The sequence below is a fragment of the Pygocentrus nattereri genome, chromosome 17 (assembly GCF_015220715.1).
Source record: "Pygocentrus nattereri isolate fPygNat1 chromosome 17, fPygNat1.pri, whole genome shotgun sequence".
NCBI classification, from domain to species: domain Eukaryota; kingdom Metazoa; phylum Chordata; class Actinopteri; order Characiformes; family Serrasalmidae; genus Pygocentrus; species Pygocentrus nattereri.
This window is the reverse complement of record NC_051227.1, coordinates 37794572-37866505: the sequence shown is the minus strand read 5'-3', so window position 1 is coordinate 37866505 and position 71934 is coordinate 37794572. Positions and strand designations below refer to the sequence as shown.

At 41.1% G+C, this 71934-nt stretch overlaps 3 protein-coding genes across 17 annotated transcripts; 1 reads left to right on the top strand and 2 right to left on the bottom strand.

The window, feature by feature from the left end:
- Nucleotides 1-13418: 13418 nt before the first annotated feature.
- si:ch211-229d2.5 (zona pellucida-like domain-containing protein 1) lies at nucleotides 13419-22065 on the bottom strand. The gene is made up of 9 exons (XM_037546496.1): nucleotides 21972-22065; nucleotides 19989-20209; nucleotides 17945-18129; nucleotides 17287-17359; nucleotides 17071-17168; nucleotides 16898-16978; nucleotides 16553-16721; nucleotides 15279-15376; nucleotides 13419-14603 (listed from the first exon to the last, which is right to left on the bottom strand). The coding sequence occupies exons 1-9, from the start codon at nucleotides 22063-22065 to the stop codon at nucleotides 14447-14449; spliced, it is 1176 nt and encodes a 391-aa protein (XP_037402393.1). The 3' UTR covers nucleotides 13419-14446.
- A 3697-nt stretch (nucleotides 22066-25762) lies between these two features.
- On the bottom strand, nucleotides 25763-37307 carry LOC108435272 (zona pellucida-like domain-containing protein 1). Its single transcript, XM_037546895.1, has 10 exons — nucleotides 37202-37307; nucleotides 36039-36259; nucleotides 34819-35000; nucleotides 34278-34350; nucleotides 33781-33878; nucleotides 32197-32277; nucleotides 31777-31948; nucleotides 29616-29706; nucleotides 29474-29503; nucleotides 25763-25926 (listed from the first exon to the last, which is right to left on the bottom strand). Exons 1-10 carry the CDS (start codon nucleotides 37305-37307, stop codon nucleotides 25763-25765), a joined length of 1218 nt encoding a protein of 405 aa, XP_037402792.1.
- A 13083-nt stretch (nucleotides 37308-50390) lies between these two features.
- picalmb (phosphatidylinositol binding clathrin assembly protein b) lies at nucleotides 50391-67523 on the top strand. 15 transcript variants are annotated; one of them, XM_017711041.2, is made up of 24 exons: nucleotides 50392-50905; nucleotides 53346-53488; nucleotides 53597-53672; nucleotides 56352-56454; nucleotides 56826-56919; nucleotides 57112-57223; nucleotides 59950-60056; nucleotides 60151-60189; nucleotides 60785-60796; nucleotides 60944-61029; nucleotides 62006-62129; nucleotides 62239-62372; nucleotides 62557-62648; nucleotides 62803-62955; nucleotides 63332-63415; nucleotides 63703-63792; nucleotides 64185-64292; nucleotides 64484-64591; nucleotides 64740-64770; nucleotides 64849-64948; nucleotides 65028-65087; nucleotides 65193-65297; nucleotides 65537-65648; nucleotides 66107-67523. In XM_017711041.2, exons 1-23 carry the CDS (start codon nucleotides 50776-50778, stop codon nucleotides 65627-65629), a joined length of 2184 nt encoding a protein of 727 aa, XP_017566530.1. In that variant the 5' UTR covers nucleotides 50392-50775; the 3' UTR covers nucleotides 65630-65648; nucleotides 66107-67523. The 15 variants fall into 15 exon arrangements, with proteins under 15 accessions (XP_037402599.1, XP_017566530.1, XP_017566534.1 ...); XM_017711045.2 differs by having other exon boundaries at nucleotides 60148-60189; nucleotides 62803-62937; XM_017711040.2 differs by having other exon boundaries at nucleotides 60148-60189.
- The last annotated feature ends 4411 nt before the right edge of the window (nucleotides 67524-71934 follow it).

Here is a 71934-nt window from a genome sequence, read left to right as displayed (position 1 = left end):
CCCCCCCCCCCCCGCCCCCCCGCCACGACCCTGAGGGAGAAGCGGCTTAGAAAATGGATGGATGAAGGAAGTTACTCAAATAAATGAAGTTGTTTTGAGTGAATACATTGAGTAACTACTTGAGTAATCAAGCTACTTCTTTGAATAACCTAAAAACAACATGCAAATAAGTCTGATACTATTCTTTTTAGCTCATATTAAAGTAATGATGATGACAAAATAAGGCATCTCTACATATAAACCAGGCAATGTTTCTGTTGATTCTGGGTGGTTCTCGCGTGTGCTGGTAACATCTTTCTTTCTCCTCTAAACTTGACTTATCTGAACACATCAGGGCTGTAGTGTTTCATTACGATTGTCTTTCAGAAGATTTAACTTCCTTCCGATTGGTTTATGCATTTATTTTTGCTCTGTAATTGTTATTAAAAATGTAAGTCGCAAAGTAAAAGGATTTTATTGGAAATGAACTCAAGTACAAGTAATTCTACTCAAAAAAAAAAAGTGCCATTACAGGGAAAAATGTTCTCAAGTACCGTAACATGAGTAAATGCAAGTCGTTCCTTTCCACCTCTGCTCCCCAGTCCAGTATAACGCGTGAACGTGAAAAAAATCATGGGGAAATAGCCTTGAGGAATGTTCAGCGCAATCCTACTCAAATGCCCTCTGGGTAAACTACTGATGTTCCTGTAAAGAAAACTTCAAAGCAGGAGGGTTTTGTGTGTATTTACTTTCTTACAGGGTTTACTTATGAGGGTCGTGCTCTTGGAATTGTCCGTCTGGTTTCAGCTTTTTCAATATCGCCGAAGGATCAGAGCGAAGAGATGAAACTGGTGATGAAAAGTTAGGATGACCCATAGATGTGCAGACACTTCAAATGTTCCACACTTGCTTCATCACAACAGCGGCTAAAACGCTGAGAAAGAGCATCTGGAGTTCTAGAGTCAAGAACAGTCCACTCAGCATCTACATATGGAGTTCTTTTAAAATCTTTCACCCTAAAAGGGGAATTCCACAGATTCAATCACTGAGATGTAATCAAAGCCATTCACAATACTTTGATGTGAAACTATTTATTTTAGATAATAAAATGTCCACAATACAAAATATTTGCTGTCCAAAATGGCCAGTGAGCCTAAATGTGTCTTCTGAGTTTTTATTTGTAATGATGGCAGTAAAAGGATGGAATATCTGGAAAAAAAAAGGTTTTCTTTGGAGAAAAAACCAAACACAAACCTTCACAAAACTATCATAAAACAACGTCTCGGATATCAGGCCCATATTCCTAATCATATAACGTAATAACGTTCTGTGAGAAAGCTATTAAGGGTGTTAAAGGGGGATTCCAGCACATTTTCAGAATTTCTGTATAATTAAGTAGTTAAGATATGAACAAAGTCAGAAGTGTTCAAAGTGGCGGTGATGGAAACCAGGTGCTAAAAGCTACATCTAAGAAAGATATAATGCTAAACAGTTATGAATATTCTGATTGAGAGATTGCTTCATAGTAGTTGTGAGATAAGCTTTTGGCCTAAAACACAGTTTTGAAAGTCTGAGAGATAAAGATTTTAGATTCACTACAATTTTACCATCATTAGCATTGCATATAAAACTCAAAAGATAAAAGACTGGCTAAGTTTTTGTTGCAGACATGGTGACCCCTGGTTCCTATCACCACCACTATAAAGAAAGCAGAGTTTGTAATTTCCTTTACAATTAACCATTTTACTTCAGACCACTCTGGCTGACTTTGTTTACATCTAAACCACCGAATTATGCAGATGTTTTTTTTTTAATGAGTGGATTTCCCCTTCAAATGCTTCAGATGTCAGGTTTCTATCCGACTCTGACTTGACAAGTTTCTCTAGATCGGAGCATTTCACATCAAAACTCTCCGAATGACTTTGTTTACATCTCGACTATAGTGTTGTCTGAGACCCAGCCAGAAACCAAACTAGGACAAAAACTAGGCCAGTCAAAACAGCAGTGGAGACTAGCCTTTGAGACTTCGCTTAAGATGACATAATAATAATATTTCATTATCAATAGAATGGGAACAGCTACACTGAGCTCTGTATAAGGATGACACTCTAATGCTATTATTACTGCAACTTAAAGGAGCCGTTAGTCTTAGTCATTAAGACTGTAGAACAAGTGTGGCAAAGACCGGCCTACCCAATAAACTGAAACATGAAAAAAACGAGCCTGTCTAAGGTTATTATGGTGGGAAGACAGTTGGGATGTTTCCAGAAGGCGACATTGACAAATGAGAGGAAATACAAGGCCTTCATTTTAATATAGTGCATAGATAAGGCAAGCGGCGCATTAGAGCGTAAATGAATTTGATTAAATGTATCCGATAAGAGAACATATGAGATTCATCACTTGCTTAAATGAAAACAGGCTGACAATTTCCTTATCAAGACATAATTTTTCAACAGATATTATGAGACTTTATGCAACATATCATATTATAAGGATTAGAAACTGTGATTGTGCTTGTGTACCGTCATTCCACTGCTCCTGTAGCTCAAAAGTATCATCCACATCAAGTGTGTTTACGAGATCATGCACAGTATCTGTTAACACTTTTACGAACAAGAATAATTAACATTTTCATTTTTTAATTAAAAACATGCTTTCTTTGACCTTTTAACATAACTTGGTATTTTTCCTACATTTTTCAAATGTAATTATTTAAATGAAATGTTTAGACTGACTCTGGACGCTGGTGAACTCTTTGATGGAGCAGCTGTGAATGTGAGTCTTTTGGAAGCTCTGTTCTGACTCCATGGAGGTCTGTTTGAGATCCTGTCCTGCCATTTTCTGAATTTCATAAGCCCCCTGGCAGTTTCTGGGAGACAAAACTGCGCTTTGCCCTTTTCAACGATGGTCACATTCCAAACAGGGGTCAGTACCCACCCTCCCCAAATGGCCAAAGCCCAAACAAGTTTTTATCCAAAAGAGCCTCTCCCCAATACCACCACCCCCTCTACCGCCACTAGTACTGCTTGGCCTTTCTGTCTTTCTTTCTTCTCATTCACTATCTGTTTCTCTCCTTCTTTCTTTTCCTTCTCTCTCCCTCTCTTCTCTCTCTTCCTCACACATTCTTTCTCTTTCTTCCACTCTGTTTCTCCTGTTTCTCTTTCTTCTCTCTCTCATTCTGTTTTTCTCTTCTCTTTCTCAGAGTCTCTGCTCTCTTTTCTCTCTCCCTTTATCTTTCTCTCTCTTCTCATTCACTATCTGTTTCTCTCCTTCTTTCTTTTCCTTCTCTCTCTTCCTCACACATTCTTTCTCTTTCTTCCACTGTTTCTCCTGTTTCTCTTTCTTCTCTCTCTCATTCTGTTTTTCTCTTCTCTCTTTCTCAGAGTCTCTGTTCTCTTTTCTCTCTCCCTTTATCTTTCTCTCTCTCTTCTCATCCACTATCTGTTTCTCTCCTTCTTTCTTTTCCTTCTCTCTCCCTCTCTTCTCTCCATTCCTCTCACACACTCTCTTTTCTCTCCCTTTCTCTTTCTTCCACTCTCTCTGTTTTCTCTCTCATGGTCTATCTTCTCTCTTTTCTCCCTCCCTTTATTTTTCTTTTTTCTTTCTTTCTCTCTTCCACTCTGTTTGTTTCCCCCTCTCATCTTTCTTTGTATTTTCTCTTTTATCAACCATTCTGGATCTCTCTCTCTCTCTCTCTCTCTCTCTCTCGCTCTCTCGTCCATGTCTCATGCCTGTTTTGCTTATGTTAGTATTGTATATGGATTTCCTGCACTGCATTAGTGGTGGGCTCTTCTTATGCACCATTAAAACCACAGATCACTGTCAGGAGTAATCTTATGAATATTTCATATTCCGGAGTCAATAATCCATCTTGCCATCTAATACTTCTGCACGCATGTTGCTGGTCTAAAGTCTTGAGCATAGAATATATGAATAACTATGTAACATGAGGGAATTTTCCATTTCTTTACTTTTAAAATACAGTTGCCAGTTTGGTGCAATGCTATGAAACAGACTTGGCTGGACGTTTGTGTGCTGGGGCAAAATGTAAAGTTTGTGTTGGGCAGAAGGCCAAGAAGACAAAACAGAATAATGAATGAGAAGAGACATGCACTGCAAAACTGCTGTTAAAATGTCATCTTATGATATTATACTACATGCTTTATTACTAAAAGTACTTTAAATAAAAAAATAAATACATCTAAATAAGAAGGCTAAATAATAGGGTTTTCCTCTTGTTTTTATTTTAATACTACATGGATTACAATGCAATATGAATGAAAATAATTTTTGTCCATAATCAACACATTTGTATATCTATTTATTCAGCCTACAGCTAAAATCATGTTGAAGTTATAAGGAATGTTTCAGTCTAGACTGCATTCGTAATGAATCATAATACACAGCAGCCAATCAGAACAGAGGTTGTTTACGCATATCAGTCTTAAAGGCACATTTAAAAAACAGGCTGTTTAATTCTAAAGGGAAAAAATGATCAATTAAAACAAAAATAAGCAAAGCTCATTCAGTAACTACAGTGAGTTTTTAGGTTACTACAATGAAATTAATATGCAATTTGTTTACAAATTGGAGTGGAATACTGAAGTTTGGGCCCTTACAGTTTATGATTTAGCTAGATTTCTACCTTTATCAGTGGCCCAGGCACTGTATTGGTTAAAATAAAGTGAAATAGAGGAGTTTAAAGCTTTTAAAGGGTTCTTAATACTTGCTTACCTACCTGTGGGCCCCACTTTGCTCAGCCCTGCTATAGAAAGAAACTTTCAATTGATAGCTGAAGCGCTATTGGTAGACAAGTCACAGAAATATTAAGAACCCTTTTAATGTTTAAAGAACTTCATGATATAAAGCTTCTCGACCAATTTAAGGTTTTTCCTAGAGCCATACATACAAGCCAAGAACCCTTTCAGAAACTTTTTAAAGCTTTTTCAGGGACGGCTGAGACAAAATAAACCTGTCAAACACAATACTTTTCAAAAATGTATGCTCGTTTTCTAAACTGCAACAAGACTGCAGGAGAAAAGTTAACAAGACGGAGAAGAATGCAGTGGACGACATAACTTTGCTGACGTTTGTATTCTAAAAAGAGTGGAACGTCTCCTGATAACAAGGGATATTGACCAACTTAAATCAAACAACAGTCTGCTGAAGACAGCCCTACTCCTCCAAACAGCCAGAGATGCAGCACTAAAAGCTTGGTGAGACTTCATGAAAACAGATGATAACGCATCTGCCAACAAGCACTACGAGGTCTCGATGACTATGTCCTAAATTCTATTGACTTTCCTCAAAACGTCTTTACCACACAGCATTTTTAGGCAATGAAAAGATGAATGTACCTAAAAAATGCAGCACCTTCTTGCTTGGAGATCAATGTATTGAAAGTCATTATCTTTATCACTTTCTCATATCTGTAACGTCATTCACATTTTTCCAACGTTTTTTGTTCAGATTCAGATTCAGATTCCTTTATTGATCCCAGGGGGAAATTGCAGTTGTTACAGTTGCAGCCATTTATGTAAAAATAAACACTTTACTAATAATTTAAGACAATATAGAGAAATTTACAGTATGTACACCAGATTTAAGTACTTATGAATATAGTAAGGTGGCGGTGATTGTGATAGTAATATGAAACATCAGGTATAAAGCAGTTACAATTATTTAAATTATTTAAATGAAGTTAGTGTCCCTCTGAGTTTTTGCAGGCACAATTGTTATTATTGCACATATGAACAGTTTGGCATTGAGTTTTGTGAGTCACACACTGAGGGAGGAGTTATAGAGTTTGATGGCCACAGGTAAGAATGACTTCCTGTGGCGCTCTGTGGTGCATTTTGGGAACGATGAGTCTTGAGCTGAATGAGCTCTTGTGTCTCATCACCGTGTCGTAGATCTTTAAATGCTGCCTTGATCAATGCTCTTGCCTTTCTTCAGCTTCACTTCTTTTACTCTTTCACTGAATAATGTGGCATAGCTGGTCTCAAGAATGCTTCGAATCAAAGATTCGCTCTCACTTTTTTGTCTCGTGAGAAGAGAACAGTTCTCCTGCAAGGTAGACAGCAGGATACGTGAGAAGAAATTTCAGGACGACTCCGATCGCTGCCGGATCAGCACAGCTTCCTCTCTCTTTCTTATCTATCGTCCATCACTTGCCCAATCTCTCAGAGGGCAGACCTTTGCTCCGTCTCACATGCAAAACACAATGTGTCCCATGCATAATGTATCACGTTGGTTTTTACCTCTTAGGACGGCCTGAAGGCAGTCTGCGTTGTGCTTTGGGACGTCTGGTCCCTGTTATGAATTATGAAAGGCATCCTGCTCCCCAGGTGCCTGAGGGCCGAGGCTGTGGCGGCTCTGACCTAGCAGGGGGTCTGCTGAGTGGAGAGCACTCCAGACCCCATCAGCACTGACATACAGCAGCACGGATGGCACGAGCTCTGCAGCCTCCTTCTCGCCTTTGGCAGAGTGAAGAGGCCAAGCATTCCTCCGGACCAGTGTTCAACATACTGTTTTTCCAAAAGGCACAGTTTGAATCTCTTTCTCTTTAGGTGGGCAAAGGGTTTTACATCATCAACTGTTATTGTCTTTAGTAGTTTATATTCTGTTAATTTGTTTACCAGGCAAAAAAAAAAATACCTATGCTAATTAAATAGCTTTTTAAAGCTCTGTGGTTCAGTTGTGGCCCATTTCTCTTGGCAAACCATCTTTAGTTCCCCAAGATAACAAGTATCCTTCTAATGGAGAATTTCAAAGTCCTCCACAAATTTTCAGTGGAATCCAAGTCAAAAGATTTGCAAGTACTTTCTTATATTTCAGAATCTCGGGTTATTTTGTACGCATGTTTGGGGTCATTATCTTGCTGAAACATCCATCTTTCCCCCTTTTTTGGCCAAAGAGAAAAGGAGTCCCCATCTGAGGACAATAAGTTTACAAGTGCATATTATTGAACCATTATTATATATTGTACATTGTTCTACATAGAACCCTTTTGAAAATGGTTCTATATAGCACCAAAATTGGTTCTTCTACTGTTATGATGTCAAGCTTCTAAAAGTTTAAGGAGCCTTTTTGTTGAGTGCTATTTCATCTTCAGAAATATCACACATTCTCAAACAATCTAAAAAGCCAAATTAATAATGTTTGGCAAAGTTTTCTAGCTAATACTAAAGCAGCAGCCTGAAAGCTTTGAAGGACATTGACTGTGGGGTGAATTAACTTGTATTGGCAAACCCAGTTAGATTTTTGGTTCTGTAATTTGGCCTTGTTCAAAACATCAACTGAATAGTTGTTAATATTCGAAAGGTTTCATTCCAAATTGCACTACACACCACTTTCAAGCAATAAAAATGTTTTTTTCCATTGTACGTCAGCTATTACTCTTTCTAAAAACTCCAAAATGGTTTCACTCAAAATGGTTAAGATGGATATCCAGCATTTGGAATGAAACTCTTTTTGTTTAATAAAGTATGTAAGCATTTTTGAAGTTTCAAAACATATTCACTCTCCAGTCCATCTATGGAAATAGCAAAATCAGCTTGTTTTGAATGAATTGTTTTTGTGATGTTCCAAAACCAGCTGATTTACATATAGATGTAGGCCTATTTAGCCCCACCCATTCAGACTGAAGTTCTCAGAAATGTTCCAGCCAGGACTGCATCTCAAATCGGGCACAATACAGGGCAGCCAATCAGAACAGAGCTTATTTACATATATCAGTTTCAAAGGCACAACTCAGTCTGTTTAGTGCTAAGAGATAAAGAGAGGTTGAAAAATGCTTGTGTTAAAATGAATGATGACTATTTTGGTGTATAAAACCACATAAACGTCATGGAAAAAAGTGGAAAAGGTTCCTTTCAATTTTTTTGCCAAGCTCCACAGGCATGACATTGTCACAGCCTGGACTGTGTGTCCTCCTTAAAGCAATTATTATCCGATATGGCAAAAAAAAGAGGACTCAATGATTTTTCGCTGTAAGAATTTCAACTACAAAAATGATCTGGACACTAATGGTAAGATGCAACCAGTTCAAAGAAAGGCTCCCTGCTGATCACTCTGGTATTTCTTCCAAAATACTAGACAGCAGAGGTTGCATTACTGCAGAAACCAAAAAGACACACACGCCTTCATTTAAAATGCAAGAAATTATTGATGGCAAATGAGGGGAGTCTTTGTGCCCGAGCAGGTCTTAATGAGTCATGTGTGTGTTCTCACTGCTTCCAGCCTAAACAACCCACTGTTTCCACCCATCATACGAACAGGCCATTAATCATTTAGGAGCAAGACACAGTCTATGATGGCACTAAGAAACAAAGGCAAAGTGCCCTCCAGAATTGTTGGCATCTTTGGTAAAGACCAGCTAACTTGACACAAAAAAACGCCTTTGTTGTTTATCAGCTTGATCTAACAACAAAAATATAAATAAGAGAAAACTCAGAGAGGCAGGCTGATACTGGGATGAGTTCAGCAGAAGTGGCACATCAGGTAAAGTGAATAAGCTTCATGAGCAATTTGTCTACATCATTTAAGTAACTGCGTGTAACGAAGCGGAGCGCTGAGGCGGACGCATGTGCGGAGACAACCGAGATTTATTAAGTACAAACCTAAAATCAGGGTCAGAACAGTCCATGGTCGTAGAGCAGAAGGGACAGAACTCCAAACAGGCCAGAAATAAACAAAACTTTGTCAAACAAAACATACACTTCGAACGCAAACCTGACATCAAACATACATCCAAACATATCAAACGACAAAGACCAGCAAAGACAAGGGACAAACACAGGGCTTAAATTCAACAGGGATGATGAGGGACAGGTGGAAACAATCAGGGGCGGAGTCAAGAAACAAGGGGCCGGACAAGACGAAAAACAAATGTATGTGAACGATCAAAAAGTAAACAGAAAAAGCACATGGAGTAGTGGGAGGAGCCAACCGTGACCCTGCCCTTACATTGTGGACCATATATATATCGCTATCAGAACAAATCCTTGTACCTCCATTTTTGTCAATTTTCAGTTTTTGACAGAATTTGAAAATGCATGTTGGTCTTTATATTGTGTGTAAATTTCATGAAGGATGGATCAAAATAAATGGCCAAAAATTACTTGGAAAAAAACTTTGGTTCCATTGACAGTAATGTAGGTTTTTTCCTTCTCGTGTAAAGTTACCATTTTGAAGATGCGAGTACTGTTTTCACCAATCGTGGCATTCGGCAGACGCTCTTATCCAGAGAGACTTACAATTTGATGATTTCACACAGGGAGGCCAAGGCAGTGTTAAAAGACTTGCTCAAGGACTCTTATTGGTATAGCTTAGGGTGTTTGCCCAGGTGGCATTGAACCCCAGTCTACAGTGTAGAAGGCAGAGGTGTTACCCACTACACTAACCAACCGTTTTGTTCCAACAGCAGCGATATATATAACAATCACAAAGACATAAGTAGTGACAATCATTGAGTTTGTGCATCCTCTCATTGCAAAGAGCAACACTGGTTGTGAGAACTCATGAAACAGGTCAGGGACTTTAATCCTCATTGGATTTCCTTCTTCACATCAGCCCCCAGGTTTTTAATAAGGTTTCAGTCGAAGAAGTGGAATGACCACTGCACAAGCTTGATTCTGTGGCCACTTGACCACTTTTGTTTGGATTTGGAGGTTTGCTTTGGATGCTTGGCAGTATAAATCAATTAATTTTTTTTCATTAGAATTTCAAGGCCAATAATTGCTTTTTTTTTCTTAAGCGGTTAAGTGGTTACAGAAACGTCTCTTACATACCAGTGTTGACAGCAAACAAAACAACAACAAAAAAAAACATATTAATCATAGCTATTTTAGCTCATCTTTACCAAGAGATCCTGTAATGCTGTAAAAAGTTTTTCTATGTTTAACTAGACTTGAAAGGATGACTTCTTTCTTTAAAAAGCAAAAGCACATCACTCAGTTATTCTAGATTAAACAGAATATGTAATGTATGGAAAGGCAGAAATCCGCAGTGCAAGTATGGGAGTGGGTGAGTCAATATGTAACTGGCAAGAAGAAAGCTGCGTTCTACAGGCATTTACAGGGATCTAAGCATCATGATTTAATGGGTAGAGCTTGCTGGAACTGAAAGCCAACTCAGAAGGTGAAGATTTAACTGTATGACACCCTGTAGAAGGTCTGGTGGACAAATGAGTTGGTGTCCAGTTTTTTCTTTCCACATAGCAGTAAAACGTAGACGTAGTAATACTATAGCCATCCAGCCATCACAGTTGGTTATGGTTCTGTACCTACAGAGCCTCGCTGGTGGGATGCTCATTCTCATGCCTTACTAAGCCGTGGCCATGACTTAATTATCTCACTCCCATGGCCACGACTTAATTATCCAATGTCCATGACTTACTATGTCATTGCCATGAATCAATCCTCTCATTCCACATCTTTCTAAGTCATGGTCACAACTTCATCATCTCATTCTCACTCCTTCCTGCGTTGTGCCCACACTTCAATTATCTCCTTCCTATGTCTTACCAAATCATGCCCATAACTTTATTATTCAGTTCCCATGCCTTACTAAGTCATCGGCATGACTTAATTATTTTGTTACCATGCCTTATTAAGCCATTGACATGAGCTAATCATCTCATTCCTGCACCTTTCTAAGTTGCGGTCACCATTTCTTTATCTCATTCCCACAGCTTAATAAGTTGTACCCACAACTTATTTGTCTCATTCCCATGCCTTATTAAGTCAAGGCTATGACTCGTTTCCACACCTTACTAACTTCCTGTCACAACTTAATTATTTAGCGCCAATGCCTAACAATGACATAGATACAACTTAACTATAACCTTTCCACCCCTTACTAAGCTGTTGCTTTGACTTAATTATCTCAATCCCACATCTAACTAAGTCATGGCCATGCATTACTGTAATTAAGAAGGATTGTTACCAGCAGGGTCCCATACAGTAGGACTAAATTAGATTATGCTTATTTTGCAATTCACAGAACTGTTTCACGTAACTGGTGTATGTAGATATTGATTCCAATATCTATCAATCCCAAATGTCCCGAATCTTCCGCACTGTTCATTGAAGTACAGCAGAATGAGTTCATTCTCAGTTTCTATATATTAATTAGTTTCCAGCACCTCTCTACTGCAGTTCACTGTGGCATTTCGTGTGAAATTAGTTCACATTCAGGCTCGTTTAACCATCAAAACCATCTGCTCATTCACCCTGAACTGATTTGTAGCCACCCACTCCTTCTGTTGTGGAACAGTTGACAGCCATGGCTTCAGGGCAGTTCTTTCCTTCATGTATTTCTTTTTATTGACATTTAGATGGAGGAAGTGGTCTCCGCAACGTGGAACAAAGCTGTCGATTGTGGACAGAAGCTTTGACCCCTGACATAGGAATGTCTACATCCAGTGTATCACTGAAATTTTTTTAAGAAAAGCATCTGGCTTGTGGCTCCTACCAGATAATACACACAGCGTGATGGAACCAGGGGAAACGAATGAAACAGTTTTTTTGAAATTCAACATTGAACACGGAACGAAAAATTACATAAATGAGTTATGCGTTGAATCTCATGTTAATATGGGCTGTACTGACATATTGGGAAAAGCCCAGGACAACCAGCCTAACTTTCCTAGGCAGATACACACATTGGTTTGGGCATGGCTGCCTCTTTTCTAGAAGTAGCCAAACTGAGCAGTTCCAAACCACAACCTTCTAATAATTCAGCACCAGGTGCATCATAAGCCCTAAGGTAATCTCCAGCACAGCTGACGGAGGAACAAAACACATTTTCACAGTGTGTTGCAGAACACAATGTGTGGCTGCATAGTAGTACTTTTCAGGAGGAGAATAAGAAAATATTTTACTTTAAACCTACAGTATTGCTTCCTCTGGTCCACTGGCCAACCGCCAAGCTGTTTTATCTTACATAAAAGTAGTCTGTGAGCCAGCGTGACGGGCCTGTGCTGAGTAAAATTTAATATACAAGATGTCTCATACAGTGCTGATGTTTTCATCTGGCTCTCCTGGGGCCAAATTTGGCAGATAGAGCCTTCTGCTGGACAGGGCATCAAAATTTCATGCTATTCCCTCCCCATCTGGTAATTTCAATACATCTTGCAGTCTAGAAAATGACATTAGGACTTATATCCACTTCATTAATCAGGTTAACCCTGTCACAGTATTTAACCGCTCATAAAATTCCATCATCAGGAAATACATTAACTGATGATGAATGCCCTTCCTCACATTAAGCTGGCGTAATAAAGTGTGCTGTAATAATAGCAATTTTGTTCTTCTAATTAACAAAGGTACTGTAACTATGCATTCTTCTACTACAACTCTATTTCCATCGTAACACTTTCTGTTAAATATTTCCAAACATCTCAAAGGTATAATTTGAAGTTATCGTCCGGTGCCTGACGTGGCTCAGTCAATACTTCAGATTAAAGTAAATCAAGACGTTGAGGAGAAATCCGAAACCAAAGAAACTCTTGTGGCTTTTTACTGCATAAACATTTGCATTCTGACATCATGCATGTTTTACAGGTAAAAACACTTTTATTCTCCAGATATATATTTTTAGTAGACTTTTTGTTAGAATTAGGCTTTTGCACAGTGCTGTATGTCTTTGGAATCCATAAATTAATTTATAAATGACCAAAATTACAATAATGATTATTGATGAATGACCTAATTCGTCAGGATTTAATGAGATACTGGCCATGGCTGGCCATGCCTTCCATGCATTTATCTTGTCTTCATTAACCCCATCTAAATTTTTTATTAGCTGTCAGTTTCTGAATTAGCTGAACAGCAGTACAACAGTACAACATCATATGCATAAGGGCAACCATTGCTCATTATATATATATATATATATATATATATATATATATATATATATATATATATATATATATATATATATATATAATGTATGTGTGTGTTTGTTTTTTTAAAGGCCTGTCTATTCAAAATGGTACAAACAAAATAATCACCGACATCTGCAACACTCCTATTTTCCCGTATATAATATTTAAAACCTGCATTTATTATGCATTCCCCTCTTCCTTACCTAACACTGTTGGATCAGGGGTGGCTAATTGAGGATTGTGGTTGCAGCTACACTCTGCATGAAGGTAGATCTCCAGGACGGCACACGCTGGCCTACATTTGTTTGTGGTCCTAATTGCTGTTGGTCATCAAAGACAATGGAGATTTGGCCAAGTTGCACACCCAGAGAATGCGGATCTTCCTCCTAGTGGATGGATACATGATTTAATTAACATAAACTGCTTTACATGAAGTGATTCACTGCCCAAATCTGTGCACTGTGCTTTTGTAGTAATGATGACACAAATCTAGTAGACATTTCATTGAGCTTTTACATCTAACAGAATGAGTAAAGTCGTCCAGTCCATCTTCAAGACCTTGAAAGCTTTAATAGTCCAATGATAATGCATGCACATACAAAGAAATGATACAAATGAACAATATCATTCTTGGAAACAAAATCAGCTTTCTCAACTTCCACCTACATCAATAGCTTATAAATGAGCACAATGGAAGTCTCATGCCATCTGGAGCCGACTATTTTAAAAGCGTTCGCGCCCAGCTGATTACCGTTTAGAGAGCCAGAACAAAACTCTTACAGACACATCATGATCAAAAGACGTTCAGATGACCTCAGAAAAGCTTTGAAACATTTTTAACGAATAGTAATGCTTTCAGCAAGATGTTCTATCCATTCTAATCCATCTCCAATATCTGTCTTTACCGACTGCACTTAAACTACACTAGCAGGTAACATACGAGCTCTAAAAGCTCTCTCGACCTTATAATGAACACGGTTTATTGAATTACAATATTGGAGGCATGCAGACGTTTTGATGTGGATAACTGGTTAAGAGCTGGATCTGCAGGAAAATTAATAAACTGCCAAAAACATGAAAACATTTGATTTTAAAATTTTATAGAAGAGGACTGGTGGAAGCCTCTTGTGTAAGAGGGCAAAACAATTATAAACCATTTCTGTCCACATATTCTGAGTTGAGCGCTCAGCAAGCCAAGGAATAGCATCTGTTTCAAAGCTTTCTGCTTTCACATAATTTATATTCCTCACTTACTCAAGCATTCCATTCTCTTGGCGGTGCACTGAAAGCAATTAACAGTCATTTTTGCATAACCTACCAACCATCAACGAAATACTGACAGAGCATGAAAAGCCATAATCTTACGGATTTTTTAAGAAGCTGTCTATGGCTTGGCACATGTTGATATTATGAACCCTCCCATACCTTTTATGAGTACTGGTCCCATGACAGACCGCATAACCTTCTACAGGGGAAATAAATGCAAAGCCATACATGGACAACAGGGTGAAGCCCCCAGATTCCCCCTCCACCTGTGCCAAAGCAAGTCTCTCCTTTTTCCGTGGATGGTGCTCAGTGCAGTCTACTGAGTTTGCGATAGAAGGACACGGCCATCAGGGCAACAGCAGCGATCACGAGGACCAGGACAGCCACAGCAATGCCGAGCCCGACAGGGGCACTGTTTCCACCTTTGGCCTGCGCTGTCACTGCAGCACACACAGTGCAGTGACTCAAACTGATCCATTCCTTCTCCAGTCAGTAAATAAATCATACTAATAAAGCTAACTTACCTGCACTGAGCATGACAGCTGAAAAAAAGACAAATGAATTATGAATTACAGATCACGCTTTGCAGACACACATTCAGAAATATAGATTTCTAACTTCTGTGTGAGGTTTGAAGTGGTAGCCAAATACAACTAACCAAAAGCCTCACTTGTGTCTCCTCGTGAGTTTCAGTAGAGATTTAAAGTCACACATTGTGCTCAAATTAGTCAAGAGAGTAAAAATCATCTTTATCTGCAAATAAACTCTTATCTGTACTTTATATCTTCTGAATCCTTTTTGTCTATAGCGATTTCTCCTAATGAATATTAGGAGAATCACCATAAGGTAGCTATGCAACATGATTTTAATGTTTATAAGATTAATAAGCAAGTCAATTTAATTACATGTTACAATGCAGTTAGAGGCAAGTGAAGTCTGCTCGGTGCTAACTGGTGGCTATTAGCTTTCATCAGCCGTGTGACTCCAGTGCCAAACTAAAGAAGCAAACTTCAGGCACCACATTTGGGGACTGACTCAATCTGCAGTAAGGTTAAAACTGTTTAAATTTGTTTTGTTTGGCTTAAACAACCTAAAACCTATGGAACAGTTTAACAGAGGTGAACGGGTGGGCTTACACTTGTCTGCTTGCGTCACAATGGGCACAGAGGTGATGAGCGCAGAGATGCCATCCTTTATCACTGTTGTATCAGCCTCTCTTCTCCTTCTGCTGCATTGCTGTTAATATGCAAAAGAACAGAAAGCAATAAATAGCATTTTATTTTTCGACATCGTTTCAGCACAGGAGCTGCCCTTTACATTAGAAATGCTCTGAAATGACTGGTCGCTGTAACAAAAACACCTTGTATCTCAAAAATGGTAACTTTCAGGAAAGGAAAAATCACTCTTAATTTTAAATGTAAGATAACGGAACAATATTTTTTGAACCATTTCTATTGGTCCGTTAATCATGAAATGTCAACACATCGTGAAAAGGCAATGGGCATTTTCAAAGGAAAATGACAGTGTCAGTATGCAAATTGTATACAGTGTACTGCGCAAAAGTCTTAAGCAGGAAGAATTCTTTTACCAGTAGTAGCAAAATATAACTTTATAATGAACATAAATACAGTAAGACATAACAAAACTTTCTTGTTTTCAAAAATGTATTTGCATTCATTCTAATATCAGTATTGTTTAAACAAATAAATATTTACTGGCATGATAAATAAGATAAGATAGATAATCCTTTATTAGTCCCACAGCGGGGAAATTCACAGTATTACAGCAGCAGTAGAGTAACAGAAGTAAGGCACTCAGTAATAGAAACGGGAAACAGTATAAACATTATAAATAATAAAAATTAAAGTTAAATCTCTAGACTATTTACAACAAAATAAGGATAATAATAAAATAAGAGTTCTAGTCCTGCCCCTCGTTTCATGACTCCACCCCTGATTGTCTCCACCTGTCCCTCGTTATGCCTGTGTATTTAAGCCCTGTGTTTGCCCCTTGTGTTGGCTGGTCTTTGTTGGTGTTGGTGTTGTATGCTGTCCTGTCGGCTATGTGAACCTGGACTGTTTAGACTACGACCCTGTATTTGCCCTTAATAAATCTCGCTTATCTCCGCATATGCGTCCGCCTCCTTGCTCCCCATTACAATCAGATGCTTTAAGATCAGAATCGATTCAAAAAGCCAAGACCAAGAAAACCTGGCGAAAGAGAAGAAATGCATAAGGCAAGCTTGCTGTGTTCTTAAATGCAAGATATTGAAGATTTTCTCCCCTCCCTTTATTTGGGATCCAGGTGTGATGAAACAGCTGCCAAACAATCACATTCAGAAAACAGCAGGACTAGTATTGGCTATGCAGGGCACGATCTCTTCTTCAGAGAAGATGTGGTGTACAGCTGTACCTTAAACTGGCTACAGGTGGCACGCTCACAAAGCCTGGTGATGCAGTGAAGGTAGTAGGTGGAGACAGTCTGGTTCTGCTGTTCGGTGAAGCGGAACGCCGGGAAACTGAAGCGGGCTCGCTGTGTGTCTCCATTCTCAATCACGATGGTGAACCGGTCCTTATCACACCTTAGAAGAAACGGTAAAACGTCACAGTTGCAAGCTGCAGGGCAGCATGTTGTGATATGTGTCCTGACAGTGCTGGTCAGAAACAGCCTGGCTGTTATACTGTCCATTAAACAACAGCACCACTCTGAAACTTCTACACTGATCAGACACCCATCTACACTTTTTTCTGGACTTACGGGACAAAAAGATTAAAAAAGGTAGAGTCGGTGGGCTGAGGGGAGACTGAGGCATAACATCTGTCCAGCAGCACGTTGTATCTGTAGAGAAAGGTGCAAAGATTCAAACCATATCCTTGGCAACCAGAGAAAGGGAATGTCTTAGGAACCATCAGAGGAAAAAATAAACATACTGCGCTGTCAGGTTCGCCGCAATGACTTGAACAAATATAGTGGTCCTCAACTCAATACCCAGAGGTGGGATTATCAGCGGCACGGTGTAGTTCCCATCCTGCAAAAAGGTCATATCATTTCATGCAGTAGAGTAAAGAATTATGGTGAGACAAAACACATATAGTGAGTTTTGATTAGAAACTTGACCTTTTTCCAGAACCTCTGAGGGTACTTGCCTTGAAGAGCTGCATGCTCAGAGTGCTGATGAACGTACCATTGCTGTCCTTCACTGCAATGGAGGAGGACGACCTGCAGAAATCAGCAGAAGGCAGAGCGTCTCACAGCGGCATGTTTCTTATATCATAGTGTTACTATACTCACCCAGGCCAATAACCAGTTTTTCTTAGCCTGTTGCAGCAGCAATTACAGATTACACAGGCTCCTTCCACAACAGCTGGTCAATGAATTGAACTCTGATGATGTTTCAAAAGCTGCTAAGTTACTGTGGTCAGAAATCCACCAACACTGTGGGCAATCCTGACCTTTTGGTTGTTCTTCTACCTACTTAATGTACTAAGTTAATGCGAGTTTAGTGTATCTTAGGAAACAGAGGGCAGTAAATATTTAAAAAGAGCTGTCTAATCTTAACCTTACCAGGAAAACCAGCTGCTCTCCAGAACCAGCCTATGCTGTGCTCTGAAGGCTGGTAGCTTGTGCTGGTCAGGCGGTATAGCCGTGCTGGGTGGCCAGCTAAGCCAGCACAAGACCAATTCCACTGTGGTCTGTGCTTTTCTTTAAATCAGGGAACTCCACTGCTGAATATACACAGTAATTCTAATGAACACAAACATGTCTTTACCGCGCATTACTGATGGCTAGAACGGTCGAACTTACACATCAACGACAGTGTTGTTGATGAGGTATTCTAGCGGGTAAGCACACGAGTAGAAATACTTCAGCTCAGCGTTGTAAGTCACGGTTCCCACTGTGGGGTCGAAGGAGCGAACCACACCGCTGATGTTCACCGTCTGGACGTTGGAGAAGTCTGAGAAGATTCCGGTGCCCGCAGCACTAGTGGTCTAAAACACACACACACACACACACACACACACACACACACACACACGGTTATAACTTATAAACAGTCATAATTTCTTAAACAGCTTCACGTAGAAACCAAAAGCGACCGTTATCAGTCTCTGTACTGGCTGCTGTCACGCCAACCGTTTGTCGGTTAAACAAGGAAATTCAAAAATAAACGGCCCGCCCGCTCGCGCCTTCAGTAACAGACAGGCCTGTGTCTCAAATCCACCCCTAGCTCAGTGTTTAGTGAATTACTATGTAGGGAACGAAAGTTTTCACGAGGCCTTAAAGGCGATTAGACTGAGAAACCTGTTTAAAACCATGCGCGAGAAAAAGCACACATTAGCAAACGAATGGCAAATGACAAGACGGCAGTGGTGGACAGTAGCTAAATAAATGTAATTCGTTACTGTATTTAAGTACTTTTTTCAGTGTCTGTACTTTACTTAAGTTTTTCCATTCTGGGCGACTTTTTCCTTTCACTCCACTACATTTCAGAGTCTAATCTCCGACTTTTTCCTCCTACATTTTGAGAAATGTGTCGTTCCTTTTGGTTTCTGTGTGTATAAAAACGTAACATGTGAAAACAAAAGAAGCGCAAAGCCAGAGCACCAATCAGGACCCAGCGGTCACTTTGTTTAGAGCTGGTTTTGACCTGTTGGTCATACCGACCCAGTGCAGCACGTGGTTCAACGTCAGCGCAGCAGCGTAAAACTTTGGGAGAGTCTGTTCAACATAAATGATGAACTAACCTAACTTTGTGTAAATAGAGCTCAATATAGAAATATGTCCACATATGCAGTCGAGACTGACGCGGCTTTTTTCTGAATTTCTACAAACACCATTTCATTTTATAGTAAATGAGCTTGGGCTGGTTTATGTTTATGAACAGACGCCTACAGATCAACATAGTAAAGGAGCTCATCTGTGATCCTGAGTTTAAAGCCAGTTTTTATTCAACTTAAACTTGGAACTAAGTTGTAAATAAATCTGAAACTGAAACTTTGCTTGTGTGTAAAAAGTGATTTCAGAGCCACTCGGTTCTCCCTGATGGAAACTGTTTACCTTCAGTGTTTTGTGCTTCTGATCATTTTAATAGACGTCAGCGTCACTAATTAATGACGTTCTATTAAAAGACTGGTTTACCAAGAGAGACGCTGGAGGACTTTCACCTGAAATGAGTTCATGAAGCCAGTCTGGTTATAAAAATGATAACAGGACATCAGAGCCAGAATTACTCTTTTAGTACTTTTACTTTATACTTAAGTACATTTGAAGGCAAATACTTTAGTACTTTTACTCAAGTGGAGGTCTAAAGGGAGGAACTTCTACTTTTACTGGAGGAATATTTGACCTTGGGTGTCTCAACTTTAACTCGAGTACATGATCTGTGTACTTCATCCAGGCTAACAAAAGCCTAACACGATAGTTTTGTCTCTGTGGATTAATCTCTTTATGGCACACAGAGGTTAAACTTATTACATTCACTTTAGTCCGTCTCCCCCGGCGTGTGACCACAACACTCACCCTTCGGACTGTGCGAATATTTACTGACAAATTAAATAGAAATTGAAATGATTTGAAAAGACTGCAAATAAAGAATCAAATACACAGCTATTAAAGTTAAGAACGTTTTTCCTTCTATTTTGAAGTGTTTTTGTTTCATAGCTTATTTCTTTGTCTGTTGAGACTTATTTCATTATTTATAATTTTTTTTATTATGATTACCACAGAACGCACAGGGAACACGGGATCGATTTGAGACACAGCCGCATCCAGGGCGAGAGAAGGACAGTAGCGCCCTCTGCTGGTGGACTCGGCGAGGGGCACCATGACCGCTGAGCTCTTCACTCACCACGAAGACGCTGCCACACGAGTCCGCCTGCCTGAGTGAGAAAGCGAAGCGGACGACCGGAGGAGTGACCGAGGTGTTCAGCTGCCCTCGACAGCCCGGAATATCCGCGATTTGGTTCAAGACCAGCAAGCTCTCGTTGTATCCAGTGTAAACGACCGGGCAAGCCAGGATGGCCAGCTCAATGGACTGAGTCCCACACGACACGGCTATGTCTGTGTACGCTGTGTACAGAGCAAAACACAGGCCCGTTAGGGACACGACACCAGTGGTCCTATGGACACGTCCATTTCTGCGTCCCTAGCGGCCCCTACAGTTTATTTATGCTTTATTGACACTGAGCCCATTCATTTAGCAGTACTGCATTACATACAGCATTACTGTAATTCTCTTCTCTCCTTTTTGGCCTCCCCCTAAAATCACTACACAAACTTCAAATGGTTCAGAACTCTGCTGCACGTATCATTACAAGAACTCCTTCTTTCCATCACATCACTCCTGTTTTGCATCAGCTGCACTGGCTCATGGTTACTCAACGCATACAATACAAAATATTACTTCTTACTTTCAAAGCAGTTCATAACCTTCGTATATTTCTGACCTTATTAATCTCACTTCACATTCACGATCACTGAGACCATCTGCCTCTATCCACCTGTCTGTACCCACTATACGCCTTACCACCATGGGAGGTAGGGCCTTTAGTACCTCTGCCTCCAGGCTATGGAATGCTCTACCTCCTGCCTTAAGGAACTCTGACTCTATTTTACATTTCAAGTCGGGTCTCAAAACATCTCTCTTTAGATCTGCATATAACTCCTAACTCCAGTCACTCTGTTTTATTAATTTTATCCTTTTTATTTTATTTTCATTTATTTTATTTTATACTTTGAGTGTTATCTCTTGGTTTTTACTGTTTTTTTTACTATGTTTTATTGTTTTACTGTTTATTTACTATTATTATTGTCTCATTTTATGTAAGGTGACCTTGAGTGTCAGAAAGGCGCCGTCAAATAAAATGTATTATTATTATTATTATTATTATTATTACTGGGTTTCAAATCCAATTATGTGGAATTCCAAGCACCACAGAGGTGCCAGTCCTCACAGTCATGTGTGAAGGGTGAGAGGTACAAACACATTTTTCTGCTATTTTAACTGCAATAATCGATACATGGCTACGAAATGTTGAAATCTCTTATTTGGAAATAAAAGTCAGACCGATGACATCACTTGGCTTCCTCTTGCTTATTTTCTGAAGATCTATGGCACGGTAGAAGTCCACTGTGTCTTTTTGACACTTTTTTTTTAATCAGAAATGTTCTCATTTAGCTCATGATTTCATATGAAGCTCTTGGTTGAAGTCACTAGTATGACCTACTTTATTCTTAGGTCATTGTAAAAAAAAAAAAAAGTATTAAGTGACCTTTATTAGTCCCGCAACGGGAAAATTTCACCTCTGCATTTAACCCGTCCGTGAAGTGAAACACCACATATACTCTGAGTGCACACACACACACACACAAGGGGGCAGTGAGCACACTTGCCCGGAGCGGTGGGCGGCCCAATCCGCAGCGCCCGGGGAGCAGTTGGGGGTTAGGCGTCTTGCTCAAGGACACCTCAGTCATGTGCTGTCGGCTCTGGGGATAGAACCAGTGACCTTCCGGTCACAAGGCTGGTTCTCTAACCTCCAGCCCACGACTGCCCCCAAACAGAATAAAAACAGATTAAATGAGGTGTTTTCGCGGAGATTCCATGATTGACAACATGTGGTTTGCTGTTCTGTAGCAGAGGTTTTGTAAAAATGTCACCGGTGTTACTGTCTTTGGTGTTACCTTTCCTATGTGTGACACCAATGACGGTCAGTAACGGCAGTGACTCCTATGGGTAGGTAAAAGAGCGGACGTTTCTGTAGAATGACCCATCACAACGGTCCCAGTAGAGTCTTTCCATCGGCACTAAAGAAAAAGACTGGACACGCATTACCTGGACGTCTGGCGTAGGCCCCACATTCAGTAAGAGTGAGGGCCTGGAAGCCCGGAACAAGCACTCCAAGTGTGAAAAGGATGAAGAAACCCATTTCAGCTATTTGTCCTTCAACACAGACAACAGATAAACCCTCAACACGTCTGACAATTCCCAGCGTACTTTAGGCCTTGAAGATATCCTCGCTGATTTGGGGAGACTGTTGCATTAAGGCCAGATCGCCTCGCCCTGTTTTATATACATGTGGAGGTCTACAGCATCTCCCTGGCATTGGCCAGAAACAAGGTCATTGTCATTTTACAAGGTTGCTTTACTTAGGTTGCTTTTGAACAATCCCTTTTGGATAAGGTGCCGTGGACTTACCCAGAGGCAAATCAATGTAATGTGTAAGGTTACATCTTCACACATCTCCTTCAAAGACAGGTCAGAAACAATGACCGCTGGCTTTGTTGATGTGTGTACCCGTCTTACATCCCTTTCGCATGCTAATATGTAATTTAATGAACTAGGAACATTGCTCTTTTAGGAAGGCACACAATTGCACACCTGCTCGCAGGTGCAGGGATAATGCACTGTGCTGGAGTCGAATGCCTCAGCTGTCTATAAGGACGAGGTGGTAAATTTTGAGGTTCACATAAAAAATTTCAGAACTCACTCACAAGTTGTCCTGGCCCAGAGCAGTCCACCCGGTTCTGGTGCTGACAAGTGGCACAATGCTGTCTCAGACAGCCTTGTATTTTCCTTCTTCTCGCTGATGATGTCTGTTGCTCATATTATTACTATTATTGCTGTTGGTGGTGTGGTGACTAGTGTAATTACCAGATATGGGAATTATGGAACATTTAGGAGAATTTTTCATTATTTTATACTGAGATCAATGAGAAGAAGAGATGCATATGGCATATTTTAGGGGGTTTTGTCAACAGAAACAGTTGCAAAATGAATCTCTTGCAAAGTTTGAGTTGCTATATCTAAAATTAGCAGTCTTATTAAGTAAGCGAAACATGAAGTAGTGTTACTTTATCTTATTTTGAAAGTGAGGAGGCCCAGTTAGACGGTAATACAAGCCTGTCAGCCGAGCTACCTGGGAAGGGAGAAAGTCTTTCTGGTCGGGGTCAAGACAGAGTGTTGGGTGTTTCCTTCACCTATTGTAAGAACACAAAAACAGTGGAAGCATTCCGGATATACAAATAAAGTTAAAGGCTGTGACATGTACAGTAAAAAAAAGAAAAACATATTTACATACAGTTACTTGGTCTAACATCAACACGCAATCGTTGTCTTAAGAAGCACGAAGGGCGAGAAGCAGCATGAACGTCACCGGGTAAAATGCTGTAACGCTGCAATTTTTTTTTTCTGAAAGCTTAGTGACTCCTGGCTTCTAACCAACGGAATGCCTGGCTCACAACGGCTGCTGATATCTGCAATTATGTGGAGAAAGACCGCAGATCGAAAAGATCTTGAGTGCTGGGGCGGAAAACAAGCATTCGACTGTATCATGCTCAGACATCTTTGTCTCCATCAGCATCTCCAGGGTTCACAGGGTTCTGGAAAGATCCGCTGTCAGGGCCGTCACTATAGCGGAGGTGAAAAAGTGGTGACAGTTCTAGGGGTGCACAGGTGGAGGTGGAGCATGCCCAAAAAAATTCCAGTACAGTGTACGTTATAAATAATAAAGTTAAAATATCAAACTCCATCATGCAGCATTCATAAAAGTAGTTTTCATTTTCAAATCCATGCCCCCTTCTCCTCTCCAAAAACATTAAGTTCATGTTTTGGTTCTCTGCTGCACATTATTTGAGCTGGAAAAAAACATGAAAGAGAGGGAGGCTAGAAGCAGGAAAGAGGTGGAGGTAGTAGCTTCATAGTTATAATATTCATTTTCCAAGCCGCTTCTCCATCAGGGTCACGGGGGGGGGGGTGCTGGAGCCTATCCCAGCAATCATTGGGTGGAAGGCAGGATACACCCTGGACAGGTCGCCAGTCCATCGCAGGGCAGACAGACAGACACAGACTGTCACTCACTCCCAGGGGCAATTTAGCATGTCCAACTGGCCTGACTGCATGTCTTTGGGAGGAAACCCACGCAGACACAGGGAGAGCATGCAGACTCCACACAGAGAGGAGCCCGGTCACCCGGCTGGGGAATCGAACCCAGGCCCTCCTTGCTGTGAGGCGACAGCGCTACCCACCACGCCACCATGCCGCCCCCTCGTGCTAAATAGTTATAATATTATTCTGAGAAATGTGAGGTCATCAAGCAATTTTAGCAGACAAATCATGTTTTGAAATCTGTTTTCATTTGCAATCATGATGTAAACTGAGGAAATACTTCACACTAAGTTTAACTCCGCAGGAATGTGGATGGTCAGAGTTTTAGATAGCTAGCTAGCAATACATGAGTTGTTAATGCCACCTCCTTCAGTGCGCAACGACAGCACCATTGTTGCATAATAAAAAGAAACATCTCTTTTTCAGTTGTTTATGCAAACACCTGTTCCATTATTTATTTATTATATACAAAACTATCATAAATGTGGAGAAACAGATGAAAATCAGAAAATTAGACAAAACTGAATATTTCATGCCTATTCTGATGATATCAAGAAGACCTGGCTTGCGACATTCCAATTAATCACGGAGGTGTTCGCTGGGGCAGACGTCAGGGCTCTGTGCAGGCTACTGGATATCCTTCACAGCAAACTCGTCTTCGTGGAGCTCGCTTTGGGCACCGTCATACTGGAACAGGAAAGGGTCTGTCGCCATAAAGTCGGAAGCATATAATTGTCCAGAATGTCTCTGTATGCTTTAGACATAATGTTAGTCTTCACTGGAACTCAAACCCTGAAAAGCAGTCCCAGAACATTATCCCTCCTCCTCCAGACTTTACTGTTGGCACTATGCGTTCTTGTACGCGGCGTTCTCAGATCCAGCAGGGCAGATATGTCAGAAAAACATGTGTGGCAAAAGTGGCTTCCCATGACCGCCCCACTGCTAAAATCTTTTAAAGTTTTTTTAATAACACTACACTGAATTCTTAAACACCCTCAGGAGATACACTCACATGTACGGGTACACACAACCACAACACCAAAAAACAACTTTACACAGTCAGTAAAGGCAACCAGGGCACAATGGCACAACACATTTCAACAGTAGCAGTAGGCTACACCAGTGGTCAAACTCCAGTCTTGGTGACCCAGAGTCCTGCACCGTTCTCAGTATTCTCTACCCCCAGCATACCCCACACCCCAGCTGATGAAGGGTCTGATAATCAGTCAGTGAGCTGGATCAGGTGTGTATGGGCAGGGAATAGCTACCACTGGTTTACACATTTTTGTTCCTTACAGAGACATACAGCGTGTTTTCACGTCATACATGTAGTCACACAGAGACGTACGTGACAAGCACGACCTGCACACAAACAGAAGCACGCACACAGTTAAGCAGACAAGAAATACCTCACGCAACATGTTCACTTCATCCTACTATTCTTACTCCGTATCTCAAAACGTAATGGATCATGAACCCTGAAAAGACATCAGTATAACAAGCTGAGGTATCAAACAAAACACTTTGGGTTCATCAAAGCAAAACTTAGTGTAGAACAAGGTGATGGAAAGAGAATAATAAAAACAGAGATGAATGGCAGTCGACGGCCAGGTGTCTGGCTAGAGGAGTGCTGCGGGAGAAAAGTCCCTCCAATGCCGAATTTTTTATATTTAAAAGACATTTTATGCAGCACCTCGAGTATAAAAGCAGGAGAGACAGTGGTGACAGCGGAGTGCAGGTCATTTGAAACTGGGGTTGCGGACTACGGTCAGGGTCGAGGGACTGGACCTCCGGAGCAGCCTGAGAGAGAGGATAAAGAAGCCCAGGCTCATGACCCCCAGCACCACCACCCCTGAGACCAGAGCACTAGTCACAGTGTCCAGCTGTAGGGAATGATCACTTGCTGAAACTAGGTGAGAGAGAGAGAGAAACAGAGCGACTTAGAGAGGCTTAAAGGAAGTATATCTTGCATTTTTCTTGTATTTTCAAGTCCACTTATATGGTTTGGTTGGTTTTATGTACCAGAAACATAAAAACATGTCATAATTCAGTTTAATGTAACCAATTCCAGCATTCATTTATTCCTTAGAACAGAATATCCCTTCTTTTTCCTGTACTTTTAAGACTAGTACATGTAAATGAGCTCTGTTCTGATTGGATGTCCTGCACTGTGCCTCATTCAAAAAGCAACACTATATATATATACACTGTACAGATATACTGTACGTAAATGTGATACTTTTCATGACACCACAAAACAATTCTTTAAAAACATTTTTGCAGCTTCATTTTTATATGTGCCCCCCCCCCCTAACATCAATGCACATTTATGGTAAACACAATGCATTTACGGTAAAGCTAAACCATATCTGTGCAACAGTTTCACAGAATGCAGACATTATATTTTAATCATTTCTAGCCTTTACATTTTGCAAAACTTGCAATATTAATTAAAGAACAACACAAAAAAATTACATTTTATAAATTGTTGTTGTTGCAACAATATTAAAAATAACAATTTACCCAAAGCAACAGAATTCACCGTTTAATGGGAAAGTACAAATCATTCCAGATGACAGTTGCTTCAGCTAGTATGCAATGCTAATGCTATAGAGACTAAGTCTTTATGATGTAGTAAGACCTCTTATGCCATAGGGGCACATCTTGCTTAAATCTTCTAGCTTTAACTTTTTACATTAAAAAAAAAAAATCCCACTCGGAACTAAATATACAGCTCTCTCCACACCCCCCATAATTATAAACCTCAACCATTTGTTTTGTACAATTTAGCATTAATGCAAAGATCAATGCACAAAACAATTGATAAACTGAGTCCCACACTTCCAGGGGAATAACTGCCAGGTATGCGGTAATTCAGATGAAATATCATCTGAATAGTTAATTAAACCACAGCCAATCAGAAAATGTGTTGGCCCTGGCATTTGATCTGGGTAGAAAATAAGGTCAGTAGATACTTTACCCTGGTGGTCTCCTTCACCAAGTTACCTTACTGTATGGACTGTCTAGTGAACAAATGTTAACAGTGCTTACATACTAGATGAAACAATTCCTCGAGCAAATACGTGGGCTTATAAGACCACAGCTCTCAGCAGTGGAACCAGGTGAGGATACCTGATGGTATCTAAGGGTACCTGATACAGATTTGCAGTGTTTTAGGCCAGAAAGGATTAGGCTAAAAGACACAGCTGAATTGTTGCCCCTGTCCATGCTTCTTGTTAGCTGCATGTCAGTTGCAAGTGTGTTTGCAAGTGAAACTGACACTTCAGAAATTTCTTGAGTTTGTTGTGTTTTTAAACTAAATGGTGACATTTACATTTACAGCATTTAGCAGACGCTCTTATCCAGAGCGACTTACAAGATGGTAATTCTGTTCACCAATCAACTGAACTCAGTTCGGTTTTACTAGTACAGCAGGTTTTACTACATACACTGTCCCAAAGCAGCTGTACAGAAGATCATTTTCCTCGCCCCAATGAGCAAACAGAGGTCAGCCGAGGCAGAAAAAACTCACTATGTGAGTCACACAGTGAGAGTGCAGAGAAATACTAACTTCATTATTACACTTTAGTCTTATAAACTTAATGTAATATCATTTATCAGGGCTGGCATCAGGTTACTACCTCTTCGGTCACTCCAAGCTCACTGTTTTCAGGCTGAAAGGAGGTTAACAAAAGACTAGCATCTGTGTTTCTGTAAAAGACCGACTGCCTTTCTCTGTGTTCATTTAAGCCACACATCATCTATTGTAACTTTAATTTAACACATTCAGGACTAAATTCTGACTTCCAGCACACCACTTTTGAACTAGGAATTCAGATTAGGGTGACTGTACATTATGATCATTTCCGTATAATAATACGGTTAACATTTTTAATGAAATAGAGCTTTATTGAAAAAAGATTTCAGCATGTATGTGAAACGAATGAAATGTTTGTCATTAAAAATGTTCATATTAATACATTGTCAAAAGATGTATAGCAGTTGATCAGTTTTCATTTTCTCATAATAGAGCCTAGAAATAAAAATGTGGCATTTAAGTGCTTTGATAGCGTATCTGTCAACAAAATGATGGAATAATTTTACAGAGAATATAAAAAAAAAACGATCACTATAGATTTGAAGAAGTTAAAGTAATAAAGTAGCATTAAACGTCTAAGGACACTTTTCACTGACTTACCTTTCAGGTTGTAATCATCAAAAATAAAAGGAAAACGTTAAGAAAAAAAAGTGACATTGTACAACACAGGTGACAGCGTAACTGCTTTTTTTGGGATACAAAACCTTTTATTCGAAACAGAAATACCGTTAAACGATCAAATATCCATCTGAAATGTTCACCACGACCTGACGTACAGGTTTCACTGTCGGCCTTTAATGTGCACGTTGGTTAATGGAGGTAAACGAGTGTGAACATCTGTCCCTGTGTGACACCATGTCACTGGTGTTACAGACATAGAGCGTGACACTTAATTAGTAATTATTTAGTGACTTTTATTTGTGTCCTTGTGTCTTCTTACATTACAACTTACAAAATGAGTAAATTGGATATGAGCAGAATTAAAAATGTACAGAAAACTGAAAAGTGGCAAGAATATTCAGGACAAACATGTTTTTATTAACATATTTTTTGCAGATTATGAAACTCTCCCTGATAAATTCATTGGATTTGATTCTGTAATTTTTAACAGATGAATGTTTAATTTAAAATTTGGTTGCGAGACCAGCCTATTCCGCACACTCAGACTAGACATAATATGCCATTTAAGTGCTGTCAAAGGGTGTCTGTCATCAACGTTTTAATTATGTAATATGCATTCAGTATCACAATAATAACAGCTAACATATGGTAGTAGCACCCAAAAGTTTGGATACCCTATATAATACAATGTTTTTTTTTTTTAATTAAGAAGCGTGTAACACATCTGAGTAACACATTTATATGTTACTAAACATTCTCTGAAAGTAGCCAAAAGACGCTGCAAACATTTTGCATTTTTTTTAAAAAATAGATGCACTCTGCCTTCTTATTCAGAGAAAGACATCAGCCTTGTAGCTCCACTGCTAAACTAAAGAAGTAAAACTTTCCATACCCAACACGCCTCAGCCTGTTTAAGTGGAAAACTGTGAAAATGAGATATTTTGCTGAGCTGTTCTGCAGGCTTATTGCAATGTTAATAAAGCTTGCTGAAATGAAGGGAGAAAAAGAGGAAGAAAACATAGAAAGATAGAAACCTGCCGTTCTCTCTGACGCTACTGCGTTCACTGAGTAACACTTGTATCTGACAGACAGTGCTCAGTGAAAGGCGACGAGTGACAGAAAGGCCTGATGTTACAACAGAATCATATGCTTATTTACCAGCATCAGCATTGCACTAGTACAGTATCTACTACAGTTAATTCTACACAGGGAAGAAGAAGAAAGCCCTTACCAAGCTGGGAGTTGTTGGTAGGAGTTTCATCTGCAAACAAGGAGAAAAATGAAGGCATTGCCATAAGATACGGTGTAAGACTTTCGTCTACTGACTACACACAGCATAGAACAGTGGACGAGGCCAACATTTGGGATCTTACCACCCCTGGTGATTATGGGGCCTGCAGTTATGACTGCATCTCCAGGAGGTGGAGCTGGACTCTCCTCCCGTTTCCTTCTTCTAGCACAGATCTGCAGAAAAATCGCATTTAACCCAGTTATCCCATCACTTCCCCCTGCTTAGGATGCTTACAGCCAACTGCATACAGTATCACACTGACAACTTTTACATTTTAATAGCAAAAATATTGCTAACACACCCTAGCAGGTACAGTTGTTTGCAAAAGTTTGGGTGCCCCAGCCAGATTACATATTTTGTTGATTTTTGAAAGATGTCAGAACCACTTCTGAAGAAGACCTTCTGTTTTTTTAATGTGTTGTACAAATGTTAATATTTGATTATATAAAATATTGGTTACATTTGATTAATTAAAAATAATAAATGAATAATAATAATAATAATACGATTTCAGAGTATTATAAACTCTTTAAACCTTGTGCTACTATTCAAAAACAATGGGCTCCTCTAAGCAGCTGGCTGAGGATCTGTAAATGAAGTTAATCGAAGTCTACAACTCAGAATGAAGGCTATGAAAAGACATCAAAGCTCTTCCAGCTTGCAATTTTCTACTGTCCAAAATGTCATTAAGAAATGGCAATTAAGGGGAACTGTAGAAATCAAGGCAAGATCTGGAAGACCAAGAAACTTCTCAGATAGAACGAATCATATGACCGAAAAAGGCAAAGCAAAACACCCTTATGACAGCAAAGGAGCTTGAAGGGCCTGCAGAAAGGTTCAGCTGACACAGGAGTGGTGGTGCACAGTTCTACAGCGCAGCATTGCACGCACAAACGTGATCTGGACGCGTCATCAGAAGAAAACCTTTACTGCAAGCTCACAAAGTCAACGTCTGAACAATAACTAGACAAGCCAAAAGCATTTTGGAAACAGGTGCTGAAGTAAAAATGGATCTCTGTTGCCAGAGTCGCTGTATTTGGTGAAAGAAAGGAGCAGTATTTGATGAAAGAAACACCTTCTGAACTGTTAAGCACAGGGGTGGAACTATTATACTTTGAGGTTAAGTGGCACAAAACAGTCATGAAAGAGGCTGGCTTCCACAACAGAGCTATGATTTAAACATCATCGAAACATCATTGAAAATCTGTGGGTAGATCTTAAACATGCTGTAAAATTAAGACAGACAAGGAAACTGACTAGTAAAATACTACATATCTTTTCTTTGATCTGTTTTCATTCAAATACAGGTCAAAGTAGATTTCTAAATTACTGTTTTCTATTTAAATTGGCATTTTGCATAGCGTCCCAACGTTTTTGGAATAGGATTCATACAACATTCTGGAAAATATTAATATTTTAATCTTCTTCTTCTTCTTCTTCTTCTTCTTCTTCTTTCGGCTGCTCCCTTTAGGGGTCGCCACAGCGGATCATCTGCCTCCATCTTGCCCTATCCACTGCCTCCTCTACTTTCATACCAACCATCTCCATGTCCACCTTCACTACATCCATAAACCTTCTCTGAGGTCTACCTCTTCTCCTTCTACCCGGCAGCTCCATCTCCAACATTCCTCGACCGATCCGGTATGTCAACTATATTGGTGATCCGCATGATGGTTTTGGCACAGGTTTTATGCCGGATGCCCTTCCTGACACCACCCTCACTATTTATCCAGGCTTGGGACCGGCACCCAAAGTACACAAAGTGAAAATATTCATATTTTAATAATTAATTTTAAAAACATCAGGGTACATATTAGGAAAAAGATAAGTTAATGTTATTATGTCCAGAGATGTCCTCATCTTCAAGTCTTCCTGTGTTCTTCGTAAGAAAAACCCATCTGATATTCCACCCGCAGGAGGGTAAACAGCCATTTGTATTACAGATGGCAGTTGGCAAAGTTCTGAGCTTTAATTTGATTGATTAAGACAACATTTAGCTGGCAGAAATGAAGGACCTGGAATAGACTAAATGGACTGAGATTTGGATATGAAAGAATGGAATTTGCTTGCTATCCCCACATAATAGAACATGTTGCAACAAAACAATTATTGCCAAAAATAAGATAATTGAAAGATGTAATTGTGTTGACGTCTAACGTTTTATTCATGAAGAAATTGTGTGCAGATTTTTCAGTATATGTAGTCCAAACTTTTGACTGTATGCCAATGAATAATATATTTACCGGCATCAACATGGCACAGTCATCGACCCGGCACAGCTTTGTGACACAGTGCAGGAAGACAGTGGACATTTTCTGGTTTTTATGCTTCACAAAGCGGAAAACCTCAAATGCAAAGCGTCCCATCTGACTCTTCCCATTCTCGAAAACGGTCGTCTGCGGGTCTTTGTGACATCTGTGTGGAGAAGAGCAAGATTAGACTATAAATTAGAATGTGGTCAATGCAAGACTGATCTCTAAGCTCACATTACCAACACACACACACACACACACACACACACACATACACACGCACACACTCAACTTTCTGCAAAAGGCCATTGTGGAAGATTTGTATGGTGAGTGGTCAGTTGAGCGGATAATGAGCTCTCCACTGGTTAATGTGCACCATTTAACGCACCGTTTTAGAGCATGTGAAATTACCCGAAGAAAAGGTCATAGCGTATCTCATCTTTGGGATTCCCAGAGGGAGTGGTGTAACAGTAATCCATCAGGATATTCCACCTGCAGAGGGGGAAACGGCCCTTTATTTTACTGATGGCAATCAAAGCTCTGAGCTAAAACAGTTTTAAGGTTGATTTAGACGCCACTTAGCCACCAGAAATGAAGGAACCAGACTAGACTAAAAGGGTCTGCTAACAAAGAGGCCAGAATTCTCCTCATGTTTTATTTTAAAAATCCACCTTCATCAGACAATGAATAATTACCAAAAATGCACTTCTACGAAAAAGAATATAAAAAGTCAAAGCTAACATTAGGGAAATGAAAATGTCTGTGAATGCAAATACCAAGTATATTTACAGTTATTTACATTCTTTGGCACACAGCAATTTCTCATATGCATGTTCAGAAAGAGCTCATTTTTAGCTTCATAACTTATACACTCACCAGCCACTTTATTAGGTACACTCAATTGCTTGTTAACACAAACAGCTAATCAGCCAATCACACGGCTGCAGCTCACTGCATTTAGGCATGTAGAGGTGGTCAAGACGACTTGCTGAAGTGCAGACCGAGCATCAGAACGGGGAAGAAAGGGGATTTAAGGGACTTTGAACGTGGCGTGGTTGTTGGTGCCAGACGGGCTGGTCTGAGTATTTCAGAAACTGCTGATCTGCTGGGATTTTCACGCTCAACCATCTCTAGGGTTTACAGAGAACGGTCCGAAAAAGAGGAAACATCCAGCGAGCGGTCAGTTGTGTGGACGAAAATGCCTTGTTGATGTGAGAGGTCAGAGGAGAACCGACAGACTGGTTCCAGATGATAGAAAGACAGCAGGAACTCAAATAACCAACCAAAATCTCTGAGGAACATCTCCACCACCTTGTTGAAAGTGTGCCACGAAGAATTAAGACAGTTCTGAAGGCAAAAGGGGGTCCAGCCTTTTACTAGCAAGTTGTACCTAATAATGTGGCCGGTGAGTGTATATCCATAGACAATTTCTCAGATATCTTACAAAATAGAAAAAGTGTTAACAGAAAATGACTTCGACTTTACAGTTCATTGCTGTCTTTCTCTGTTTCTGTAATTTCATGTTTAGCTTCCCATGTTTAAAAATGTATGAAATGCATTTTGACTGTAAAAATATATTTTCATATTAATAGTTGATTTTTCATTCATCATTCAGATTGGTTTGATGCGAATGCCTTTAATGCCTTCAAAAATTTGGTGCGGTTGAAATATTGTTTACAGTATGGAGCTAAAAAGTAAGTACCCAAAAAAACCTTGCTTTTTCAGATTCATCACTGTTTTACCACTGTGAAGAAATCTGAGTTGGCAAGTTTTTCATCAAAGCACTCTGAATGACTTTGTTTACATCTCAACTGAATAACGCAGAATTTCTGAATGTATAAAAGTTATATTTAGATGTTGAGGTAAAATGACAGCCCATTTTTATATATTCACTACTAACCATGGAGCACCCAAAATATATGAAACAATGGAGGCATGCTGGTCTGCACTGCAGGCTTAGTTAGGGTTTATCAATAGGGGTGAACAGTACAATACCTCCTGTCTAGGTTAGTAGCCCTCACTGCGGCAAACACTCTGGTCTTCAGTGGTAGACCAGCCATGGGGATGGACAGCTGTTGAGTGAAGGACGAGTCCTGCGAAATCATTCAAAAAATGTATTAACCAGCCTGAAATGCAACAACTGATTTGAATAAAACACCAAACGGTGCCTTTATCATATCAATATGTGTGTAATAATTCATTTCCACTGGTTAAGAAGTTTCTTAGGTTAGATCTTTTTCTGCTACATTAGCTGCAGTAATGTTTAGACTTCAGATGTTTCAGTGGGCTATCTGTTGCAGCCTGCATAGATATTTGCATTTTTATCATGAACCATTAATTCAGCCAAGGCACATTCGACGTCTGACGTTTCATGTTTTGCACGAGAACTATGAGGCTCATGTAGCCAACAAGTAATGGAAACCAATGTACACCAATTAGCTACTAATTGATGAACTACTACTGTTGATGAAATTAATCTGAAACGCACTTACATTGTACAGAATCAAGCTCAAGGTGCTCACAAACGTGCCATTGTTGTCTTTTACTGATATAGCAGCTGAAGATCTTGGAAAAAAAACACAAAAATACAGTCGTTACCACACCCTGATAGAAAAAAAACAGTGTAGACCAGCATGGTTGGTCACCAGCAAAAGCAGCATATGTTGTGTTTTGGATGCTGGCATGCTGGTCAACCAGCATGACCATACTGGGTGACCAGCTAAACCAACAACAGACCAGCACTTGACTAATATGAACCAGTTTAGACCAGCATGGAATTCATGCTGGTCTTTGCTGGTGTTTCTAAGTGGGTCAGCACATTAAAGTGAACTGTGAGCTTATAGATAATCAGAGATCGTTTCATAATAATAAAGATCAAAACTGAACAATAACTTATTTTGCTAATGGATTAATTGTTACTGAAAAATAAGCCCTATAATCGGTAAATGTGTAATAAGCCTGAAGAGTGAGGGGTTAAACATGCTGAATGTAACAGTATGATCTAAAAAAGCTTGAACTGAGGAGCAGACTTACGAAGCCAGCTGAGAGTTGTTGACCAGATACTCCAGAGGATAACTGCAGCTGAATTTATACAGCAGGCCAGGCAGGTAGCTAATGATGGTTGGAGGGTCTGGGGTGTCAATGTAGCCTGATACATTTCCTATCTGCACTAGGGACATATTTCCATAAGCATTGTAGCCCTGAGCTGCAGAAACCTGCCGAAAGATGCATGTTTATAACATGAATGCCGTGATTTCACTTTTTCTCCCTTTCAGTCACAAAAACAACCAGCTAGTTTAAAATATTTCTTCTTGCAGAATGTATTAAATTAGCCAGGTCTGAAGTGTCTGAAGTTGGTTTCTTTAGGTTTGCACTAGTGCTACAAGACTAATGTAACAATAGCTAACAAGTTTTGGAGGTTTCTTCCCACCAAGTCACTCAAACCATCACATATTTTCCTCATAGTGCATCAAAACCTTGGATAAAAATCAATTTATACAGGATTGGATCAGGCAGTACACGTTTGCTGTCTGAAATTAGCTTTTCTTTTTTGAAGCTTTAGGTTTGGGCTAATGCTGCTAACAAGTAATGGAAATCACCGTTTACCTCGCCATTTAACGTTAGCACTGTGCATCAAAACGTCAGCCAAAAATCGAATGCACACAATTTTCAGACTTAGAGTAAATGTATCAGACAAGACATGTTTGATCGCTGAAGTTTGCTTCTCTGGTTTTGAGCTGGAGCTAAGAAGGTAATGTAATGGGGGCAGTCGTGTGCTGGAGGTTAGGGAACCAGCCTCGTGACCGGAAGGTCACTGGTTCGAACCCCAGAGCCGACAGCACATGACTGAGGTGTCCTTGAGCAAGACGCCTAACCCCCAACGGCTCCCTGGGCGCTGCGGATTGGGCTGCCCACCGCTCCGGGCAAGTGTGCTCACTGCCCCCTAGTGTGTGTGTGCTCACTAGTGTGTATGTGGTGTTTCACTTCACGGATGGGTTAAATGCAGAGGTGGAATTTCCCCATTGTGGGACTAATAAGGGTCTATTAATTACTGTAGTTAATAAGTAATGGAATATGTCATTAGCATTGTGCTAACTGCATGCTCATTCTTGTCACGTCACATGAGAATCTGAAGCCCAACAAACATTAATAACAACAGCATCAATTTAAAGCAGTATCAGCAGTAATAATAATTGGTGAGAAGCATCTGAACACTGATGTGTCCTGTGCCCAGAGTCTCCAGTATGCCTCACCACCAGTGTGTTTCCACAGGCCTCCAGCGTGCTGAGGCTGATGCTGAACAGCACCGCCGTGGGGAAGGTGTTGTTGTTGATGAAACCTCGGCAGTGGACGTCTGCGTGGCGACCGTTCAGGGCCAAGTCAGCGTCCGTGTAACCGGAATAGAGCACAGGGCAGAAGTTAATCTTCAGGGTGATGGTCTGCACTCCGCAGTACACACTGATGTCCCGCTCACCTTCAATAAGGGATAAAAGACAAAGGGGGAGACGAGGGGCGGTAAAGTCAAAGGTCCTGTCACTCACACAAGATCATACAAAGAACCAGGTCCGTGGATGGATGTCAGCCCAAATATTGCTTATTATTACTTAAATGTGTACACTGGTTTCACATAAAATAAATATATCATATCAACACAGTTACATTCAATCATTTTACTTATGTTTTGGCAGGAACTGTATTGATGTACTTTATTTTATTTATGCGGAACTGATGTACACATCTAAATTAAATACATTCAAAGCAACATTTTTTTTCAGTGTGTCATATTTTGTTAAATTACTTTTAGAACTTAACAATAGGAAAGATAATAATAATAATAATAATAATAATACATATTTTACTCATTGTTTTGTGGCACTAGAGTTTTGCTGTTGAGAGTCTCAGAAAAAAAACTAACTCTGTCACTGAAAGACTTTGCATCTCCGTTTTTTGTCGTTTTTTACTTTTTTATACAGTTTGAATACGCCAGTCATTCTTTGCACTGTGTTAAAATTTCACAATGAACAATCTATTAGAATTGATCCAAAATGACTTAAGAAAATTACAATTACAAATAAGAAAGTTTTTTTTCCGTTATCATTTTGAAGATACAAGGTTTTGTTCAGACAAAAAAACGTCCTAAAATATCATAATGTTATGTTTTTGTCATATCACCCATCCAAAGACATCATCACCGACAGAACATGGGACACTGATGGAACGCTTGGGTCTGGTTTCAATCCCCAGACATGGACTAAGCCTAGTTTTGGACTAAACTGCAGCGCCAATGCTAACTCACTGTTGTAAATTCTTTTAAGTCCAGGCTTAAGGTTAATCTGCATCTGGGAAACCAGTCCAGACTTATTAGTTATGATTAGTTATGGTTATACATCAGGTTTGGATCTTGCAGTCTGCTTACCTGGAAATCTGCTGTGAAAGTTCGGATCACAGTTATATCCGTTGAACTGAGTGAAAGCCAAAGGAATCCCATTGGTTAAAAGAAGAAGAATAGATGTTAGCTCCATTTCAGCACCTGTGAAAGACAAGGATAAAGAGATATTTAAGGGTTTTTAACCCCTTAAACTCTAAGGGCCTGTATGTGGATCCACATTTCGATTCCCCCCTCAAAACTGCTCAACTTAAATATTACTTTGACGTTAGCTACTGAATAATTAACAGACGCTACAGGATAATAAGTCTTAACTACTGTCCAATAAGACAAGAACCTCATTTGACCAGCTGAAGACCACAAATGCTTGATTAAGAAAGAGAAACTAGTGTCCTGGGAGCTGCAAAGTAAAGTCTCTTACCTGGGTCCCCTAAAGCAGGTGAATCAGCAGAGCCCCATGTGCTCTGCCACGCTGCACACTAACCTGTGGCTATCCTGGCATCTCCAGTGCTGCCACCTGTACGAGGCTCCAACCAAGACCAGAACAGGGAATTATTATCAGAACGTTCCAACAATACAGGCTGTCCTGCGCAACATGGGAAAATACATCAAATCGGAGTGGCCTGAACAAATCTTTTCACAGGCCTGGAAACTTGAGCAGCTTTGACGATTTCCCACTCGTATTCTCATGGCTTGATCTGCTTCTGTCATCGGCCACTAATGTCTGCGCTCAGTGGGGGGCTGAATTAGGGAATTATGTTTTCATCGGCCGCTGAAGGGACTGAAGAGGACTATTCTCTGGGCTTGCTCCATCAGGAGCTGGTGGAACATTGTGCAGCTGGCTTTGACGCTTTGGGCCTGTGGACAGGTGAGCTGTTCAGTTCCGGCCACTGATCTGCTCTTACGGTTAGATTGGATGCACCATGCTAATTCTCGTAAGGTGCTGTAAGGGGATTAAACATCTATTCTCAGAGAAAACTATGATTATGGCGACTCAAACGATCACTCGAAATGTAGCATGTATCACCAAGGTAGTCTATGGAGCCCAAATTTACCAACTACTCTATTAGGGGGGGGTCATTCTACCATTGCTGGTGTTGGTGTGTAATTCAAGTGTAAATCATAGTCTGTTACACTGAACTCTTCTGTATAACACCAATTAGTAAAATCTGAGCTTATATAAGATATAAGACAATCTTTTAGCAACCCATGAAGCTGTCAGTATTCATCAGAAATATAAAAAGCGAGGTAGTCTTCCTTCCTTGAGATATCCTATTAAACCTTTTAATTAGTTGTTGATTATAATTGTTAAAATGACCTTTTAATGTTTCTGTAACACCACTGACGAAACAATCTTGGAGCAAGTTTGTCAAAACTTGTCCCCCTCATTCCTCGTTTATCATTGGCGAGTTTTTCTGAACCCAGTGCCACTGTTGGCCAGTTATTATTTGGGTGTTGGGCTGTTCTCAGCACATCAATGGCAGTAGCATGGTAGTGTGTTTGGCACTTGTCGTTCTACAGTGTCTCTGCTGGGCTACCTAACTGTATCCAGCCAGAGAGAGCCAGGGGAAGTCAAGAGAGCAAGCTGACCAGTGATGAATGGGGCAGAGGATGGCCAACACAGATAGACACATCACAACAGATGGGCTACAGTCTCACCACCGATGTAGGGATAGAGAATGGCTACACAAATTGTGCACAAACAGATGGACTACACTCTTAAACTTTACACCAGATTTACACAGCATTTTGGTTCCATGAGTTGCTGCCATTGTTGGTAAAATGTGCTGATTTTCTTTATGTGGTTCCCTCTATGTGGCCTAGTCAATGGTTTAGTCTGAATAATCATTGATTATTCATCCACGTGTGACATTATAATTAGCTAGTTTCAGGTACCTGGCATGCTCAGTGAGCCAGTTGTACTTTTATTTCTTTTATTCTGTGAGTTGGAATAGCATTAATGTTGGGACATCTTTCTTCAGGCACGATGATATTGGAAAACAACCCTTTCTTTAATGATGAATATGTTGTTCAGAGCTCTGTTCACTCTTGTGCTCACAGAGCCTCAACAAAAAGGCACCAACAAGTAGCTTTATGAAAAACGCTACTCACATGAAATACTATATGCAGGCTATAGTGCTTAAAAGCACAATTGCTATTCACTTCACGTAGGATCAGATACTCCTAGCAACTTAACTGACCTGCATATAGTATAAACTGAAACCAATAGCATCGACCACATTTTGCCATTTATTTTACCTGTGCAATGACCTACTTCGAGTCAGGTGGCCAAGCATCCTAACTACTCTCTAGGGGTTACAAGACACTTATGGTTGTGGTGATCACAGTGTTGAAGCTGTTGATGATGACAGCATGTTCATAACCACAATGCCAAAATAAATGGCACCCTTGGGAAAGATGAGTCAAAAGGCCCTGAAAAAACACTTTGTGGTTTGCCATCTTTTTCTAATCAATTTCCCCCTGACAATATAAAAAAATAAAGCAATTTAAAATCAATGTAAAAAAAGGGAAAAGTACACGTTTTCTCAAAAATGTGCCACAATTGTTGACACCTCTGTTGTTAGTACTTTGTGTCCCTATCTTTTGCCAAGAAAATAGATTAAATATTATTGTTTAATGCTAGAACAGGTGGGAGGAGGCAAGGCAAGGCAAATTTATTTGTATAGTACCTTTTATACAGCTTATTATATCCGGAGGTCTATCACCTTGGAAAGGCTTTTGCGAAAACAGTTAATAGTTATAGTTAGAAAGTGCATGGTGCCTAATAAAAAACACACAGGGGATTAAAAGACTGGACTTAAGTTTTAATAAAATTAGCTTATAAAGGGTAAAGTGCAGGAAAAACAAAGTGCAGGATGTTCACTGATGTTCAGTCATAGGCACATGAAAGAAATGAGAAATATTTTTAACCTGGGTTTAAGAATGGCCACATTTTGGGACACCTAAGCTCATCTGGCAGTTTGTTCCAGCTACATAACAGTTAAACACTGCTTGACCATGTTTAGTCTGACCTGAATCCATGAGCATGTCTAACGGACCTACTCTGTTTATATTCTTCACACATATCAGAGATGTATTATGGGCCTAAACCATTCATTGATTTATAGATTAGTAGCAGACCTTTAGAGCTGCAGTAATTGGCTCTGTTCTCCTGCTCCTGGTTAAAACTCTAGCAGCAGCATTCTGAATAATCTGTAGCTGTTTAACGGTCTTTTTGGACAGTAGTCCACCCTGCTGGAGATACAAGCATAGATGTGCTCCTCTAGGTCTTGTTGGGACAACACACATTTGGTTCTGGCTATGTTTTATAAATGATAGAAGGCTGTTTTGGTGATTGCTTTGATATGGCCAGAGTGAAGGCTATCTGAGTCTATCCGAACGGCAAGATTTCAGAGCTGGTCTTTGGTTTTTAGAGCCTGAGAATCAAGATGTTCACTATATACTAATTCTCTTCTCTTTGTTGCCAAATGCTATGATATCAGTTTTGCCCTTATTTTAATCTTACTGAAAGTTTTGGCTCATATAACCATTGACATGCTCCAGACATTGCCACAGCGAGTCTATTGGGCTGTAATCATTTGGCTTGAGAGCCAGGTGTACCATCTGCATAACTATGGTAATGTTGTTCTGTAAAATTTGACCCAAAGGCAGCATATATAAACTGAACATATATATGCCATACACAAACATATACTGTATGCGCTATACATGTGGAGAAGTTTATGACCGTTCATTTAAACAAAATCACTCCAGATCCTTCATAGCCCTCAATTCCCACATGTATGCTCTCATTTTTAGCTGAAAAAGCCACTGCAAGAGCTAGTGTGAGTCCATTTTGGAAAAAAAAAAGATGCTTTAGACCATTAGACCATTGTTCTGCTGGAAGATCCAACCATGACATAGTAATAGACTACCTGGCAGATGCTATCAGACTTTAATGTAAATGTTCCTGGTATTTAAAGATGCGCAAGATGCCATACGTCCTAACAAGTTTCCCAAACAGCCCCATAACAGATCGCAGATCCACCACCGCACTTCACCACAGTGACAGGACACATGTAAGCATGACCTTGACTCTGTCTATTCCGAATCCACTTTTTAATGGCAAAAAGGTCTATTTTTGTTTCATCTGAGCATATCTGATTCAAATAAAAGTCCCAGTGATGTTTATCAAACTCCACGTGCTTACATTTGTTGTTTGATGACAAGAGAAGCTTTCTTCTGAGGTGCTTCCAAAAAGTTTGACGTTAAGCATTAAACATTAATCTTAACATTAATCTCTAAAATGTCTTGTATGGCACTCATGTAAGGTCTTGTGGTGGTGGTGTGTTAGTGTGTGTTGTGCTGGTGTGGGTGGATCAGACACAGCAGTGCTGCTGGAGTGTTTAAACCACTCACTGTCCACTCTATTAGACACTCCTAACTTGTCAGTCCACCTTGTAGATGTACAAGACAATAGCTCATGTGCTGCTGGACAGTTTGTGTTGGTCATCCTCTAGTCCTTCATCAGTGGTCACAGGATACTGCCCATAGGACGCTGTTGGCTGGATATTTTGGGTTGGTGGGCTATTCTCAGTCCAGCAGCGACACCGGGGTGTTTAAAAACTCCAGCAGCTCTGCTGTGTCTGATCCACTCAGACCAGCACAACACACACTAACACACCACCACCACGTCAGTGTTACTGCTGTGCTGAGAATGATCCACCACCCAAATATTACCTGCTCTGCGAGGGTCCATGGGGGTCCTGACCACTGAAGAACAGGGTAACAGAGTATCAGAGAAACAGATGGACTACAGTCTGTAACTGTAGAACTGTAGAATTGTAGTGCACCTATACAATAAGTGGAGTTGATAAAATGCACTATATATATATATATATATATATATATATATATATATATATATGTGTGTGTAAATGACATATTTGAGCATTTATCTCACTTCCTGATCAGTCTTTGGAGCATACAGACACAGAAAACAAATACCTCTGAAACTCAATCCCACTGATTAGAAGTAAAGTAACACTTCTATCAGAAACTTCATCACATAGTACTTTATTCACTTTTGCACTGGGCGGCCCAACTGATACTTCAGTATCAGTCCCTACAGTGGAGCAGTTTTTGTTGATATGTTGAATCCATTTGTGGTCAAAATGCAGCGTTTTTGGTGGATAGAGGACAAAAAATACAAAACAGGTAGCTACGCTTCAGTTCAGTTCAGTTCAAAATGTTTTTGTCGTTTGTCATGAAATGTCTTCAAAAATACAGTTTCCAAAGGAAAAATGTAATAAATCACATGTAGTAGAAACATGACGGTTTCATTCCACAGTGCTGTGTATTCATTTGTGATGATTTTGGACAGAATGAGCTTCTGAACAGAAGAACAGCTGACAAATAATGGCAGACAGAAAACAGCATGAATATTTCATGAATGTGTAAAGCTCATTCCCAGCAAGATCATGACAAAAAAGACCATTCTGAAAGTGGTCTGCAATGCATTTTGGAAAGAAACCCTTCATTAGGGGTGGCACGGTTGCGTGGAGGGCCTGGGTTCGATTCCCCAGCTGGGTGATCAGGGTCCTCTCTGTGTGGCGTTTGCATGTTCTCCCCGTGTCTGTGTGGGTTTCCTCTGGGTTCTCTGGTTTCCTCCCACAGTCCAAAGACATGCAGTCAGGCCAATTGGACATGCTAAATTGCCCCTGGGTGTGAGTGACTGTCTGTGTCTGTCTGTCTGTCTGCCCTGCGATGGACTGGCGACCTGTCCAGGGTGTATCCTGCCTTCTCCCCAAAGACTGCTGGGATAGGCTCCAGCACCCTAGCAACCCTGACGGAGAAGCGGCTTAGAAAATGGATGGATGGACCCTACATTAGGCTGTTTTCTTATTGGGTGAGTAGGGTGAATGTAGTGTCACTTTCTGGTGGGCCAATCTGACATATGCCACGCTTTGGGCAGTCCTGGGCTACAGGATGACTGACTCTAACTGTGCATCGACAGAGTGGCTACAGTCTCTAGGTGCACACCAGCAAAACAGGTGTTTATGATAAAATTCAGAGATGATATGTTTATAGGTATCTAGTGTACTAGTGATTTGAGCTTGATAGTAATGGCCTGTAACGGTACCGCAGACGAAAGGATTGCTTAAGGATTACTGTTCATTTCTGTGGAAAAGATACTTTTCTTCCAGTTTAATCCACACAACTTCAAGAACCCTTTGAGAATCCTTTTTCAACAAAAGCTACCCAAAAATGGCACGCATCCAGGGACTTTTGGAGGTAAAGTAGTCCATGTGTATGTGACTCGTAAAACCGTCTTTTGAAATGTGGCCGCAGTTGCAAAAGAGGACAAAAGATCTAATATTTCAGTGGCACGGAGTAAATGTCATTCAAAGACGGATCCTCCAATTAGAATTCCTCTGTCCTGAGCAGCACCGTTTTAGTAGCCAAACTGTTTAGACATGTTCACATAATTTATGTGACCTCAAACCAACTGTTTCATTTTGCATGACGTACTGAGGACTGAAACCTCTTGTACTTACTTGTAACGTGCTCTGATGACATGTGGCCTTTTGTTGAGCCGGACTAAAAGCATGATTAGATTCCTCTGCAGGAGGGGAACACCAGGATAACTTATTGTGTGGGAATGTAACATAAGCCTTTAACTAAAGGAATATGTTACTCTGGACAAAAAAAAAACGGCACATGGTGTAAAATACATGTTAATTAAAGCTTTAAAACTTCAGCATCAGTCATTTCAGAAAAGTTCTGTTCTGAGAAACCGTGCTCATGCAATGAAACATGCACGCATGTATACGATGCATGCAATATACACTAGAATGGAACAATACTTTCCATTCACAGTGTATATTTTTTTAATATTTTTATTTATACCGTTTTCACATTACATGCTTCCATAATATTAACAATGATTCTGCATTTTTAAAGATAACAGACACAATAAAAACAAGGGGCACGCTACAGTAGGCTCACAAACATCCACAGCATCAACTGAGCAGTGGAAATAAATAAGATAGATTAAATAACAGGTGAATAAAGCAGCTACGGTGAAGCACCTAGTGGTTATGCACATTGGCTGAGTTCCCCGAAAAAGGGTTCCAATTCCAATCCACAGTGTATTTTTGACATCTTGTCAAGAGAAAAACACAGAGAGACCACATAATAAAGCATTATCATTTTTATTTGAGCAGTCTTTGCACTTAATAATTTAATAATTTAGTACATTATGCAAACTATGCTGACGCCCAGATGAATACATCACAACCTATCAAAACAAACGACAGTTTTTGCTAAAGTGCAGAAGACGCTTATACACGTGTTTAGAGATGTGTCAAAAGTTTGGGCACCCCTTCTGAAAATACATCTTATTGACCTTCTCAGTTAAAATAAGTTAACACATAAAATAAGAGAACACAAACAACTACTGTTTATTTGAATTTACCATATTGTAAAAAAGAAAAACACAAAATGAGTCTTATGTCAAATGTCACGTATATTATGTTTTATAAAGTCAGCAAATTAAATAGAAGTTGTGCAGTACAACGGGCCAGACTGAAGTGGATGTGTGGGATTGTCACTTAGAAAATCAACAAAGTATGCGATTTGACTGGGAGTGTTTCTGCATATAACAGCATGTTTTCTATAATCTGTTTGCTTGATCACGTATTGTATTATAAAATACGTAGCAAGTACTGTATTGTAAAATGCAGCAGTATGTTTTTTAAATTGCTATTAGAATCTGCAACCTGAACCTTAAATGTCTTTATATGGTGAGGGTAACACTTGGATACTATGGTGTGCTTGAAAGCACAGTAAAGCTGCACTTTAATCCACTAGTCGTGTAAAAATGATGCATCACATCATATAATTTAAAAGATGACCCCCTTGTGTCATCTGCCATCAAGATATTTAAAATATCTTCTGTTTTATCATTACATCACTGCACACCAGTGGGCAGGAAAAAATCATTTTGACCAACAGCACCATGTTTCACCCCCCAGTGAACAGTGGTGGACAGTAACTAGGTAAATGTAATTCGTTACTGTACTTAAGTAGTTTTTTTGGTGTATCTGTACTTAAGTTTCTCCGCTCTGGGCGACTTTTTCCTTTCACTCCACTACATTTCAGAGTCTAATATCCGACTTTTTCCTCCTACATTTTGAGAAATCTGTCGTTCCTTTTGGTTTCTGTGTGTATAAAAACGTCACATGTCAAAAGGAAAGAAGCGCAAAGCCAGAGCACCAATCAGGGCCCAGCGGTCACTTTGTTTAGAGCTGGTTTTGACCTGTTGGTCATACCGACCCAGTGCAGCACGCGGTTCAACGTCAGCGCAGCAGCGTAAAACTTTGGGAGAGTCTGTTCAACATAAATGATGAACTAACCTAACTTTGTGTAAATAGAGCTCAATATAGAAATATGTCCACATATGCAGTCGAGACTGACGCGGCTTTTTTCTGAAGTTCTACAAACACCATTTCATTTTATAGTAAATGAGTTTGGGCTGGTTTATGTTTATGAACAGACGCCTACAGATCAACATAGTAAAGGAGCTCATCTGTGATCCTGAGTTTAAAGCCAGTTTTTATTCAACTTAAACTTGGAACTAAGTTGTAAATAAATCTGAAACTGAAACTTTGCTTGTGTGTAAAAAGTGATTTCAGAGCCACTCGGTTCTCCCTGATGGAAACTGTTTACCTTCAGTGTTTTGTGCTTCTGATCATTTTAATAGACGTCAGCGTCACTAATTAATGACGTTCTATTAAAAGACTGGTTTACCAAGAGAGACGCTGGAGGACTTTCACCTGAAATGAGTTCATGAAGCCAGTCTGGTTATAAAAATGATAACAGGACATCAGAGCCAGAATTACTCTTTTAGTACTTTTACTTTATACTTAAGTACATTTGAAGGTAAATACTTTAGTACTTTTACTCAAGTGGAGGTCTAAAGGGAGGAACTTCTACTTTTACTGGAGGAATATTTGACCTTGGGTGTCTCGACTTTAACTCAAGTACATGATCTGTGTACTTCGTCCACCTCTGCCAATGAAGCCTAGCTGGTTCAGAGACCCTCCGTGACACATAGACATAACAGGAGCAGAGTCCGGCACAGTTCGACTTCCCTGCTCAAACACACCTCCTAAACCTGTTTATTAAATATTTTAGACTAATTCTCACTTATTCACACACTGTAAGCCCTTATAAGTTAAGTTCACTCAAAATATTAGAAGTTATTTTTGCCTTAAATGAATTAGGCTTTGAAACTCTTTTTTGTCTGAAATTATACATTCAAATCTTGCCTATAGCCTGTTAATAGTTACTAAAAAGTTAATAATAAGTTAATAAACTAAAAAAGTATGCATCATATAAACTCTGGGCTTCGTTCACCGGTATCGTCCTGGATTTTCTTGGAAATTTGCTCTTGAGAGAGATCCTAAGAAAAAGTCTACGTGAAATTCATGATGTATTCTTAAACCAGAGAACTATGTACAGCTTTGTGCTCTTGAGTGCGCGTAGACTCTGTTCTTCAACAAGAACAAATCTCAAATAAGAAAACGCTGGCGAACGTCAGAATCTTTGTGAAAACTGTACAGGTTTTAATAAGAAATGTCTTCTTGAGAACAGTTATTGAATGAAGCCCAATACTCTTGCAGTATTTTGGGCTTTTTTAAGTTTAAAGGGGTGATCTGTAATATATTCACTGTAATAAATCATAAAATGACCATGATATGTCATCAGAGATTAAGGAAACATGCTAAGCTGAAATACGGAATGTAACTAATCGCTGCAACAGTCATGTTGGACCAGGGGTGCAACTACATACTTTCTGAGGTGGATGCAAACATATTATCGGCGCCCCCCCCCCTGCCCCCAAACCCCGCCCCTTAACTTAAAGTGACTGAAAAAAATTAAAATTAAAATCAAATATTTAAGCAGGCAAGCTAAAATAAGGAACTTTATAAACAGAATACAAATTAAATTGTAAGAGCAAAAAACAAGCAATGAGGATTTAATTAAGAAGAAATAAAATAATTCAGAATAAACTGTTAAGTGGACAGGCTAAAATGTAATGCAATAAAATAGAGATTAATAATTAGAATAATAAAATATAAGCACAAAGAAAGAGGGTTAAAACACCAAGTTTATATACAAAAGTAAATTATGGAAATAAAATAAACAGTAAAACAGAAGACAGAATAAATAAAAGGAAGAAATAAATGAAATAAAAAGGTAAAAGGCGAAAAGTATGGAATAAAATAAATAAAAAGGTAAAACAGAAAATTAAATAAATAAAAGGACGAAATAAATAAAAATGTAAAGGAAAACTCAACTAAAACAGTTACAGGCTGAACGTGTCTGAATGTGGCTAGAAACTAAGAGTTTAAGCTGATTTAGTGACACCAGCGAGCTGAGCTTTAGACCAGGCCGCCACGGTTAGCATATTAGCTAGAGTGTTGACTAGCTAGGTTAGTTAGCTAAACAGGCTACTATAAAGAGCTGTGGCTCGACTAATGTCACTCGTTTTGAAGTTAAACCGAGAAAATAAGCAGTTCAGGGTTAATCAGGTCGTAGCTGGAGAACCGAGTTTAGCTTTAGCGTTAGCTTGCTGCCTCACTGCTATCATTCATCTGGCTGGCTGGGTAATATTAACATGGCTAGCCTTAGCTAGCACAGTAACATACATCTTAAACTGAAGAGGCGACCTCTTCTGATGGTGTGAATCTATTCCCGGTGAAGTTCGGGATCTTTGGGGAAACTATGGAAGGTTTGACCTCCATTAGATTCCTTTATTTTTGAATAAGTGCGTTTGGGAACGCGGCAGTGAGGCAGCTTTGCTAGAACCCAGTGGTCCAGCGCTACTTTCTGGTAAACAAAGGTGACGTAGGCGAATAAAGCGTATAAACTGACCAACCTGCTGTCTTTCAACCACTTTGAGAAGCTTTTCTTCATCCCTACAACATCTTTTTCTCTCTCCCTCTTCCGTTCCCTATGGGCCGCGTTCTCAAGCGCCTGTGTTTGGGAGCAGATGACAGGAGGGCAGGGGACGGAGTGGATGGGCGCCTGATTAGTGCTGTGCTGTTTTTTTATGTGTATTATCAGACTTGAACAAACAGCTCTTACAGAAAATGCAGACTAGAAATAATTTTCCGGCATCGTTTTGGCGCCGCTCTAGTGCAGCGCCCATATGCGCCGCATACGCTGCACACCCCCTTTTTGCGCCACTGTGTTGGACCACATGGTCCAAAGTCAAACAAGAAGCTGGCAAATATGAAGCTGAATTTGGGCTTTTGTTTTCAGGATAACAGGCTCCGCTTTGGCTACTGTACAAACCCAGCTATACATCGACAGAGAATTGTAATGATCACAAACTTTCAAGATCAAAAACTCTTTTTTTTCAGAGTTACATACACAGACCAGCATGGCTTGTCACCAGCAAAACCAGCTTATGTTGTGTTGTGGATGCTGTTACACTGGTCAACCAGCACAACCATGCAGGGTGACCAGTCAAACCAGCATTAGGCCAGCTTGAGACTAGCACAATCAATCAATCAATCAATCAATCAATCAATCAATCAATCAATCAATCAATCAATCAACCTTTATTTTGACTCGGAAGTACATTGAGGGCAACCCTCATTTTCAATGTAGCCGAGCATTTACAAAAACAGGGATTGACATGACAAAGAAAATAATATCTATATTTAATCATTTTAAATTAAAAGAAAATTTTAAATAACAGTGAAAAAAATTGATAAAAATAGATCAAAATAAAACTTGAGGTTATATTGATAAGAGATTAAGATCAGAAGAAGATAAGAGGTTAATAAAATAAAATAAATAAATAATAATAATAATAAAATAATTACATTTATACCAGATGTTTCATATTTATTATCACGATCACCGCCACTTTACTGTAAGTACTTAAATCTCGTGTACATACTGCATATTTCTCTATATTGTTTTAAATTATTAAAGTGTTTATTCTTTTATATAAATGGCTGCAACTGTAACAACTGCAATTTTCCCCTGGGATCAATTAAGGATTCTGAATCTGAATCTGAATCTGAAAATAAGTTAAAAAGTAATAAAGAGCTAAGAAAAGAACTATAAAAGAAATAAAAGTTAAGAATAAATAAGATTAAGTAAAACAGGTGCAGGCTGTCTGAAGGTGGTTAGATATTAAATGTTTATAATGACTGAGCGACGCCAGTGAGCCGAGTTTTAGTGCGTCCTGTAGTGAATTCCAGCTGGTGCTGTGACTAAAAGCAGATTCTCCCAGTTCAGTAAAAACTCTTGGTACCTGGCAGCTGATCCAGTTACTAGAGCACAGGCTACTTCAGAATGCATGCAGGTCTGTGCTGTTCTTTTCAGAAGAGATGATGTTGCAAGGATAAGCTTAGTTTATAGTTAGAAAACAGCAAAACTAGACAGGGGAAATTCATTCAGAGGAAAAGAGGAGCCTCATCAGCGTCACAAGCTGGGAGCCGTGTTGCTATGAAATGATGCGCTCCAGAGAAGACCAGGAGGTCAGATGCTCAGGAGCCGACATGACGGTAAAGTGTCGCCCCCTTGTGGAGGTTTAGAGCTGCTGGAGATGTACAGCGAGAAATCACCCAAGTCCAGCGTTTTCACTGTCCGTGTGTCTACTCTATATGCAGGGAGCTTATACTATCCAACTATCAACCCTCCTTAATCCTCTAATCCTTGCTGTTTAACTGCTATAGGCCTGCAGCCGGCTGCCGTCGCTGCGTTCATGTATTTCAGTATTTACCACCGCCATAGACGCATAGCCAGAGCGTAACAAACCACTTTAATATTATGATAAAAGAGTATCATGGGTGACTGATGAGCACTGGGAAATTAATAACGCGTTGTGTTTCAGAGTAAAAATTCTGGGAAATGTGCATGGCTTTATGGACCTTCACTCGTTAAAAGCGCTTGCAAATTTCTGATCCAGGATCAGCGTCTAAAGAACTGGCCTATATATTCAGCTACATTTTTCCCACCCGTATTCCGAGGATTTCTGCCTCCTTCTGCGGTTTGATTGGCCAGTAGTTAAATATTCTCAGGCGACCCGCTGAAATATTGGCCAATCGTAGCGCGGAATGTCGGAACTACCAGCCAACCCGAAATCAGGAGGCGGGACTTGTCGGAAAGCGGGTAGGAAAAGAAATCCAACTGTGAAGTAGCCCAGCTCAGGCCCGCCATTTCACCGAATGCCTTCGGTCCCTCAAACCGGGCAGGGCTGGCCGAATTAAGAGCCGGCGGGGATTCGGGGAGAGACGAGCAGACGAGAGATGAGGCACCTGTGAATTATCTTTCGGTGGATTTCCAACAATGTAACGGCTAAGTCGTTTAACCGTCTCGGTCTGTGGGTAGTGAACGTTAACCGTTAACGTCTGACTGCCTGGGTTTTACCTCAGCCAGCGTCCTCCTCCTCCAGCTGACAGGCAGACCGCTCACAGTCCGCCTTTCACGCCAAAGAAGTGGGAAACGCGTAGGACGTTATATACGCATTGTCATTTTTTCCAGATAAGTTGAACATTTGACCCTTAACCGCTTCAAAGATGTCGGGGCAGAGCATTACTGACAGGATAACCGCCGCTCAGCACAGCGTTACCGGATCGGCGGTGTCCAAAACAGTGTGCAAGGCAACGACGCACGAAATCATGGGCCCGAAAAAGAAACATCTGGACTGTAAGTGCGATTCGTGCTGACATCTCGGTTTTCTGCCACACTAAACGTGTAAAAATGTTCACGGTTGCTTCTCACAGTGCAGCTGTATTGTTGTTGTTCTTTAACGGAGCTCACAATGGACAGGCCCCGGTGATGATGCTAAGCTAATAACGAGACAGAGCTGTGTGTGTGTGTGTGTGTGTGTGTGTGGTAGGTTAGCGTTAGCTAACAGTGACTGGCTGTAGTGCAGCATCTTTAGCCTGCATGCCTTTTTACAGATAAGAGTACGACAGCTTAGCTCTCGAATCATCTATTACGGGGCTGACGGGAAGATCTGGGTAGATATGTGTAGGTAAAGTTTATTGAGAGAGATCATTAAAACAACCTTTCGGTTATGATTTTGATTTTACAGCTGCGGTGATTTTTAATCAGTTCAGTCACGTCAGATCAGCCCGGCACTTCGTCTGTAGCCCAGTTTATGTGGAACTGTTCGTTTTATAATTATTTGACACATTTCGAGCCTTCACTGTTGCCTGCAGGGCAGCCGTATGATTTAACTGGTACAGCTTTTCTTAGGTTTGCTGTGAAGGTTGCCTGCTGGAAGCCACTCCGGAACCGATGCTGTTAAAGACTCAGTGGATCAGTATCCACCAGAACTCGCGATAAGCATGTCCTTGATGTCTGTTGAATGGCTAGCACCTTCTTAAAGGAGTCTTGGTAGAGTGCCAGTCTAGTAAGTTACTTCATTGAGTTTGGAAATAGAAGTCTATTTGTGGCCTCATCAAGGTCTGATGACTTGCCCAAGGCCATTCGAATGCTTGTGTTTAGTGTGTATATGTGTCTATAGCCGGATGAGGAGATGCCCTGTGATGGGCAGCATGTGTTGTTCTTGTGCCATGGCTAAAATAGAAGGTACAGTATACATTCTTGCTGCAGACTGTGGTTCTCAGCGTGGATTTATTGGATTCAGGTCAGCCTGAGTCGGTAGACAGTACACATTTATGGGAATTAATGTTTTCACTGGAAACCCTGTTCAATGAACCACTCCCCTTCTCATCCGCCCATAAAAAAATGCCTATTGGTAAACTTCTCAACTAATGCACTGTCCTGCTCACTGATGTCTGGATAGATATGTGTTGGTTGGGATAGTGTGGTGGGTAACACCTTTGCCTTTCACACTGTAGACTGGGGTTCAGTCCCCCACCAGGGTAAGCCCCCTACACTATACCAATAAGAGTCCTTGGGCAAGACTCCTAACACCACCTTGGCCTACCTGTGTAAAAATGATCAAATTGTAAAGTCACTCTGGATAAGAGCGTATGCCATAAATGCAAATGCAATGTCTGTACTTATCATGCATTATAATCACTGTATTACAGTACTGAACACAGCGCCTTGTGTGTTTTTATCTGTTTTTAGCCGTCACAAACCTCATGCGGTGAAAGGTTGAGCTAAAGTTGGCAGTGTTTTGATGGTGGCTGAATTATGCCAGCCGTGTGATTAGAATTCACCCATTCACAAAGCTAAAGAAGCACCTTGACGAAGCACAGCACATCCAGGACTGTAAGCCAGGACTGTTTAAAAGAACCGTTCGCTGATAAACCGTCCCGAACATAGCCGATGAGACCGATTGCCACGACACGTTTGCTGTGTATCGCAAACGTGCAAAGTAAAGAAGCAAACACCATGTGCGGTGTGTTAAGGGGAAAGCTGTGTGGTGTGTTTATAAGAAGTCTGTTGCTTAACAGTTTTTGAACTGAACGACTTTAATGTGTCTAAAAGAGACTCCAGAAGCCGTCTGAAATACTTTTAATATTGTAATACAGCAGGCGTCGTGTTAAGTGGAACACATGAATTGCTGCCACTCATGCTTACCTAATTGCAAAAGCTTAAAATAACCATTTTGGTTAATATACAATGAATTGTGCAACTCTAATGAATGTGCTCCAGTTTACTTCCTATTTGTTAGATAACTGAGTGGTTATTTCAGCATCTCTCCACAGAAAGTGCAGTCTGAAGGTTTGTTGTCAGCATTTGCCATTTTCCGCGGTGTTGAGGTTTACGTCTTGCTTGTCAGACGTCAGCAATAGGCCTAGTTTGTCTTGCATGGATGTGTAACTTTTTCACGAGTGCAGTGTTTGAATTTGGTATCTCGCACTTCACTGTTGAAGACTTACTTCCTCCTACATACCACGTTATTCGAGGTGTTGTGCAACACCTGTGTTTTATTATGTAATCCCTCCTAAATCACTTTTTTTTGTTTGTTCCTGAAAAGATTATTTTGAACGCTATGTGGGTTAATATACAGTTCCTTTGGGTTGTGTCATAAAGTTTCTTAAGACATCATATTTGCAGGTTTGCAGCCCACTGGGCTGGTTTTATTCCCTTTGAGCGGTATTTTCTGTGCTGTGTTTTGACTGTTGACCCTCTGGTGATTGTTGTGTTGCTTTGTCTGTTGTAGATCTCATCCACTGTACCAATGAAATGAACGTGAACATTCCTCAGCTGGCTGACTCGCTTTTTGAGAGAACCACCAACACCAGCTGGGTGGTCGTCTTCAAATCCCTCATCACAACACACCACCTCATGGTCTATGGCAATGAGGTGTGTGTTAATGGCAGCTACTCCCAATATTCTGGGTCGTCTACTTGAATGTTGAGTGTTAGGAAATACTGAAATGCTTAAGCTAATCTGTTATGTCTTGTGTTGCAGCGTTTTGTTCAGTACTTGGCGTCCAGGAATACGTTATTCAACCTCAGCAACTTTTTGGATAAAAGTGGGTTACAAGGTACAGTGAGTCATCTTGGTTCTGCAAATAATTATACATCGGGATTTAATTCTCACTTGCACAAACGCTCCACTTGCGCAATCAGGACATTTGGGAAGGACATATGTACACATTTGTAGAGAAATAAGATGTTGATGACTGAGTTTTTGTTATTAAAAACATTCCAGCGTAACATTGTAAGCTGAAACAGATGACGTGCTACTATAGTGATGGTTATAACATGCTGCTCTAGTGATGGTTATAACATGCTGCTCTAGTGATGGTTATAACATGCTTCTATAGTGATGGTTATAACATGCTACTATAGTGATGGTTATAACATGCTACTCTAGTGATGGTTATAACATGCGTCTATAGTGATGGTTATAACATGCTACTCTAGTGATGGTTATAACATGCGTCTATGGTGATGGTTATAACATGCTACTCTAGTGATGGTCACTACATGCTACTCTAGTGATGGTCACTACATGCTACTCTAGTGATGGTTATAACATGCGTCTATAGTGATGGTTATAACATGCTACTCTAGTGATGGTCACTACATGCTACTCTAGTGATGGTCACTACATGCTATTCTAGTGATGGTTACTACATGCTACTCTAGTGATGGTCACTACATGCTACTCTAGTGATGGTCACTACATGCTATTCTAGTGATGGTTACTACATGCTACTCTAGTGATGGTCACTACATGCTACTCTAGTGATGGTCACTACATGCTACTCTAGTGATGGTCACTACATGCTATTCTAGTGATGGTTACTACATGCTACTCTAGTGATGGTCACTACATGCTACTCTAGTGATGGTCACTACATGCTATTCTAGTGATGGTTACTACATGCTACTCTAGTGATGGTCACTACATGCTATTCTAGTGATGGTTACTACATGCTACTCTAGTGATGGTCACTACATGCTACTCTAGTGATGGTCACTACATGCTATTCTAGTGATGGTTACTACATGCTACTCTAGTGATGGTCACTACATGCTATTCTAGTGATGGTTACTACATGCTACTCTAGTGATGGTCACTACATGCTACTCTAGTGATGGTCACTACATGCTATTCTAGTGATGGTTACTACATGCTACTCTAGTGATGGTCACTACATGCTACTCTAGTGATGGTCACTACATGCTATTCTAGTGATGGTTAGTACATGCTACTCTAGTGATGGTCACTACATGCTACTCTAGTGATGGTCACTACATGCTATTCTAGTGATGGTCACTACATGCTATTCTAGTGATGGTCACTACATGCTATTCTAGTGATGGTCACTACATGCTATTCTAGTGATGGTTACTACATGCTACTATAGTGATGGTCACTACATGCTACTCTAGTGATGGTCACTACATGCTACTCTAGTGATGGTCACTACATGCTACTCTAGTGATGGTTACTACATGCTACTCTAGTGATGGTTATAACATGCTACTATAGTGATGATTATAACATGCTACTATAGTGATGGTCACTACATGCTACTATAGTGATACTACAGTTAGTTCAGAGTGCGATCACTAAGTAAAGACAACCAAATACCAAACCCACAGAAAAGAACTAGAACATCAGCAAAGGAGCAACAACGACAAACCAAAACGCTCCCACTATAATCAACAAAGCTGCTTACGTGAGACGTCGGAAGCAGAGCTTACGTTTTTTACGGAATGCCACGTTTCTGTTTTTGACATGTCCCATTGCATCACACCGATACTCCACCCTAAAGGCTGCGGTTAAACGTGCTGTCTTGTGGAAAACTTTAAACTAGACACTGGGAAAGTTGGCTGTGTGGCCCTTCCTTTAATGAGGGCAATGATAGCTGGAAGTGTCGATTAGGGATGGGTGATGTGGCAAAAATATCACTTTACATTTTCATGATACACAACACATCACAACATTTTGACGCAGGCCCAGTGCACTAGAAGTGTCACTTTTAAGAACTGCCACCAAACCCTTATAAACCACAATTATTTGTATTCACAGGTCTAATTAAGGACTAATTAAGCTGTCTTTGTAATGAAACAAGTGGTTGGTCAAGTTTCTTTAAATACTGACAATATCCACAATGTGCTCAGAAAATGTTGTGTCATGATAGTAAGTCGTGTATGATGATAATAAGAATGTTTATCATGATATTGATAAAATATTGTTCTATTGCCCACCTGTCGTTTCAGTTATTAGTACCATGTTTTTTATTCTGCTGTGAGTTGTTGACATTGCATTTAAATGTCTGACAAGTGTGTAGGTAGTTCTCTCAAGCTGTTGGTTCATAGTTTCTTTTGTCTTGATGAGAAAATTTGACGTTTCCTGTGCTCATATGCAGCAGCGCTAAATTGGAGCTATTTTTCTTCATGAAGTGTAAATAAATAAAAATAGCTAAATAAAATCGATTAATTGGTTTTTGTTCATAATTGTCTCAAAATCTACTAACAAAAATCAATAACAAAGCTAGTACAATCTGCGATGTAACCGCAATAATATGCTCAACGTTGTTCTGTACCGGAAGATATTCACAGTTGTGCTGATCTATAGGTGCAGCACACTAGTGCCAGTATCCTGTGGTGGTGCAGGGCTCCCACTTTTGTGTTATTACAGAATTAGATTGCAGAGTTGATTCATTATGTATCCCTTTATCGTTATTCTGCTTTCTCTTTTCTTGTAGGCTACGACATGTCCACTTTTATCCGGAGGTACAGCCGGTATCTGAATGAAAAAGCAGTGTCATATCGGCAGGTTGCTTTTGATTTTACAAAAGTAAAGCGTGGGTAAGTTATTCAAGGAAATCTCCTGCATTTTATAAGTCATCTCACTTCAGATAGCATATCAATGTTTGCATAGCCGGTGGCATCTCAACATTATTCGGACATTTGATTTAGAACTACCAGAAACATTGCTAATGTAGTGATTGCTTAATTAGAAATGTTGCTCAATTATCAGGAAAAACTTGGAATGGTGTGTCATGTTTTCGGAAAACAAAACTGAAAAAGAACAAACACTGCAGGAAGAGATGAGGCGGTGGGCGCAGTCATCTGCTCGAGTGACATAGGAATGGGCCGTATATTAATCCTCCCACCTGCTGATCCCCAGTCGTGTCCCGTTTCGCTTATTTTTTAAAACAAACAACATTTTCCTTCAGGGTTGATGGAGTGATGAGAACTATGAACACAGAGAAGCTTCTTAAAACCATCCCCATCATCCAGAACCAGATGGATGCCCTTCTAGACTTCAACGTGAGTTTCCATCATTTAGCACACAGCTGAATGTCAGTTGTTAAGATCACATTCATTTTTCCCGATAAGTGCCCACTTAACATCAGTTACGTTTAAGAAAAGACGACCCAGTCGTTTTTAATTTGTCTGTTTCACAGCTTGGCAGCAAAGCTTTTTGCGAGGAAAATCAAATGATTTTTTTTTTCTGTCTAGGTCAATGCCAACGAGCTCACCAATGGGGTTATCAATGCAGCCTTCATGCTTCTCTTCAAAGATTCAATCAGGCTTTTTGCAGCTTACAACGAGGGGATAATCAACCTACTGGGTAAGGCTAGTCACACACACGGATCAATGAGGACATTTTCTCATTGTGCGTTCAGTTTTCATTCGGAAAAGAAGTGAATTGCAGTGTTCAGTGATAGTATCGTACTAAAAAGGATAATAGCAATAATAATAGTAATAATGTTATTAATACTCAGTTATTGTAGAAGTATTCACATTTCATGTGATGCCAACTGCCAAACAGCAAAATGAAGCCAAATTGTAAAAATCTATATTACATATATGAAGCCGTGTGCAGTTATGTCCCACTTGTGTAAGTAAAAATTCATCCTCACACTTTTTTTTGCGAAATTTAGAGCTCAGTTTATATTTGCTGAGTAAAACATGAAGGAAAACGTAAAATATGTGTTCAGTTTTAACACCTTTTGTTTACGTTTTTATTCCAATATGTTACATTCAGCAAGTAAACAGTGTTTTACATGCTCTAAAATGTGCAGAAGTGAACCGTATTAGTCACAAAGTTTGGGTCAAATTACGTTTTGTTGATTTTCTAAACGAAAGTAAAACAGAAAACACCTCCACGCATTTCAACAAGGACCAATGCTTCCAGACAGGTGTACTAACGTCCTGCTATGCTCTATGGCAGTGGTTTTAAACCAGTGTGTCAGCATGTCGCTGGTTTTGTTGTCTGTGCTTGTTAGTTTAAGTGTATGGGTTACAGACCTTGTGACTGAATGGGCAGCTCGCAATTTATAAACAAACATGAGTGGAGATGAAGAAAGAAGGTACACCCCTGCTGGAACGCAGTCTGGAACGCATCGGAATGCTTTAGGGTTGAACGCTTCTTTCAAAGTTTCAGTTTAGGAGATCGGATCATAGACACATTTTAGCCGCTTCACAGCTGTACTTGGCGCTGTCCGTTTTTGAACGCATCACCCAGGAGAAAGACTGGTCAGCTGGCTAGTGTTTCAGTAGTCTTCTTCTTCTTCTTCTTTCGGCTGCTCCCTTTAGGGGTCGCCACAGCGGATCATCTGCCTCCATCTCGCCCTATCCACTGCCTCCTCTACTTTCACACCAACCATCTCCATGTCCACCTTCACTACATCCATAAACCTTCTCTGGGGTCCACCTCTTCTCCTTCTGCCCGGCAGCTCCATCTCCAACATTCTTTGCCCAATATATCCACTATTCCTCCTCAACACATGTCCAAACCATCTCAACCTGGCCTCTCTGGCTTTATCTCCAAACTGCTCCACCTTCACTGTCCCTCTGATCTGCTCATTTCTAATCTTGGCTAGTGTTTCAGTAGCGACATCAGTAAATAGAGTGAAAATGCACCCGACAGTGCACTTTGAATGACCATGCTGCTGGTGATGTGTACGGAAAAACAGAAGAGCAAGTGTTCCTTAGGCGTCTGAGAGTGTCGATGCAAGATTGCGTCAGTAAGATCAGTCTGTCCATGACTACATAGAGTGGGAAATAATAGTAGGATTGCAGTGAATAAACCTCACATTACAAATACGAATGTGCATTTCAGAGCCCAGTAGTTTAGAAACCATAGACACTGGAAAAAATCATGTAATCAGACGAGTCGTTCTTCAGCATATCCAGTAGTGGGCGAGTGCATGTGTGGCATACACCAAGAGACTAGTACAGTCCTGAATGTGTGCCCCTGACTGTTGGGGGACTGTTGGCTCTGTTGTTGGCTCTGTGAAGGGCATTTTGCTGGCAATGTTTGGTTCCACCTGTTCTCTTAGAGCAGTGGTGTCCAGTCTTATCTGCAAAGGGCCAGTGTGGCTACAGGGTTTCATTCCCACTAAGCAGGAGCTCACATGTTCCGCTAGTAGAATCAAGTGTGCTCTGCATATTTGGAATGAAATCTGCCAAGGACCAGTGTGGCTGCAGGTTAAGACTGGGCACCCCTGCCTAAGAGTGATGGGTCACTACAAATGAATACAAAGTTAGACTGAAAATATTCTTTGCTTCTCTGAAATGTTTTGTTTTCCAACATGAACCCTAATGTCACACTATCTGGACTGACATTAGGCAGCACGGCTAGTGGATTAGAAGCACTTTCTGAGAATCAGCAGGAGCAGAGAATATGTTGGACCTGGGGGGATTTTGCATCATTGTTGTTAGAACGCTACCTCTGCTTCTGCTTATTTTGCTTTGCATCATGCTGTGATTTCTGTGGGTCTTGCTTTCTTGAGGTCATCTCCTTATGCTGCCACCAATCAAATAATTTCTTTCATTTGATGCTACGTAACTACAGAAGTCCTAATGGTCCGTGTTTAGTGAAATCTATTGGAATTAATGTACGTATGAACTTTATTGAACTCGAGATGTACAATGACTTAATGAAGCTCTATCCCAGTGTTAGTTCAAAGTAAACATGAGGATTTGGGGATTATCAGCAATGTGCATTAATTTTAGAGGCTGAAATTTGGTTATGTGTGTAGTAGGGCAAGCATATTATGTCCCACGGTGTTCAAGGTCAGATTCAGTATGGCTCCACTGCAAATGTGACAACCCCCCACCCCACCAGTGAAAGGAGACAAGTGTCCTCTTTGTCTGTCTTGTAATAATGAGAGTACATTGTTTTGCTTACAGGCCTATCATGAAATATCATTTGGAAATCCTAGATTGACACAATTAACTTTTAGTATTACCTCCATTTAGATATTGCTTTCATTATCTATCGGCTTTCTCTGCCCAGTCCGTGTTTATTGGTTGGTGAAGTGTAACGAAGTATTTGCCTTCCTTCTACAGAGAAGTATTTTGACATGAAGAAGGTTCAGTGCAAAGAAGGCCTGGATATTTACAAGAAGTTCCTCACAAGAATGACCCGCATCTCAGAGTTCCTCAAAGTTGCAGAGGTGACTTTCTCTTGTCTTGCTGTATCATGATAAAGGATTATTAAAGTGGATTACTGTTGTAACACTGTCGTGTTTTTTTTTTCTTTGACAGCAGGTGGGGATAGACAGAGGGGACATCCCGGACCTTTCCCAGGTAAGACTACATCACCCTGACGTACACTGACGCTACAGAGGTCATCTAGACCTTTAGATTTTTGCTTTTCTTCCCTGAGACAGCTTTTATATTATCACTAACTCTTCTGAGTATTCTGCAAGTCTTTGCTACTATCTTTCTCTTTCACTGTGAAACGTCTGACAGATTGCTAAATGCATGAGGGTCTTGAAGTTGCATGCAAAGATTTTCTCACTTCCCTTTCTTACGTTTTTCACCGTCTACAGCAAATAAAGGTGTTTTGGGTGCAGCTGTGACTAGGTGATTGGAAAATACCTGTTTGGGAAAGAGTAATTTTAATATAGAAATAAACATTCCTGACTCTCACATCAGCCACTATGAAAAGAATTTAATTAAAGTTGTAAATCATCATAATGCAAAATGTTAACACACCAAAAATTACAGTGCTATTACTGTATAGGCACAATATGAATAAGGCTGAAGATAAATACATGGCAAACAAGAAGAATAAAATACTATGTAAATGCTTTTTGAAGTACATAACCTGGATCTTTGACCAGCACCACCTTTATATTCTGTATCTATCCTTATCTTTCCACTACCTGTCCACCTTCAGTTTACAGTGTGTGTAAGTACTTCTTTACTCACTCTTTTCTGCAATTTCACACTAGAATTCTTGTCTTTGTGATGTTTGTCGAAATCTTTCCTGTCGTTTTATTGTCTGGTTTATTGTGTGGCTCCTGAGTACATGGCTTCATTGCTTGCTTTGCCTTAGGCTCCCAGCAGCCTGCTGGATGCTTTAGAACAGCACTTGGCCTCTTTAGAAGGCAAGAAGGTGAAAGACTCCACTGCAGCCAGCAGGTAAGCTCTGCATTTCTGATTTGCATATTCAGCCCACTAACACAAAGTAGAAAGAGCGAGGGCTCGTATGACAGTTAAACCTGCAATAAGCTTTATCCAGACTACTGTTTAAAAGTTTGGAATCAATGTTTTTAAATTACAAAGGGTTTAAATCTGCATTGTATACGTTCTTAATATGAATAGTAATGCTAAACTTTTGAATGATATTGTATTATTAATGCATAATGATGCATCATTGGATTTGACGGAATATTTCAAACCAGCATTTAATGCCATATTTATTTTACTTGGAAGAGTAGAATGTTTATTTGATGGTGGGGCACCTGCCAAAATATGTGCATTTTATTAGCTTTAATGTTTAATATAATATAAAAATATTGGATATGTCGGCATCATTTGGGGGCAGTCGTAGGCTGGAGGTTAGGGATCTGGCCCTGTGACCGGAAGGTTGCCGGTTCAATCCCCAGCGCCGACAGTCCATGACTGAGGTGTCCTTGAGCAAGACACCTAACCCCCAATTGCTCCCCGGGCGCCGTGGATAGGGCTGCCCACTGCTCCGGGCAAGTGTGCTCACTGCCCCCTAGTGTGTGTGTGTTCACTTGTGTGTATGTGGTGTTTCACTTGCATGGATGGGTTAAATGCGGAGATGGAATTTCCCCGTTTGTGGGATCAAAACAGTATCACTTAACTTAACTTAATCATCCCAGAATTCCCAGAAATGACATCAAGTCATTTCCAATTCCTGGTGACCAGACGGATATTGTCTATAGCGTATATACTTTTTTATTCTTTATGCAATCATGAGTTCTTGCATGAATTCATATGAATTAGCTTTTGTGAGACCTTTATCCTAGGACTGAGATGTTACGGAAAAACTTTTCATGTCAAACTTAACTATGCATTCTGTTTTTAAGTGAGCGATTATTCATATTCGGCATACAGAGTGACTCGTTGTAACGTGTTTTGGTTTCTACAGGGCTAGCACGCTATCCAATGCTGTGTCGTCCCTGGCCAACACCGGTATGTCTTTTACCAAAGTGGACGAGAGAGAGAAACAGGCGGCTTTGGAGGAGGAGCAGGCACGACTGAAGGCGCTGAAGGTAACAAATTAGACCTACGCTGTGCGTAATAAAAGGTATATGTAACGTGTTTTGTCAGATCGGAGGCAATGTATGTTAACTAAGTTTGAACGTCCTTCTCTACATGCAGGAGCAGAGGCTGAAGGAGCTCTCTAAAAGGCCCTCATTTGCCACCACAGACACATCTCCAGTGTCCACCACAGCAGCCAGTATTAGTACGGCTCCTGCCATAGACCTGTTCTCTACCCCCAGCTGCTCAAATGGGTGAGCCTTTCACTGCAGGCATCAGGGATATAATCTGATTACGCATTCTCAGATATAAAAACATATTGATGCAAATCATTCAGTGTCTGTACTGTATTCATGCTGCCTTATTACGACTTTCAGCTCTCGTTTTGTTCCTCTGATGCCAAACTGCCTTTCAATTCTCCTGTTTGTTTATTCTCAGTGCCCTGAAGATGGAGAGTGACCTCTTTGACCTGCAAACCACGTTTCAACCCTCCATGCAACCCGGGCCCTCTGTAGCCACACCGTGGGGAGGTAGGCCAACACGTTCCTGCTTCTCTGTCCATTTTAACGTCTGAGATTCTGCATGCTCTGGTCTTCTCCATGTTAATGTTAGTCTCATTCTAATGTCCTTCCTGTTCGACTGTGTTCTTCTTTTTTTCTCTTTTTCTTCCCTTTGCCTGCTCAGATCCTTTCTCTTCTTCTGAAGCTGTCGATGACTCCATCCCAAACTTAAACCCTTTCCTAACCAAACTTGTTGTCGATCCTGCTCATCTACCTGTTGTGTCGTCCGATGGTGTTAGTTTTTCCTCTAGGACATCAGGTCATGAGATATTCGGTGGTAAACACATTTTGCTCTGCTCCTCCCATTCATTTCTAGTTCTTAGGCTTCTTATGGTCATTAGCAATGCATTGGTATCACATTATGTCAAACCATTTCTGCTGTGGTGCATCAAAATCACTCATTGCATTTCATCAGTAGGATGAAAGTGTGACAAAGTTTTTTTGCCATGGCATTCACTGTACAGACTTCACACAGCATTTGATATTCTTTGTTCCAACATGCACTTTTGTGTAGTTAACTTTGTAGAAATACTGAAGAGTTGACACATCTATGCCATTTCAGAGTGTCACTGCGAGAGGTCATTTACTGCTAAGATGTGGTTGTAAGGTATAAAGTGATAAGTGAAATGATTTTGTTTCCTTTTCCACTGTAGATCAATACAATCCCTTTATTGATTCAAGCTCATCCGTATCAGCCAATTACAAACGAACAGTGCGGATAGAACACTTAATCTCAGGTACTATGATGGCAAACCATCCCCAGCTATGTTCCTCAAGAAACATAGGGCACTGAATCAGTGCAAAGGGATGACATATATGACAAGCCTATAGTCATCTCCACTGGATGCCGTTTGTCTCTTGTACTCACTTGGATATGACTGGTGTGCTGTTAAGTGCAAGTGTTGCCCTCAGCTAATATCCATTCTGCAGAATAATATGAAACATCTCTGGTCTCGTTCTTTAAGTGTCTAACATTCTCAATGTCTGCTGTGCTGTCTCTCCCTTCTCCCTGCCTGTGTGTCAGACTCTTTTGGTCAAGCATCCATGGTCCAGCATCTCCCAAACCCCTCTCCCTTCCAGTCTGAGCCCTCCACTGTAGCAGGCCTATTCCGAGGTAGGGAGCCTGTGGCTGGAGGTTGCCTTGTTAAGGCTCGATCTGTGGTCTCTGTTCTCACTGGCTGCCTCCACTCCACCCTTCTACTAATGTTACCCTCCTTTTTGTACGACCTAACTCGAGGCATGCCAGCAGTGTGTACTGCTTTAGATATGAAAAATGGTGCAATGAGCATCAGTCTCACTGTATGAATTATGTTTTAATCTCTTTGAGGTTATTGGGGAATTTTGCCCGAGGCTGTCAGTTTTAATCATGTGGTATGTTATATTTTAAAAACAGACCACTGGAGCAAATTCTGTAATTTTAAGTGCAGTCTCTGTTTGTATAGCTGCAGTGGCGCCTGTATTGAAACTGCATATTTGAGTAGAACCTTGTTTTTTTGTCTTTTGAAGGGTATGGTGCACAGGTGCCTCCACCACAGAGCACAGGGGAGCTTCATGTTGACTTTGAGTCTGTTTTCGGAAACAAAGCTGCCTCTTCCAGTAGCCTGGACACAGATGGTATGACATGTTTGACTTGATATATCCACAGTATGGGTGGTGAAAACTTTAGTTCCCGATGGGTTTGATTTTCTCTTCAAACCCTAAGGCTCCATATGTGAAGCCAGTTCTTTACTCTCGTAATGACGTAACCTGCATATTGGTTCTATACATATTCTGTTTGTTTTATCCTTTCCCTGAAAACCTTGTAGGTGGGATTTTGAAGCCCACTTTGGCAGGGTCTAATCAGCCTTCCACTCAACATCCGGAAAAACTTGTGTCAGATGACCTTGACTCCTCCCTAGCAAATCTGGTTGGAAGTAAGTGTTCATCCAATATTAATTAACACATAATGGTAATGTAGCGTTAGATACAACATAATGATGTCTGAGAGATCATACTTTAATATTATTCCTGCTTCTGCCTATATCACATGGTCTATTATAACCTGTTTTTTCTTACTTTCAGACTTGGGAATTGGAAATGGCACCACCAAAAAGTAAGTGAATTCCATTTTCTAACAACTAGAGCAAATGTTTTGGCTCTGTTGAAACACTAACTCACTCTTTTTGTGCAGTGATATCCACTGGAACCAGCCAGGTGAGAAGAAACTGACTGGTGGAATGAACTGGCAGCCCAAAGCTGCCCCATCCACTACATGGAACCCTGTCTCCATGGTAATTTTGGACCTTTGTGATTTTGGAAGCTGGGTGAAATAAATTGTTTCTGGTCTAATTGGTTCCCTTGTTTCGACAGCCTCCTTCAGTCATGGCCTTCCCTGCCACAACCCCTACGGGCATGATAGGATATGGGATGGTGAGTCCTTAGAAGCTGAAATCAGGCCTGTTGTGCCTAAAACTAAAATATGAATCAGGTTAGTTAGGGGCCTAGATGTGTCTCTCATAGCTCTGATTTCCACAGCCCCCACAGTTGCCCTCGATGACTATGATGACGCAGCCCACAATGATGTACACGCAACCTGTGATGAGGCCATCCAACCCCTTTGGATCGGTTCCCAGTGCGCAGGTATGCATTAACACTTGTGGTAACTGAATGCACTCATACGCTGTGTGTTTCTTTAATAAGTGAAGCTCTCTGGGAACTCGCTGTGATGTCTGTGGTCCACTGTGCTCACATGGGCCGTGAGATTAATCCTCTCTCCCAGACTGCAGGCTACCTCTGTCCTCCTTTGTGTGTGCTCTCCTTTTCCTATCCCAGCTCTTCCCTTCTGTCTCTCTTTATCTTTGTCATTTTCTCTGCACTAGCCCTCTGCTGCCTCTAGCCCCTCCAGTCAGAGTCCTCTCAGAGCCCCAGGACAAGATCCCTTTGCACAGCTCTCTCTCAAGGATTTCTTGTAGAACCTCGTCTTTCGTCTAGGTACTGCGCGCCCCCTGTGCTTGCCCATAGTCGTGCATGCTGTTGCATGGCTTTTGCATTCTGTGTTATTGCTCTGTTGCTGGTTAAAGCTAGATCGATGTGGGTTTGCAGTTAGTGATTAATATTTGAAACTTGTCTGCGAGTTTAGTACCTTTTCTGAACCACAAACATGACAAATATTGCAGTATTTCATTTTATTTCTTATTAATTTTGTACACACTATGCACTACTGTACACTGTGGATGGAAAAGTACATTCAATGCCTGGGGATTGTATAAATTGCAGAGAATTGGCAGTTTTACAGTGTTGCATTATGTATTTTTATATTAATTTAATTACTTTCATGTATTTGGTTTCATTCATTTCATTGATACTTTCATTTAATTCATTTATTTATCGAGTAACTTTTTTCTTTCTTTTTTAAATAAAACCTCCACCTTTTTGGATTTTGTTTTCAGATGCAGTTTATGTAACCCAAGATGAAGTCGCTCCCTGAAGTCAAAGCACCACGCAGCAAAGCCCCGTTTTCTGCGCTGCCATGCTCTTCAGAGGAACTAACCTTGTCTAAAACGTCAGCGATGCAGGAACGGAAGGTGTAATAAGACTGAGAGCTTATTGCAGTCATTTTTGTAATATGTCTGAGATATCAAGTGATGCTGCTGTTTGACCCTGATAGGGATTCCTCATGCATTTTATAATCTGTAAAGATACATAATGGGGGCTGAGGGACTTGGGACTTTAATATTATGTATGTGAAGAAGTTATACTCTAATGTTCCTTCTGCTGGATTTCTTTCTTTTTTTTTTTTTTCCTTTTCTTTTTTAATCAGGGGAACCTTTGAGAACGAGTGAGGCAGGATTCTCCCTAATTCCAATTCAGTCAGCAACTCCTTTAGTAAATATTAAGAAGCAGTGATGATGTTTTACCTCTCCATTTAGTTTTGTCTTTTTAATTGTGTTCACAGGTAGACCTCTCTTGTTGTCGATTGTATTTATTTATGGTTTTTGACTCCAACACTGAGGAAGTTTATGAACTACAATGGAAGAACTTTTAAAATAATTCAACATTACACATGTGGATGTTGGATTGTATGAGGGGAGTAATTAGAGTTTTAAAATAGCTATGTAAAAAAAAAAAAAACACCTGTAAGCTGAATGATATAGAACACTAAATATTCTCTAAGTTTCGTGTCTAGAAATACTCTTCGTAGATCAAGCATTCGCAACCCAACAGTACTGGGCGGTTAAGATGTAGAACCTGGTTTGTTGATCTGTATAGTCGATAAGTGTGCCTAGGGTTTTTGCAATGAAATATCTGTTTGAACTAGTAAGGCACTTCAGTGGTCGCAAGGTGTTGCACTTGGGAAGGGAAGTGTTTCTGCATTATGCATGGCATGCCATTGTTTCACACAGACTGTTTGAAATGGCTGCCTCTGAGCTGAATCTGTGAATGTGAAGAGTTGCCCTCATGTTTCAGACTTTAATAAAGCAAGCAGATCCCCCGCAGCGAGGAGAGCCGCTTGCCTCACTGGATATTTGTCATGAGCAAAGGTCATAGTTATCACTGTATATTTATCATGTAAAATACAAAAAAGGAAAAAAAAAAAAACATAAAAAAAAGTCTTGATCAAGAGAAGTTGAGCACTGTTGACCGGTGCTTTGTGTATATACTGAATAGACTGTTCGTCTGGGTGGATAATTAAGAGATGGTTTGAAATATGAAAGCAATTCAATCTGACCTGAATTTACTGACATTCTACTGAATATTTTCTGTGTTGTCCTCACAGATCATTTTCTTTTGTTTACGTATTTAAAAGATGTAAGAAGAAAATTGGTGAACGTTTTCTTTTTTCAAATAAAGTGCAGCTTCCACAAACCAGGTGCTCTCTCCATTCTTTATAAGTAATAAGTGATACTTTTTTGATCCCACAAACGGGGAAATTCCACCTCCGCATTTAACCCATCTGTGAAGTGAAACACCACATACACACTAGTGAACACACACACACACACTGGGGGCAGTGAGCAAACTTGCCCGGAGCGGTGGGCAGCCCTATCCATGGCGCCTGGGGAGCAGTTGGGGGTTAGGTGTCTTGCTCAAGGACACCTCAGTCATGAACTGTCGGCCCTGGGGATCGAACCACAGGGCCAGCTCCATAACCTCCAGCCCACGGCTGCCCCCAAATGAAACGTGGCCTGTGCGGGTATCGAACCCGCGACCTTGGCGTTATTAGCACCAAGGTAATGACTTATGACTTCAAGTTTAGGACTTTAGGACTCCTCAGAGTACCCTGTGGGCAGGAGTAACTCACTGATGTGAAAACATTTTCTATTAAGAACCACCAGGATCTCAGGGGCATTTTGTGATTATTGTGGACTACATGCCTGATGTTGCTGTGGCTTTTCTAAAACAACGGGACTCAAAAAGTTATGTTGACAAGTGCTTTGTGTATATACTGAATAGACTGTAATAAGATAAGATCACGAAAAACATTGATATAACAGACCCGAGTTCAGTACTGTGAATCAAACAGTTTTAATGACGAAGTACTGTAAGCACAATAAGTCTTTAAATAAATCCTGGATCTAAAAACCTAATGAGGATAATCAAGATGATGCCATCCATCCATCCATCCATCATCTTCCGCTTCTCCGGGGTTCGGGTCGCGGGGGCAGCATCCTGAGCAATGAAGCCCAGACCTCCCTTTCCCCAGCCACTTCCACTAGCTCCCTGGGAGGGATTCCGAGGCGCTCCCAGGCCAGCTGGGCGATATAGTCACGCCAGCGTGTCCTGGGTCTTCCCCGGGGTCTCCTCCCAGATGGACTCGCCTGTGACACCTCCCAAGGGAGGCGTCCAGGAGGCATCCTAACAAGATGCCCGAACCACCTCAACTGGCTCCTCTCGACGTGAAGAAGCAGCGGCTCTACTCCGAGTCCCTCCCGGATGACCGAACTTCTCACCCTATCTCTAAGGGAGAGTCCAGCCACCCTGCGGAGGAAACTCATTTCAGCCGCTTGTATTCGCGATCTCGTTCTTTCGGTCATTACCCAAAGCTCATGACCATAGGTGAGGGTGGGAACATAGATCGACCAGTAAATCGAGAGCCTTGCCTTATGGCTCAGCTCTTTCTTTACCATAACAGACCGGTAAAGAGCCCGCATCACTGCTGACCCAGCACCAATCCGCCTGTCAATCTCCCGCTCCCTTGTACCATCACTCGTGAACAAGACCCCGAGATACTTAAACTCCTCCACTTGAGGCAAGAGCTCATCCCCGACCCAGAGAGGGCTCTCCACCCTTTCCCGCGTGAGAACCATGGCCTCGGATTTGGAGGTACTGATCCTCATCCCGGCCGCTTCACACTCGGCTGCAAACCGATCCAGTGAAAGCTGAAGTTCACGGCCTGATGTCCCCAATAGGACCACATCATCTGCAAACAGCAGCGATGTGACCCTGAGGTCACCAAACCGGACACCCTCCATCCCCTGACTGCGCCTAGAAATTCTATCCATAAAAATTATGAATAGAATCGGTGACAAAGGGCAGCCCTGACGGAGTCCAACTCTCACCGGGAAAAAGTCTGACTTACTGCCGGCCATGCGAACCAAGCTCCTGCTTTGTTTGTACAGGGCCTGAATGGCTCGTAGCAAAGAGCCATGTACCCCGTACTCCCGAAGCACCTCCCACAGAATACCTCGGGGAACACAGTCGAATGCCTTCTCCAAATCCACAAAGCACATGTGGACTGGTTGGGCAAACTCCCATGAACCCTCGAGAATCCTGGAGAGGGTAAAGAGTTGGTCCAGTGTTCCACGACCAGGGCGGAACCCGCACTGCTCCTCCTGAATCCGAGGTTCGACTATAAGCCGGACTCTCTTCTCCAGTACCCTTGCATAGACCTTACCAGGGAGGCTGAGGAGTGTGATTCCCCTGTAGTTGGAACACACCCTCCGGTCCCCCTTTTTAAAAAGAGGCACCACCACCCCAGTCTGCCAATCAAGTGGCACCACCCCCAATGTCCACGCAATGTTGAAAAGGCGTGTCAGCCAAGACAGCCTCACAACATCCAGAGCCTTGAGGAACTCGGGACGGATCTCATCCACCCCTGCAGCCCTGCCGCCAAGGAGCTTTTTAACTACCTTAGCGACTTTGGCCTCAGTAATGGACAAGCCTATTCCCGTGTCCCCAGACTCTGCCTCCTCACTGGAGAACGTGTTGGTGGGATTGAGAAGGTCCTCAAAGTATTCCTTCCACCGCCCAATGACGTTTTCAGTCGAAGTCAGCAGCACACCATCTCCACTATATACAGTGCTAGTGGCACACTGCTTTCCCCTTCTGAGTCGCCTGACGGTTTGCCAGAATCTTTTTGGAGCCGACTTAAAGTCACTTTCCAAGGCCTCACCGAACTCTTCCCACACCCGGGTTTTTGCCTTGGCAACGACTGAAGCCGCAGATCGCTTGGCCTGTCGATACCTGCCAGCTGCCTCTGGTGTCCTACAGGCCAACCATGTCCGGTAGGACTCCTTCTTCAGCTTGACGGCATCTCTCACCTGGGGTGTCCACCACCGGGTTCGAGGATTACCGCCCCGACAGGCACCAACTACCTTGCGACCACAGCTACAGTCAGCCGCTTCAACAATGGAGGAGCGGAACATGGCCCATTCTGAGTCAATGTCCCCCACCTCCCCCGATATCTGGTCAAAGTTCTGACGGAGGTGTGAGTTGAAGATCAATCTGACAGGTTCTTCTGCCAGACGTTCCCAGCAAACCCTCACTATATGTTTGGGTTTGCCTGGTCTGACTGGCATCTTCCCCCACCACCTGATCCAACTCCCCACCAGGTGGTGATCAGTTGACAGCTCAGCTCCTCTCTTTACCCGAGTGTCCAGTACACATGGCCGCAAGTCCGCTGACACGACTACAAAGTCAATCATTGAACTGCGGCCTAGGGTGTCCTGGTGCCATGTGCACTTATGGACATCCTTGTGTTCAAACATGGTGTTCGTTATGGACAAACTGTGGTTTGCACAAAAGTCCAAAAACTGAACACCACTCGGGTTCAGATCAGAGAGGCCATTCCTCCCAATCACACCCCTCCAGGTCTTACTGTCGTTGCCCACGTGAGCGTTGAAGTCCCCCAGTAGGACAATCGAGTCTCCAGGAGGAGCACTTTCAAGCACCCCTTCCAAGGACTCTAGGAAGGCTGGGTACTCTGAACTGCTGTTCGGTGCATAAGCACAGACAACAGTCAGGACCCGTTCCCCAACCCGAAGGCGTAGGGAAGCTACCCTCTCATCCACCGGGGAAAACCCCAACATACAGGCGCCGAGTCAAGGGGCTATGAGAAAGCCCACACCTGCCCGCCGCCTCTCACCATGGGCAACTCCAGAAAAGAAAAAAGTCCAGCCCCTCTCAAGGAGATTGGACCCAGAGCCCAAGCTGTGTGTTGAGGTGAGCCTCGACCTCTCGACCTCGCGCACCAACTCAGGCTCCTTCCCCGCCAGTGAGGTAACGTTCCAAGTTCCAAAAGCCAGTTTCAGCAACCGAGGATCAGAACGCCAAGGCCCACGCCTTCGGACACTGCCCGATCCACAATGCACCGCACCCCTACTACTGCCCCTCCCATCGGTGGTGGGTCGATGGGAGGGGGGACTCATGTAGCTCCTTCGGGCTGGGCCCGGCCGGGCACCATGAGTGAATGCCCGGCCACCAGACGCTCGCTGGCGAGCCCCTCCCCCAGGCCTGGCTCCAGGGTGGGGCCCCGGTAACCCTGATCCGGGCAGGGTACAAATATCCTGCTTTGTTGTCCTCATAGGGGTGGTTATGGATCACACTTTGTCTGGCCTGACACCTAGGACCAGTTTGCCATGGGAGACCCTACCAGGAGCTTTTGCTCCAGACAACATAGCTCCTAGGGTCCTTCAAGCACACAAACCTCTCCACCACGATAAGGTGGTGATCCATGGAGAGGAAGATGATGCCAGCATTGCCAAAATCATTTAATTCAGGTGTTCCAATCACTTCCGTGGCCACAGGTGTATAAAGCAGAGCCCCTAGGCCTGCAGACTGCTTCTACAGACATTAGTGAAAGAATGGGTCGCACTCAGGAGCTCAGTGAATTCCAGCGTGGTACCGTGATCGGACGCCACCTGTGCAGCAAGTCCAGTCGTGAAATTTCCTCACTACTAAATATTCCACAGTCAACTGTCAGTGGGATTATAACAAAGTGGAAGCGATTGGGAATGACAGCAACTCAGCCACGAACTGGTCGGCCACATAAAATGAC

Coding starts and splice junctions, on each gene's coding strand:
- picalmb (XM_017711040.2), top strand. CDS start 50,776: ATGTCGGGGCAGAGCATTACTGACAGGATAACCGCCGCTCAGCACAGC. Junction 53,673..56,351: donor GGATAAAAGTGGGTTACAAG/GTACAGTGAGTC, acceptor CTTTTCTTGTAG/GCTACGACATGTCCACTTTT. Junction 64,949..65,027: donor CATGGAACCCTGTCTCCATG/GTAATTTTGGAC, acceptor TTGTTTCGACAG/CCTCCTTCAGTCATGGCCTT.
- LOC108435272 (XM_037546895.1), bottom strand. CDS start 37,307: ATGGAGCTAACATCTATTCTTCTTCTTTTAACCAATGGGATTCCTTTG. Junction 34,351..34,818: donor AACAACTCTCAGCTGGCTTC/GTAAGTCTGCTC, acceptor TTTTTTTCCAAG/ATCTTCAGCTGCTATATCAG. Junction 32,278..33,780: donor GCTACTAACCTAGACAGGAG/GTATTGTACTGT, acceptor CCCCCTCTGCAG/GTGGAATATCCTGATGGATT.
- si:ch211-229d2.5 (XM_037546496.1), bottom strand. CDS start 22,065: ATGGGTTTCTTCATCCTTTTCACACTTGGAGTGCTTGTTCCGGGCTTC. Junction 18,130..19,988: donor CGTGTGGCAGCGTCTTCGTG/GTGAGTGAAGAG, acceptor TGTGTGTTTTAG/ACCACTAGTGCTGCGGGCAC. Junction 16,722..16,897: donor TTTTTTAATCTTTTTGTCCC/GTAAGTCCAGAA, acceptor GTTTCTTCTAAG/GTGTGATAAGGACCGGTTCA.